This window comes from Ruditapes philippinarum, unplaced genomic scaffold (assembly GCF_026571515.1).
Source record: "Ruditapes philippinarum isolate M1 unplaced genomic scaffold, ASM2657151v2 ctg1336_1_1_1_1, whole genome shotgun sequence".
NCBI lineage: Eukaryota > Metazoa > Mollusca > Bivalvia > Venerida > Veneridae > Ruditapes > Ruditapes philippinarum.
The window spans coordinates 1-66,046 of NW_026858572.1; the positions used below are offsets into that span (position 1 = coordinate 1).

General features: G+C 32.2%; 4 protein-coding genes and 1 pseudogene across 4 annotated transcripts; 4 read left to right on the plus strand and 1 right to left on the minus strand.

Annotated features, from left to right (window-relative positions):
• Nucleotides 1–108: 108 nt before the first annotated feature.
• Nucleotides 109–19,427, minus strand: LOC132753617 (hemocyte protein-glutamine gamma-glutamyltransferase-like; annotated as a pseudogene).
• A 4,697-nt stretch (nt 19,428–24,124) lies between these two features.
• Nucleotides 24,125–27,447, plus strand: LOC132753618 (toll-like receptor 4). The gene has a single exon (XM_060744106.1). The coding sequence runs from the start codon at nt 24,431–24,433 to the stop codon at nt 26,996–26,998; it is 2,568 nt and encodes an 855-aa protein (XP_060600089.1). The 5' UTR covers nt 24,125–24,430; the 3' UTR covers nt 26,999–27,447.
• A 3,092-nt stretch (nt 27,448–30,539) lies between these two features.
• Nucleotides 30,540–36,355, plus strand: LOC132753619 (uncharacterized protein DDB_G0283357-like). Its single transcript, XM_060744108.1, has 5 exons — nt 30,540–32,431; nt 32,952–33,077; nt 34,149–34,255; nt 34,723–34,879; nt 35,595–36,355. The coding sequence occupies exons 1-5, from the start codon at nt 30,574–30,576 to the stop codon at nt 35,966–35,968; spliced, it is 2,622 nt and encodes an 873-aa protein (XP_060600091.1). The 5' UTR covers nt 30,540–30,573; the 3' UTR covers nt 35,969–36,355.
• A 6,442-nt stretch (nt 36,356–42,797) lies between these two features.
• Nucleotides 42,798–46,270, plus strand: LOC132753620 (toll-like receptor 4). The gene has a single exon (XM_060744109.1). The coding sequence runs from the start codon at nt 43,558–43,560 to the stop codon at nt 46,132–46,134; it is 2,577 nt and encodes an 858-aa protein (XP_060600092.1). The 5' UTR covers nt 42,798–43,557; the 3' UTR covers nt 46,135–46,270.
• An 11,800-nt stretch (nt 46,271–58,070) lies between these two features.
• LOC132753621 (toll-like receptor 4) lies at nt 58,071–61,138 on the plus strand. The gene has a single exon (XM_060744110.1). The coding sequence runs from the start codon at nt 58,234–58,236 to the stop codon at nt 60,808–60,810; it is 2,577 nt and encodes an 858-aa protein (XP_060600093.1). The 5' UTR covers nt 58,071–58,233; the 3' UTR covers nt 60,811–61,138.
• The last annotated feature ends 4,908 nt before the right edge of the window (nt 61,139–66,046 follow it).

Sequence of the window (66,046 nt, forward strand, 5' to 3'; positions counted from 1 at the left end):
AAGCAGCAAAAAATGTATGTGTCAATGTTTTAAAACACTAGGTACGGGAAGCTGACCTTAAGCAAAATCTTCTGTCTTATTCGAAAGAAAAAATGACACCAAACATACTTTTCGTCGAATTTGTACTGATTCGTAATGTCTTCCCTAAACGGAGTATCCCAAAATCCTTTCTTCTAATATCCGGCTTTTTGACCGATCGGTTTCTTTGTGGCTGATATTCTTTCCGATGCTAAAACAATATTTATTGTTTGCATTTAAAATTCCATACGAAAAAAATATATTCATGTATTTTTTATCAAAATGTTATATTTATAGGAGACACAAAAAGTAAATTTAATCATTCATTAAAAAAAAAACCATTAAAGAATAAAGTCATAAAATCTTGTCTGAGAATTTGAAGTTTTTAATATTAAAAGTAATCAAAATAGCCTTCGGAATGGCACCTTGTTACCTACATAATGCTCGCAAACTATATAAAGCAGAAAAAATTGCCACATGTCCTTTAAATGCATTGGCATTGCTTTAAACCAAACAAAAATAAGAAAAACTAATACAAAACAGTAAAAAAACGAGTAACATAACCCGTTAGTACTATTCTAATATAGTAATATTGATGGTTAGTGCCGAAATTCAAAAGTATTAAAACATAAGATAGTTTATAATGCGTGCCTTTCTGTCTGTATGTTTGATAATTGCATATTTCCCATCTTCGTCCGGCACCCATGTCAATCGGTCGGCATTAACCTCAGAAAATGAAAAGGGGACCATCATACTGTGGCAATGTAAATCGCCTTGTTTAATTGCCTTCACGGACATAGGTCCCATTTGAAACCTCACTGAAAATAGTCAATATAAAAAATATGAAAACATACTATACTCATGCACATTTAAAGATATCTTGCTTTAAGCAAACAATCAAATCGCAGAATTAAGATGACCTGACAACCCACTTTCTTTTTTTCTTTTGGAGAGATAATGATTGCGAAAAAGTATTTCTTGAAAAAAAAGTCTTCCACAATTATGATTCTATTTCATTATAACAATAAATAACTGAACGTGACCCCCGCCCGCCAATGTAAACAGATAAGGAACTAGAACCAGTTCACGAATCATTTCAAGCATACTTTAAATCCTAGAACAATGACTTTAAATTTATAATGACAATATTAGATCGACTACATGGGGTTATAGAATATAGTTTTACTTACTCTCACTTCTTTCTTGTGGAGTGGCGTCAATAGCTTGCCATCCGTCATAATTATCACCTTTCAAATCTGGCCTACGCATCCAGGCATCATTGTCCAAACGTGGAAGTTCCTTCACATGAAAAATAATAACGACTTCATGGTGACAATAAAGCAGAAATGTTTAGCTATGACCAAAGACTATAACATAACGATTATAAACATGTTTAATTTATCAACTATGGGAATGTCAGTGCAATACAACATATATATCATAATTTGAGCAAATTGTTTATTTTTTGATCTTACTAAAATAACATGGTTTATACATTTGTTTACAAATGATCGAATGAAAGATTAGTGATAAACGATCTCCAAGACAACATGATAAATATCATTGCTGCGTTTCGGGCTTGCTACCGAAACCTTTTTGGTGTAAAGAACACTATCAATCAAGCTTTTACTAATACTCTGTATTGTTGACCAAGATTTTTTTTAAACAAAATAGCTAAAGTGACCAATATGTGTTAAAACTAAAGTGTACATGAAGCTTCGTTTGTAAAATGACAGTTTGAACAAATAAGAAAGTAAGTTAAACGATAACTGAATCAATACTTAATTAACCTAACGCAATTGTGAGAGTGCCAATATGATAAGAATGGAATAAATAGACATTTTTAAAAACTAAATACAGATATAAAATTGTACTGAATGTTTTCTTGAACATGCTCATACCAAACAGAATCCCCGCTTAGATGCCTTGATTTCTTTTATAATTCTTGTCGTAATAGGTATCTATGGATACACTTCCAATCTGTATCATGGGCCGATGCAAAGTTGGTTACACTTTCTTGCCGGGTATCCCAAGAGCTCTACATACTTAAATATATGAGTAAAATTCCTTCTTACAGTTTTATTGTGTATGTATAATCGGCATAAAATTGCATTTTCGTTTTAGTACTCAAATTTTCAATGCATAACTCTACAAATCCTTTCCTTGCTTAATTATAAAAAAGTAAAACTCCAGAATATGATTAATCAAGTACAATGTACCACATGTAAGTTTTCTTACCTGTTGTAACTAACCCCTGACGAAAAAAAGGAAAACCCAACACTGTCCGTACTTTACTGGCTGCTTTTGTTCAAAAATAGATCTTGCAAGATGGCGACACTTCCCGGTCCAAGACCAAGGCACCTTTCCAGGTTTTTGTTAGTCCTTCTTCTTTGTCCGCCCATTTTCCCGTTAGTACTCCATAGTTATCACTGCTATTGACCTATTGAAATGTATCCACTCATTTCTTTGTTAAGTGTCAAATAATATATTCCTTTTACAACTATATTTTTCATTTAGCATTTGCAATTATTTACAATACGGTTTAACGTTCTTGAAAGATACCATCAAAATTCTTTTAAGAAATGTAGTAATGTTATGAACATTACATTGATCAATACAAAAAAGCATTTTATTATATTTAGCTATCAAGAAAGTTTTTTTTTCAAATGTGAAACAGTTTACACTTTTTAAATGAATATTCGTTTGTTTTGCAAGCTTATCAGCAAAGTTTGAAAAATCATCTTCATGTTTGTCATACACAGTTATATGAGTTCCTGACATATGTAATCAATCATATAATCTTTTGAAAAAACTATCAAACGTTTATACATATTCCATATAAATATCTAAATATTTTTAAGAAATGATTAACATTACAAAGCTAGATATTGCTCTTGAAACTTTAATTGGATCCCCTCTGTAAATATCCTTTACTCTTGATTTCTCGTCTAAAAGGTACATCGCACATTCGAGAACCTTTCCTGTGAACTAAAATATAAAGTATGGAAGCATTTTAAATAACATTATATTTGAGATTCAAGAATACATGTGGGTTGAATGGTAAGTTCGTGGAATATTTCTGCAAAACACGTATTTACTTTACTTTACGCTTCCACTTATCAACTGACACAACATTGCAGATGACGTAGTAAGACAAAATAGGTAGTCAACATTGTTTATCTGTAAACATAGAAACCCATTCACTGCATGCTGCCATGCACAGTTTTTCATTATTCAAATCAGTTTATTTTGTAAAAAATGTTTTACAAAAAAACAGAAAATGACGTCAATCTTAAAAAACAAGAAATCATTTCCGTTAAATATCATACACACAATTACGTTAGAATAATAACTTTAATAGTACACTGAAATCATTATTTAGTTTTGACCCCTTTGAGTCGCCAAAAAGGGAAAAAATGTGCGTTATGATTTGATTTTCCCGCTTATAGACAAAAGTGTAGAAACGGTATATTCGTTCAAGCTGAAGTTTATTCACTACCATAAAACTAATAATGTTATATTTCCATTTTTCTTGCTTGTAATGAATTTCGAACTGTTTAAGAATATGTAGACATGTATAATTTTATACATGTTCAAAAAGTTAGCCAATACTTCTGCTTATTTTCAAATGGTTATAGCAAATGCAACAGTTAATTGCAATAGCAATGGCTCTGGTGTAAGGTTTATCAGATCTTTTGTAAAACCAATGTCCTTGCGAGTTATGTTGGAATTATATTATTGCATTACGTGAGAGAATGTTTAAAGACCATTTAGATTTTGGCTTAAATTTCTTACCTGTCCAAATAACCATTTTCTAGGCATAATACTCCTGTATGAGCCAACATATATTTCACCATCTTCATTCCAATACATATTCTTTTAAAAAGCTCACTATTCCATTACACTTGCGTCCTCTAAGAAAAAAAATAATTTGGTATTAGGTTGTGAATTAATAAAATGTCATATTCGACGATTTATCATCCGCTATCATTATTTTGAAACATTTGAAGAGTGTTTAAAGAGTTATTAATTTCTGTTTTGCAAAGCGGTATGATAAAAAAAGCAATAGTCATGATTATGAAAATACATACGTTTTTTGAAGTTTAGATTTGACTTTTACTTCGGTAACCACAATTGCCAGGCAGACACACTTACCAAATCAAATTCAATAGATTACTCAATCATGGTCTTTTTAAGCATTGGCATTTCCATTAAGTTTATAATTTAATGAAGCCGGGATAAAATGTAAAACTAACCTTTGCACCAAGGATTAAAAAGTATGTACACAGGATCTTTGTGAATGTATCTCTCAATTTCCTCCTTAGTAATGATATCAACTTTCATGGACCATTTAGCAACAGCACAAGTTGGCGGAGGTGTTACTGACAGACCAAGCCAGTTGCCTTCCTTTGACGTGATGACAGTTTTCCATTCATTCTTTGGAAGGTCCGCGTCAGTTAGTAATAATTCTATACGACTTCCTTTCGAGGGCAATGGTCTAGGCCCTAGAACGCGAAAAGGTTACGTAATAAAATCAAAGATATGATATCTAACATTGAGACAAATACATTTTCCCTTATTTTATTTTAGTTTGATTTTTATAAAATATTATTGAGGTTACATATCAACTTTATAGCTTTACTTTTGGGTGATAACTTCAGATGTCCCTCCGTGCACTATTCTAAGGCACAATCTGATAACTGAGTAGAACCATTGAACTTCAGTAAGCTAACTTGGTAACGCTCTTGATTGATGCCACTTTAAGCTTGTGCCAGGAGAGGGAAGGGGGGGGGGGCGTTAGGGATGATTCTCTTTTCCATTATCATGAACAGAGATCAATCAAACAGTGTCTGTTATTTTCATGTTATTGTGTTGTTTTTTATTGCTTCTGAGGCATCTCTCCATTTAAAGAGTTTTCAATGTCCCCGGTACGATTCCAACCTACCACGCCAAACATTAGACTTTCTATAGTCTTTGAGAATTACCAAGGAAGTAAAATCAACATATAAACAGTAGCAGTTCTTAAAATACCGTAAACTTTGTCTTACCGAATTCAAAAATAACTTTAACAAAATCTTTAGTTTGATCATATGGCCTTTTGAACCGTATCTTCATATCAAAGGACTGTCCACGTCTGACAACAAGTTGTTCTGTAGTATCATAAACTAAGCGGTCAGTAATATCAAATTCGTTAGTATGGTGAGTCATCACATTTGCTTTGGTGTTAAGATCGACCTTTGTAACTGTAAACTCTGGTGAAGTACTAGATTCTGAAACCGATAAAATAATAGAGAAAATACATAATTTCCCTAATAATAATAACCGACAAATTTAAACTCTCATCTAAAGAAGAAATCACATGGAAAAAAATATTCAAAAAACAAGAACCAACATTCATTTCATAATGAGAGCTTTGAAATAGTTGACTGGTGCTTTTAACAAGAACTGTCGGAGGACAGTAAGGCTCAACTATTCTAAAAAGTTGTCACAAGGGTGTTTAATTAAGTATAACAATGCTTACCTTCGAATACATAAAACTGACCAAAAAGGTACAAAGGCTTGTTATTAAGATGTTTTATCAAGTAAATCACTGCTTTATTATCATGAATGAATAAGATTGTCCCAAAATAGGCACAAACCCTTCAGTAGTTATGGAGATAACAGCTTACAAGCAAAACTTTACCATGAATTTCTAAGTTGAAAAAGGGTAGAAAAATCAGCCTAAATGCAAGATAGAATTATGGATCTAGGTTAGTGATCTACAATTATGAGCCTCAATGCATATGTGATGTTTTAAATAAATATTTTTAATAATTATTGAGATAATTATGTAAAACTTGCATGTAAACATTAACCAAGAGACTAAGAAGCAAAAGGGAGATAAATCAGCCTAAATACAAGACAGAGTTATGGAACTTGGTCAGTGACATACAATTATGACCCTTCATGCATATGTGAAGTTTCAAATCAAAATTTCTGATAGTTATTGAGATATGTAAAAATTACATGTAAACATTAACCAAGAGATTAGATAAAAAAGGGGGATATAAATCAGCCTAAATACATCACACAGATATGAGTGCTGTTCAGTGATCATAAATTATGACCACAATATATGAAGTTTCAAGTTTGTATCTTTAATAGTTTCAGAGATATGCAAAACTTGCATCTTAAACTTAACTAAGAAAAGGAGATTTTCTGAGTACAAAAAGGGAGCATAATTCAGTCAAAATATATTGCAGAGTAATGAATCTTGAGATGTGACCTTCAATTAAGACCCTAAGTACATGGGCAAAGTTTCAAGTAAATATCTTTCAAGACCTGTAATCTTTAATCAGAATTCTTAGTTTAAAAGGGACAAATTATTCTGCAAATATTGCAGGCAGTTATGCAACTTTGCAAACTGATGTATATTGTTACTATAAAAAAGTATTGTAAATTTCAATTGAATATCTCAAGCAATAATTGAGATATTTGACTTTACAAAAAAACTTTAACACAAAATTCTATGTCAAAAAGGGGCATAATTCTGTAAATTTTGTAAGCAGAGTTATCCAACTTGTGAATCGGATGTACATTGTTACTATAAATAAGTATTGTAAGTTTCAATTGAATAATTCATGCAATAATTGAGATATTTGATTTTACAAAAAACTTTCACCAACGCAGACGCGGACGCCGACGCCTGGGCGACTACAATAACTCTCATATTCGATAAGTCGAGCTAAAAAAGGAAACAAAGTCAAATGATAATATAGAGAACACAAACAACAAACATAAAATATCCCAATAGCGTTATAAATGCATTTATATATTTATTAGAATCTTTGACGGTGTTGTCAGCAATATGTGTATTTAGTTGAAAAGAATTTTGGTTTTGAAAACATTCCAATTTGTAACATTCGCAAATATATAGCATTCAAATACATTCTTTGATTTAAAGAGAATCGAAGAGGCATTTAAAAGCGATTTATTAAATCTAATTTTGTAAAAATGTCATCAAGATGTATAAGATACGGAAAAAAGTATACAGCATTTCTAACACGAATAAAACTGTCTACAAATGTTCCTTACCAACATCCATCTTGTCATCTCCCTCCTCTGTGTTTCTTATGGTTACACTATCTCCAAGGATTCTCTCCTCAAATAAACTCCGAATTCTATCTACCCGACCTACTACGTCACTTTCGTTTCCTGCATCCCCGCTCATTGTGCTAACCTTTATAGAAATATGAATCAGTAAACAATTACCAACGTGATTTTATGTGGTTTGCTTCTGTCATGATCATATGGTAAAAAGAACATGTTGGACATGTTGCATATATGCACGTTACGAGCTCAAACCAAAATTGATTATTCTTTGCGGCAAGTATAAAGGTAGGCCCGCCTGCACATTTCGTGTAGTCTGACCAGGCTCTATTCTGTTGGAAGCTTAAGTTTTATGTTTTATGATACTCGAATCCCTTAATTTTTTTTGTAGACTCAAAGCAAGACAGATCCATTACACACATTTATGAAATTAATTAGTTAACAGTAAAAAGCGTCACGTTTTTGTTGTGCTTAACGTGTTATAGATAAATAGTTCCAGTTTGTAGTTAAATAAATTCAGTACAAAACACCTGTATTACTTAATGTAAGAATAGTATGTCTTTTTGAAATTTGAGTTCTGTCATTGACAAATTTTATATCTTAAACCATAAGGAACATTTGATATTCGAAATTGTATTTATCAATTACCACATTCGTGTGGTAAAATAGTATAATGGCATCTGAATCTGATTTTTTTTCTTTTTATAGGAATGGTGTTTTCTAGACTTGGATATTGCAAGACGTGAAAGCGCTGAGTAAAATACGTTTTAGTAGAATTCAATAGTCATATATAAGTAGAATGTCAAAATACAGTTACATTCTTCCTTGAATTTTTACTAATTATCCAAGCAAAATGAACTGTATTTCGTCAGAAAAGTATTTCACATTCATAAAGTGGAGACCCTTTAGATATAGAAATTGTATAAGTTTGTATACTAAATATGATTCTTTTGAATATTTTGTCAATTTTGTTTACTATAATCGTAATAAAAACCATTGTAGAATAATTATTCCGGCATTAAGGAAATAAAATATGATCTATGATGAGAGGGAACCTCTAAAAAGGAAAAAAAAATTCTTTCATATTATTATAAAGATATGAAATAGTGTACTTTAAAGACAAATTTTCATTTCGTCTTCTTCTAAGATTTAATTGCAAGTAGTTTTATATTGTTGATAAAATAGGAAACTAATTTGATACTTTAACACTTTAATGGGTGTCACTGAAAAAAAAAAACTGCTTAAAACACCTAAAACTATAAAATTTGAAATTCTGACATAGCTCAAGGCGGGCACTTAAATTGGAAAAATCGGCAAAGGATAATAAAGGATTACGAGTATACTCAAATTGAAATATCGACATTTTTCGCGATTTTTAGCCCAGTTTTAGTGAAAAGCGTTAAAGTTTAAAGCGCTTTTCATTTTGTTGTAATTTTGCACAATAACAAATATTATTCTGGGAATGATCATGAAATTTGCGCACCCTTTCCACCCTTACTATTTTAAATGGAAATGTCAGTCTTTTATTATGGATTAAACCATTAATCATTTAAGGGAAAGTAATCAAATAATATGCACGGGCTGTATAGCGAACAGTCTGATCGTCGTAAAGGTAAGAGCAGTTGCAACCATGAGGTTTAAGAGTAAACTAGATATATCAATATAATATTTAGTGTCATATGACTGACTACCTGTGTATATATATATATATATATATATTATGAATACTTGCAAAATATTTCAGACTCCATTGTTTTTGACTATCATCCAAAACATGTATTGTTTAGAAAAGCGAAAGTGCTGGGGAGAATGGAACACCCTGCCTTTTTGTCTTTAGCAGGTTGAGATATATGAATTTCATCTCATATTTTGATGCCATACATTAATACTTGTCATTGAAAATTTTCACAAAATTATTTGTGAACATACTGTATTGATATTTTCAATGTATATAGAGGACATGTTCCTATATTTGTCTCTTGTAAAATCGTGTACGTAAATTAAAAAAATGGTCACAGTAGAGCTGCAGTCCTATTACTATTTGAACATTACTCCTCGTAAATGTCTACCATTTTACAAATGACTATCTCATTGTCTATCTGCTTGCATAATCTCATTAAAAAAAGGTATACACATTTCTAGAATGGCTTATTTATATACAGACCAGGTATACCTGTATAAAATTTATAGAAGACAGAGTAGAATGTCATTCATGCCTTTGTAAATAAGGTAAAATATAGAAACATAACAAACACATTATTTCATTATCTTTACTACTTAGAAATAAATATTTAAGGGAATATTTATTTATAAACACTACTCAGCATATGCATACTCATGTGTACTTTATTCATATATTAATGAACTTGGTCTATCACCAAATGAGCCGCGACACGACAAAACCAACATAATGGGTTTGCGACCAGCATGGATCCAGACCAGCCTGCGCATCCGCGCAGTCTGATCAGGATCCATGCTGTTCCCTATCAGTTTCTCTACTTGTTGTAGATTATGTAAGCGAACAGCATGGATCCTGATCAGACTGCGCGGATGCGCAGGCTGGTCTGTATCCATGCTGGTCGCAAACGCACTATGTTGGTTTTGTCGTGACGCGGCTCAAATTACAATAATGTGTATGATTGATTCATGAGCTACCTGCTCACTTTTTGTTCTTGTATTTTCAATTTAAACTGATTGTGTACAATACAACTTCAACAAGAATGAAATTATCTCCTTAATGCATCACCCTTTTAGATATAATTAAAGAGTGTTAGTTTTTGCATTACATTACATTTTAATATCTCAAAATAGAGTTTGATAATCAGAATATTTATGTTATATAAACATATATGTCTAGGTATAATAGTTATCAGAATTGATATAAAGAATAGTTGGCAATGTTTCACAAAAAGACAGAGAAAAATGTACAGACATGGCTTCATGACACAATCACTTTGTTTTTCGCTTGATCACATAGCATTTATTAGACATACTGTTATTAGCAGAGAAACGAATGCTTTGAAAAGGAGGAATTGTAAAAGCTATCAATTGCATAATGTCCTTGTTATATGCACTATGCATTTAATTGTTTAAATCAGTAAATCATTATGTAAGACTTAAAACTGAAGATTTGAGATAGCATTATTTAACATGTTAAGAGTTAAAAGGTCGGGTAACTGATAATTTAATTTTAAATCGTACATAAAGAAACTTCACAAAAACTTGCAGCATAAATTATCATAAGTATATACATACACATTTTTATGATAAACAGTGGACATAAAAACCAGTGAATTTTAAAATGACTAATAAAAAGCCATAATGTTTTTACATATACAAATGTATATTAGTTTAGGTATTTATGAAAATATTTCAAGTTTTACAATCTACTGTAAATTTAGAAAAAAAAACAAACGGTATCATTCTACCCAAATTTAGTTGTGATCTTATTGCAACAGCTTATTTTTGAATTTATATATATTTAACTATCTTTAAAGCACATATTTTAATGCTTGCCAAGCTGTTCCATTGATGTTCTATTGAAACTAAACCAAGTATAAATTAATTCATTCCGATATTTGATATATTAAACAAATATAATATAACGTTAAAAGATAGTATCTTCAGTAAAAATTTCTAACCTATAGTATTTTCATAAATTCATACATTAGTGACGATGTTTAAATGTGTTGTACATTGGATAGATATACAGATTAATAATGAGTGTAAAGTATGTAACTTCACTATAGTAGGTTGTCGGATTTATAAACAAATATTTTCGTCTAGCTACATTGACTTATGCATTGCAAATAAACGGAACAGACAATAAATGTACATGACACATTCATTCTTTATTATTCTAAACAGCTTATGGAAACATGTGTTCGATTAAGACGTTTAACGGCAAAGTATACGTTCAATAAGATTATTGAATATGTTACTCCATTTGCACTGTTTCATTTCATTACGATATAAATAGAATATTGAAATATCTGCATAATTAACAGTGAGAAATAAAGAATATCTTTAAAAGTTAAACTTACAATTCAAAACTTGATATCCAAAATTTTATCCGCTTTTAAAAAAGATATCTTCCTTAAGGTGTTGTTTGCGCGCAATGACTGAAACGAGTAAAGTATACCCGTTTTATAAACTACGTGGCAAAATATCGATTCTTTAGTATGCGTAGTCTAAAACGCATAAAAATCGCATCACTATCACTAATATTATATTATTCGCATAAATTCCCTATTTATGATTATGTTTTAAGATGTATATACCAAATGTTCGTACTAAAATAACTGTTTGTTTTACACCACCACACAAAGCATCAACAGTGACCTATCATTAAATAACCATTTAAAAGCATAAAGGAAGATAAGGAAGAAAATGATATAATTAATGCAAGTCAATGACAAACATGCGGAACAATAAATAAAAGAAAAAAAACAATATAAAAAACCAACGAGCATGCGGAACAAAATCTTATTAAATGAAAATCATGAACAGATCTTGTAAATCAAAACTACATTATAGATTATTTATATCCTGGACATGCAGATAAAATAAGAAACACTGCATTACTATACTTGTAAGATCATAATAACCCGAAATAATATGTTGTTTTTAAATTTTTTATTTATAACATACAAAAAAAAACAACAACAAAAAACAACAACAAAAAAACTATACTGAATGCAAAGTCTAATAATTTTTGACTGTATATAAACATATCTTGATATCTTGTTATATGTTTGAGTTTTAATAACTTATTTTTACCCTCACATATTTCATTCATGATACTAATTTATCACAAAAATGTTTTCAGTGATAGTTGTAGAACAAACAAGATAAGATTGTTTTATCCTTTTTTGTCAACAATGACTCTGTATAAATTACTCAAAATTGTCTTGGATAATTAAATTTACATGCTATAATTTGTATTATAGCAATTATAGAAAAGGAAGTAATAAAAAAGTGACATGAACTTGTGTTTTGTGATAAGTGTTGGTTATGGTCTGAATTTCTTTGTTTTAGCAGCAAATTTTATTTTAGAAATCATATATACTTTCCTGGCAGAAACCGAAGGCATGATGATAGTTGAATAATTATCTGTTTACTTATTTTACAAATAGAAACTGAAAATGAAAACAACTGTTTTAAGGCACATTCCTGACAATATGCCTTAATAATGAGTATAATTTTTCTCTTCAAGAAAAAGGGGAGGAAAAACTGCTATATGATATTTTAAACATATTATATTATATTAAATGACTAAACGACTGCTGGATGTACAATGATTTGTCATGAAAGTAGAAAAATGAATACAAAAATAATTTTGTCACTTCAATACAAACTATTACCAAATCACTTAAATTTAACTCATGGAAAAAATGCAATAGATGGTTAAACTACTATGGCGGATCAAACAGTAGTCAATGTTATGCTTCGTTTACAAATATTATAACAAGGATTAAATTAACTTGACCCCTCACCTTAAATTCGTATTTGGAACATTAAAAGCCACTTTAAAACCAAAAGATATGGCTATGGAATAATAATTAAAAATACAATACAGAATGTAACACGCGTTTAATAGACTTTAAGTAAATTACATGTATTTTCTCATCGATTTATCAAAGGAAGATTTCTCTCAACCAAACTCAGTCAGTTCATAAATGTAGGTTCATTTTTGTATGAATTTCAAAAAAGGGTAGTTACTTTAAACATTGACAATATCACATTTTTTGATTAAAAAAATATCATTTTACGATTTGCATGCATGATTTACCTCAGCTTTTACTCTTTTTCGTGTTGTATTAAAAATAAATTACATAATTTTATTGTATATCGTTGAAAAAAAACAACAACAAACAAACAAAAAAACAGATCTATATATTTTATCTTCGGCAAAATACATCAAAATTCTTAAAATTGTAATGTTATAATGCAATGGTAATATCTTTTTTAAGTAGTATTTTAGTTATTTGTACGCTCGACAGGTCATTGAAATATAGGCTAGTATTCGCCAGACAACCTTTGTAATATCCGACACAATTATGATAGAGCTATTTATATAATTGTAACACGAGTCATCCAGGAAAAAATATTTCAGTTAAGGTATTTGCAGACCGAACCGGATAACTTGTTAATTAAAACCCTTAACATACCAACTATCTTAAATTGACTTGTTCATCTTTGAATCTGGTCTTGTTAATCTTGTTAATAATTTAGGACGCAAAATTTATAAAAAAATATTTTCTTTTAAGAAATGTTTCATAATTCATTTATCATTAAGTGTATTACACACTAAACTGACGATATTATATCTTAATATTAATATTTGTAGCCTGTTATTTCGATTTTGATATTGGAGTTTTGTGCCTAAGGGCTAATCAGCTAGTAAATCACTATTAACTTATGCCTTAAGGCTAATCAGCTAGTAAATCACTATTATTTTATATCTCCAATTAACACGTCCACTGAGTTGAGAGTTTTGTCATCCCTCTGTATTCATATCTAATGGCTCTAATGTAGAAGGATCAGGTTTCTGTAGATGCAGTTTTTCATACGATACACAGTTTTTTGTCTCCAATCTTTTGCAGCCTCACTATTATAGTATTCATCGCAAAAGGGGTGGATAAAAATTGGGCATTTGCTGTTGTCGGTATAAGTTTTTGACTGAATTTTATTTTATATTTAACGTTTTACGGGAAACACTCAGTGACACTTGAGCCCGCATATGTACTCTTCCAACTTATTATACGAACACCATGCAATTTATACTGTATTGCCATTTATGCAATGCACTGCGTTGCAATCGAATCAACCGCCGTCTGTGTTGTAATATTTTTTGTCAGTTCTTTTATAAACAGGCAATAACAATTTCCAAAAGTTCCAAAATATGGTTGCTTTGTTACGATGTGATGCTGGTGTCGTTTTGCACCATTTGTATGCGTTTTATCCAATATTCGGTAAAAGTGGCGTCCCCTCGTCGTTTTTGCTTAAATGGCAATGAATAACATGGTGTGCGTGTAATAAGTTCAAAGAGCACATATATGGGCTCCAGTCTCACTAAACATTAAAACATAAAGCAAAATTAAATTCTGTTAAAAACTTACCAACAACAGCAAACGGCAATTTTTTATCCACCGCTTCTGCGACGAATACTCCGCTGTGATTGACGAAAGCTATGGCCAGTGTAATTTCCTCATTACTTTCATTTTGATAACCGGGTGTGTGATAACCTTGAGGTGAATGGACTGGTAAACTTTGGTTGTATGATAACCTTGAGATGAAGTTTATCTCATCAGTTGGGCAATTGTTCAACAACAGACATGATCAATCATGCTTTAGTGCTGCAGCATTATAACATTTATAGCATTACCATCACTCGAATCTACTCCAGCAGTACAATAGTTCAAAGGAAGATTTAATTACGGTCGTGATTACACGATAAAAAACAGATCAAAAGATTTCTCTTAGTCAAAAATGCCTTCATTATATAACAAATCTTGGTTAATATGTAAATTCAAAATGTTGTTGAACTTCTTACGAAAAGTACTTTATTGAAGGATTATGCGAAAGAAAATTATCATTTTGAACTATATAATTAGCCGTGATGATGAAATACATATAGTGATCGAGATCTAGCTGTTTGTATGATGTAACATTCGCAGTACCAAAACAACAACAACAACAACAACAACAACAACAACAACAACAACAACAACAACAACAACAGCAGCAGCAGCAGCAGCAGAAGCAGCAAATAACAAGATAATCACCAGGCTATTTACATATTTTATATTACACCGTTTGATACATATTGTTGTTCCAGCAATACTGTGAGTAATTGGTAAAGTTGGAATTATATTCATGGTCGACATGACTAATATATGATGCGTTATAAAAATTATGGAAGTCAATTGGGGGCCACTTTTGAGTAACGTTTTATGTCATTGTTTTGTTGTTGTTGTTTCTTTTTTACTTTTGACTTCTGGCATCGCTTAAGGATATTGATTTACGAAATACTGAAATACTGTAAACATATTACTACACACATTTGTAGTACTGCGTCACACTCAGTAAATAAATAAACAAACAAAGATGAATGAACTCTCTATATCATGCCAATAAATACCTATCTTTACTGCATGTTATAAAGTTTATATATTTAAAGTGCAGAAATGTAGCACAGTTTCGCAGTTGAGGTCACAAAATGTTTGCTAAATTTACAGCAATAATGAACGTAAATCAGTTGTGCAATGGTTATGACAGGAAATCAAAAGAAACGTAATTTAAGAAGGGTGTTTGTCTAGGAGTTTCATTGCAGCAATGAATGGTTTACATAATTAAATTTTACATAATTAAAATGCACACAGCTGTTGATGATATCAATGACAAATCAAGGTTGATATGATTAGTCGCCGGTAGAAACCGGCGACTATATTTGTAATAGTTTAATATTATACCTATGGTAGGAGAAGCCCTTAAAATCTAAAAATAAAAGAATATCAATCATTGAACAATTAAAGACAACAATTATTTTTCAGTAATCACAAAAATCAAACATATGATAACTTTGCTCAGTGGAATGAAATATGCACATATTGACGTCTTAAAAAGCAACATTACAATTTTCATAAAATGAATCAATAACGTTTCCCCAAGGATCAGTCATTGAATATTAGAGATACTATTACTTTTTTCTATGTGTTAAGCATTGCTATTTTATAATAAATAAATCATGAATGATATTTGAAATGACTCTTTAGAATTATTTGGTTGTTTATTTTTATGAGACCTTTTATATTACATTATTTTATCTAATTATAAACAAATGCTCCCTGGTCTTTCGTAAGAGTCACGTGACTACATATGTATACGTTTATATATGTTGTATATCGTTATAAAATCTATTAATAGTAACAGATTGCTGATAAGACAGGTAATTTGTTAATGGTGGTAACTGATAAGATGTAAATCATTGTAATTTTGTACAGATAATTACATAAGTTATTTTTCATTAATCAGGTTCATACTTTATATCATAAGAGAAACCTGTTTACTTTAAAAATACATTTTCAAAACCTTTTCCTTTCTTCTTGGTAAAGGGTTTAACTTTGCCCTTTCTGTCAAACATTCGACAAGAAAGTTCAATTGTTTAGTTTAGGTTGAACATCGCAAAATAATGTTATGCTTAAGAGGCACATTATTGAAATATATAATGGTAATCGTTGATTTCGGTATATTCCGTCGGTTTCCGTCACGCAGGTTTCCAAAACGGTATGACGTCAGCTAGGGGGCCGGAATCGTATTAGATACATAGAAAAAAATAATAAACTATCTTTGTGTTGATAGTTTATCGCACTGAAAGGCAATTAAACGTTAATTTTAGATATCGTATGTAACGATTGGAATACGTGTATATTGATTTCAACTAAATTATATATTTTTTCTATAGCACATAATAATGATGTACAACACTTTTACAGTAAAATTGTATTGTTTCATGTAATAATTAAACATATATATTTTCATAGTCACTTTGCAAATATTCGATGATCGGTAATTATTTGTCGGTAATTATCTGAATCTGAACTAGTAACCTATACGGATTTCAATGTATGGTACAACAGTATATGTATAAAGTATAATTATAAGAATAATTACCAGCATAGCACTTGCCTTACAAGCCTCAGTGGCAAACATTACTCAACTCATTGTTCCTCTTATTTTTATGCTTGAATCATTAAACTTATATTTTCTTATATTTATGATAAAAGAATCATTTTTCTATCCGGCGACTTGATGCTTTAGCATCAAAATTTCTACTTGTTTTAACATGTTTTAATATGTATACACATAGACATATGAGCCATGTCATGACAAAACCAACATAATGGGTTTGCGACCAGCATGGATCCAGACCAGCCTGCGCAGTCTGATCAGGATCCATGTTGTTCGCTATCTGTTTCTCTACTTGTAATAGGGTTTGTAAGCGAACAGCATGGATCCTGATCAGGCACAGGCTGGTCTGGATCCATGCTGGTCGCAAACCCATTATGTTGGTTTTGTCATGGCGCGGCTCATATATGTTTTTTTCCAAACAAATCACCCAATTAAGCAAATGTGAGGTTGTAGAATACACGTGTCGTAAAATACTTTTAATACTTAGAGATGAAATAGTTTTTTTCATAATATACAGACGTGTGAGCGAGCTTTAACGAGATGCGATGATTTGTGATATAGATTCGTCTGAAAATGTAATCTCGTATTTAGGTTTAAAAGCAGACGACAGGAACAGTAATGGGAAGAATTTCTTGCAGAGAAAATGTTGCACATGTAAATTACAGTTAAATGAAACAAGTTACATTAACCACAATTCAGTACCAATTTGACCTTCATTTCATATAGCAGTTTCATAAGATTTTAACTTATTTTAATGAATACACATAGACATATATGTTTTTCCTAATAGAAACACCCGATTGCAGAATGTTTAAAAGAAAATTAGAGAATTCCAGTAATAATGCAGCAAATGTTAACTGAAGTTATAACTGCATTGAATGCCTATGTGTTTATACGTAGTCATAAGTTCCAGTTTATACAAATTCATTTAAGTTCGATTGTGTAGGAAGCTATTAGCTCTCGAATCCGTTCCTAGAACCAACCAGTACTAAGCAAATGGTCTTGTTCACGGAAACAACGGCTTGCACCTTAAGGGTTTTGAACCTATGCGGCCAGCTACCATTAGATTACTAGTCCGACGCGTTAACCCCTCGACCACACCGCGAATCATATGTCAAATCATTTTCATATAGTATACATATACATGTAAATATTCCATTGCTTCAAATTGCAAAATCATTGTAACTATTTGCATTTGAATAATTTCATTGGACACGTATCGCTTATAACCATAATTGCTTCAAAGAAAGTAAACGTATACCATATAATAGTTGCTATTGTATGTGACAAGTAATTGTATGTGATATATAAACGTATGTAGTGAAACAAAACTAACTTTTGGTATATTAATATGTACATGTAAAAGTTATATTTGAAAAGCGGCATGCAAATACTTGTATGTAATCCGCTAGTAAGTATACCACTTACGTGTTTATACTGTAAAACCGCACTTAAGTGACCCTTCCTGTATCCAGATTCCCTTCTAATTACGGTCCGAAATACGCCCAGATCACTTGCATCCAAAAACCATTTAGATCGTGACACTTGACGACTTTGGCCAAGGAAATGCAATAAAACTGATTTAGTATACCTCCCGAAACTTGCCATTTAATATAAAATTTGTTATTTTTATATCCAAAATGAGCACGTCCCGTTTCTTTTGCACATCTCCGTATGACATTTGACTTTAAATTTGATAGCTGAAATAAAATCAATAAAAACGTGTGAGAAACAAATGGGATGTACGAATTTAAGTTGGTTCCTTGGACAATTTTTTTCAAAACTAAATTGTATCGATACATATTTAAATTGCTTGGTTAAAAGCCGTTAGAACTCAATGCACAAGAAGGCACCTGAGTCGAACCCTGGACATTCCTTTAGCTAGGTAGCTTGAAATGACCCGAAGACCCCGGCGGGATTCGAATCTACAGTGGTGAGAGGCAAGGGTTTGAAGTCACCCCTATATTATAACAATGTAAAAAGCAAATAAAAGTATTGGTCAAAAAGTGATACAAATATCAATGCATATGTATGTCAATACGTATATCCCATTCGAGTTAACAAACTCTGCTAGATAAGCAGTTAAATTATTGACATATGTTCAAGTACATATAAAATCAGACAATTTATAAATGCGATGCTTGATCAGTATGTAGAGGTATTACTGTAACTGATTTGTTGATACACGAATAAATGTATGTTTGTTTGTTGTATCACAACAGTTGTATGTAAACGGTTATTGATTTGTCAGGTCTCATTTTATTAAACCAATACGCAAAAAGTAACTTAAAAGCATATGTGTTTAGCATCTCTTTTTACAAAACATAAGACAACTGGCATTCAATATTTCGATATCATTTTCTTTATAACCACATGAATAAGATTGTATTGTTTACGTAGACATTGATTTATACATCTACACAATCTATTTGCAATAAACTTCTCTGTATCATGAATACATTACATCAGTATTGTGACCAAGTTAAAATGTACACATTTTCTATAATTGTTAAACTAGTAAAAATGTTTTACTTACAGTTTAAAACTTGACCTTGAAATATTGAAAGTATATATATCCGATATTTAGAGTATAACATACTTAAGGTATTTGTACACAAGGAATAAACTGGAATACTTACCGGCTTTATAAGCGCATGACTTTTATTCGTGTACAATCTATATCATTAATATACACTAGTTAAATAACATAATGCATTCATATAATTTGTATGTGTACTTCTCTTGTGATAAAAATTGATGCTTTTAGTTTAAGTTAGAAACAGCAGCAGCAACAACACAACTAAAAAGACGTTTTTTTTAAACAATACTCTTATGTACAATTTTACCTCATTTTATGCCATATAATTATGAGATTTCACATCTATGTTTTTTCTTGATAAATGTCTTAAATGCTGGTATATTAACCATATAATATTGTGTTTGTATGTCCCTAATATAAGGTACTATTGCTATTTATGTATAAGTGTTATATTGGGTTTCTGTAAATATTATATTTATAATGATATTATTGTTATGAAGCAATGAAGAAAGCAATTTAATAATACAGTCAAATTAACTCATTTGTATATCATATACTTAATCGAGACAGGATGATTTATTTAGCGGCTGCATTTCATTTAATCTTCCAACACAGCAGTATAAACATAATTATTTCACAGTAAAATCTACCTCAATAAAATACTTAGTTCTTAAAGCTACCCCAAACATATCCTGGTACTTAGCTTGTAAATGTTCTCTTTTTACCGTTGATGGTTAGATATTTTTTTAAGAAATATAAAAGATTACACGTTGAAATAAAAGGGAGTTTCATTTCAATTTTATAAAATAATTGAGATTTTTTTTCAGTAACAAGAGACAACTTTTGTATAAGGATGACATGTTTTACAATAATGATGGTTTACATGATCGCAGCAAATATTCTCTGTATATCATGAGATATTTATTTGTTGTAGCAGTATAATTTGGTGTTCGTATGATACATTTTGTAGTAGCTATATTATGAAGGTTTTTAAATTATCCTTTAAAGAATTCACAAAAACATTCTGCGGGTCACTCGGGTTGGTATTTTGATTAGAAATCTCTTTAAAGATTCAAAGCTGGGCAGATAAATCTATAACACACATTCTACAAACAGATAAAATGTCATAAAGATATTATTGACCTACAGGTCATCATCGTTTGAAATTTCTGATCAAGTCAGTCAAGTATTGGACACACGATCGTATTTATTTCAGTTTGGTTGGGTTTTTAGATAACCCAACACCGTCTAGCCTGCAGCTTTTCTGGTGTTTCCACTTTGAGCGTGAATTTAGGTACAAACAAACAAACAAACAAACAAACAAACAAACAAACAAAAAGCGTTTAGTTAACGCCATGCATGATCTTTATTTTAAATGTTTATAAGATTTATTTTGAATATTGCCAAGGTATGGAAAATGTAATGTAGTTTTATTCCATTTACAAATTTAAAAAGCTTTGTCAGGGCAAAATTAATGTAGTGTTAAGATTTTCGTTCCTTCTAATTGCTTGCTTTTTATGAAAGACGATACTGTAAATGTTGTATTCGGTTGACGCGGTCCGCTTAAATTAAAGAAATAAAAGAATGTAGTTGTTGCATACATTTGCACATTGGAGTTCACAGAATATGTGGTAAGGTAACGAATGTATGTTTCACGGATGATTTCAAAAGTGAATCATTGCGCAATGTTTTTATTTATAGACTAATTTATGAACTCGCGCATAAACAGCAAAATTACAGCTTTAACCTTGAACTCTATTAATATCTTTGTGATAACTTTGTTAATGATTTGTTTCGTCTGCAAGTCAGATGTTTCTTAACAAACAATCAATAGCACAAAGGTATTTTCAAGTTGTACTGTACTTTCATTTGATTGAATGCGAGCGAAACAATTTGTCACATTAAATATCTTATAATCAGTAGTTTAGCGTTACTAACATACAGATGGCGTCAGAACTGATATCATTATATTATTTCAAGAATACTTTTTAGCCGATTCAACAAGGTTATATGGTATATGTTTAACAATACTAGTTGTAATATGACTTTAATTGTCACAAGGATACAGTAGACTGCTATGTGTATGTGTCTCTGGATATGGAGAAGGGGCAAGCTTCGGATTCTGTATTTGACGACATTACAATAAAAGTAGAATATAATACTGTTGATTCGGATCAGCAACAAATGTTTACTTACTAAATCTTGAATCAATCATCCGTTAATAATGATTACAGTTCCACTTTAATTCAGTTATGTTCTTTCAGACAAACATGAATTATTTATAATTAAACAATATTATAACCTTGTTTTGAAAAATAACAGACACGTATAAAGGTGTGGTCAAAACAAGCATTTATTCATTGATAATTACAATTCAATTGAATTATTTCGAAAAAACAAACACACTACGATGGTTTCTGCGCAAAAATGACCAGAAATATGGTCTTTTGGGTCCTTTTCTTAAACATAAGATGAGAGGAAATAATCACTTTCAATAGCCAAGAAACCATCTACCCTCAGGCACTTATTTAAATCCTTGACATATGGATGAATATTCGTTCACTCTTCTTTCAGTCTTAAAGAAAATTTGACAATTAAGTCGATCTGAAATAGGTAGATTTACAACATTATACATGAAATAAATTGAGCCGCGTCACGACAAAACAAACACAATGGGTTTGCGACCAGCATGGATCCAGACCAGCCTGAGCATCCGCGTAGTCTGATCAGGATCCATGCTGTTCGCTTACACAATAGAGAAAAACAGAATCCATAAAGAAGGTCCAACACAACACAATTGAAAATGTTGCAGACTCGGTTTGATTGAGTCTGTTCATGGACGGTACTGGAAAGTGCAAGTTACCTCCACGCCCCCTAGCACCGGCTTAAGCAGAATTCAACATTTAACACGAACATGGTGAAATTTTGAATTTAGAAACATCCGCAGATGTGTTCATACGGCGGTTATCATGGAACCTTCAATGTGACACAGTAGTGCCATTCCATGAAAAGAGGCGTAAGGTCCGCAAGTAAAAGAACGCTTTTGCCCTAAACGAGAAAACAATGGGCGGAACTAAATAAAATGGAAATTTGAAAGGGGATCTGAGGTTATCAAGCCTGCATATCACAGATAAGACGTCAAAACACAAATTTAAAAAACAGGCAACATGTCCTAAGGGTGATTATACAGTATTCAAGTAGGAAGTATACAACCTCTATTACAAGTAGAAAAAATGATAGCGAACAGCATGGGTCCTGATCAGACTGCGCGGATGCGCAGGCTGGTCTGGATCCATGCTGGTCGCAAACCCATTATGTTGGTTTTGTCGTGACGCGGCTCAATTTGAAACATCTATATATTGAACTTGAAGCACTGTGCATTATTTCATGTATATAGCTCTAATATTGTTACAACATGTATGCAAAAATGTTGTTGTTGTAATTGTTGAAGTCAAAATTTTACTGTTATCAGATTCCAAAGAATATTTATTTTTGAATCAAAACAATTATCTTTAAAAATGGGTGGATGGGTGTGAAACTAAACTAACCACCTGTATCTGACCTCACGCTACAACGCGGTTTATATATTAACTGCTACACGTTATAAATACCATATTTGGTTATATCTAATACAAAACATGACTTCAGTTAAAACATAGAACAATAATGAATATATTTATCAGAACTATCCTAGTATATTCTATACAGATCTGCACTGGAATATGGCTTTCACTACAGATAAAGGGAGACGATTGTTATAATTAAATGTATGTTGGTGAAGTTATTCCCCTTGATATATGTATGTGTGTCATATGGTCCATCGATTTCGATATTCCGGAAACACTTACTCTTGCACTTAAAATATTTATCTAATTAACTTTGGAATGACACACAAATGTAAAAAAAAAGAAAATTGGCAATGGTGTCTATTCTTTCTCCAAGCTGTTGACGATAATATTATAAACGAGTAAATCTTTTTTTGTGAAAAAAAAAAAAAAATACTCAATCTTCATTCAAACTATCATTTCAGGCATTTTTTGTTAAATTCATATCAGAAATGAAATTCCCGCCTCCATCATAACATGTAGTTTATTTTAGGTCTAGGATAACTTAACAAAAAGAGAGTTTAATAGTGACGAAACAACAGATATAACACTCTAAGATTAATATATGTGTTTTATAGATATAATTAGATGTATTTATGAAGAATGTACATTGTGTTTTATATCATTCTTATAAATGAATGACAAGGCAATAGTGCAAAGGGTAAAGTTTCATTTAGTGGCCAATCGTGATTAGAATATGATTGACGACTCTAGAATGTTATCACGTCATAGAGTTGTGTTTGCACTTTGAATGAGTAAAATAAATGATTCTGACGTACTTGACTTGATTTGAATATTCGCGTATTAATCTTTATTTATTAAAGAATCTGCAAAAATCTTTCAAACAGTTTCTTTCTGAACAGAAAGTGTACAGAAAATATCTCTAGACTCTCAAAAGTGTCCTGGATCTGCCTGATAATCACTATAAAAACATATCTAATAGTCTAATTTAAAATGCATCTGGCAATGATAAAATGTAAAAAGAAATACATATCGCTCTTTCGCAGTGGTTGAACTTTAAGATTTTATTTTATATGATGAATACATCAGTCAGCCCACATGTTTTAAAAGAACAATTAAAATCTGGATGTGTGTAATCTTATTACAGGAAATTAGGGGCGTAACACACTTCATACTTTGTTAAAAATGAAGTGCATCTTTATATATGACAACAGTGACTATGTACATTTAATTCTCGTTTAATAGTATCTCATCAATGTTTTAAGGATGATTTTCGTTTTCACGAGGTATATTGTAATAGCTCTGGACAAGCATTAAATGTCGCGATAGTTTTTGAGAGAGAATTTAACTTTCGGGTGCCTGATTTGTGAACATTTGTATAAGTAAAATTAAACACTCGATAAGAAATTAGCTAAATATGATCTCTACAAAGCTGCATTAATAACAGTAAACGTGACATTTGCAGGTGATATATTACGTGGGACGCATTTGGGAAGATACATTCTGTACTGCTGTTAAATAAAGGATGGAGATTTATAGTATATTGATACTATTTAGCATTTTTCATAATGTAAAAGGAAAGGTTATTACACCATGCCCGTGCAAATATGATCATATAGGTCGTATTGCGGACTGCTCGAGTTTGAGACTTACTAGTGTTATAAAAATTATCAAGTGTGTACCAAACACAACGATAGACCTTATTGTTAGCAATAACGAACTTATTTCAATACCTGATGGCACATTTTTACGATTGCCATTATTGAGGTCTTTAAACTTGGACCACAACAAATTTGAAAAATTAACAAATGATACGTTTTTAGGATTATCGAAGCTAGACACCTTAGTGTTAAGTCATAACGCACTGAAACATTATGATTCTTTCCCAGCCGGCTTGTTTAAACCGCTTCATAATTTACGCCGGCTTAGTCTACAGGGGAATTGCAATATCAGAGCGTATCAATGTTTTTATCCGGATAAAGCTTTGTCTTTCGCTCCCACTCTTCAGTATTTACATCTAGATGGTATTCCGAACACAAACCTAGGACTAGGATTTTCATACTTGAAACAGTTAAATTATCTGTATTTTAGTGACGATAATGGTTTTTGTTATTTACCAACTCTAACAGAGGCTACATTTAGTGTTTTCAAGAATAGCCATATCTCTCATTTGAAAATTGAGTCATGTGATATAGTGAATTTGACACCGAATGTATTCCGTTGGATGCACAACTTGACAACTTTGATCATCACAGGTTGCAAAAAGCTGTGTTCAGACAGTATTGAAAATGCAACTATTGGATTGAATGAAACGCAAATTCTAACTATAAGGTTTAATTATTGGTGTAGACATCCCCCATATTTCCCACTTCTATCAAAGAATAATTTTCAAAGTCTGACAAGCACTTCATTAAAACATCTTGATTTAGGTTGGAATAACATTTATTATATCGACCCGAGCGTAATTAAAAATCTTCCATTATCAATTGAATATATATCTTTAAAAGAAAACAGTATCACAACTGCAAAGTTTTTAAAGAAATTGGTCCGACTTGTGAACCTTAGGACGCTTGACGGAAGCTATCAAAATCACTTTGATCTGAGTGTAAATCCGAATAAACATATGAAACAAAATTCAATTATATCAAGCCAAAATGTATATTTACCAAGTAGCAACAGTAAGGCAATTTACAATCATTCAAACAGTGAAAACCTCTTCGAAGACCTTGTATATTTACCCCGAAACTTGGATACGTTGTACATTAATAATATAAAACTCGGATATCCCGTACCTTCCTTAAGGTTTGCACAGAACAAACTGAGATACCTTAGAGCCTCTAGCTGCATGTTAACAGCGTTTCTAGGACCTTGGTATGGTCTTCATGACCTTAAATATATGGATTTGTCGCATAATAGATTCGGATATATTCATCCTTTGTCTTTCATTGATGCGATGAATTTGTCGGTCCTCCTCTTGCAACAGAACGAGATTGGTAAATCAATTCTACAAGATAAGAATGGGAAAACATTTTCAAGTCTTAACAAGCTTACTCAGCTTGATCTGAGCAGTAATGAAATAAAAGATTTGCCATATCACATATTTAAAGAACAAATTAACCTGAAAAACCTTTCACTGGCAAACAATGGTCTCAAAAATATCAGCTTTATGATGAATTCTATGACTAACCTACGTTTCCTCAATTTATCTGGTAACGAAATTGAATACATGTCTGAACAAAACATGATATTCCTGGACCGCATAGCTAGAAATGTAGAATTCTTTTTAGATTTATCTGAAAACAATCTCGCTTGCACCTGTAATAATTTCAAATTTATTGATTGGTTAGCAAAAACAAACATAAATATCATTCGGAAAGATAAGCTAACTTGTTTATACATAAACCAAACCTTCATCAGTTTATCACAACTCCCAGTTATAAGAGAGAACCTGAAATATGAGTGCACGTCATGGATAGTTGTGACATCATGCGTCATCGGCTTTATATTTTTGTTGCTTATTTTGTCTCTCATTGCATTGTTATACTATAAACGCTGGCAACTTCGATATCTATGGTATATAGGGAGGTTGAAAATGGATCCCTACAATTATCCCGATGACCAAGAACAACCACTTCTACAAATAGACGCTTACATTTCATACGATCTGCACTATGATGTCACAGATGAAATGTCACTGCACCGTATTATAGCAGATCGTTTGTACCCTTACTTTCAGCAGCGAGGTTATGCTTTAAAGATCCGAGAGGAATTTGATGGTTATGAGCGTTTATATAAAGTAATTCCTGAAACTGTAAGGAAAAGTCGCAAAGTGGTTGTTTTTCTAACACCAACATTTTGTGATGATTATTGGAATATATTTGAGTTTAACCTTGCAGCTTACGAAGGAATTTACAAGACACGGGACGTGATTATACCGGTTTTGCTAGGAGATGTTTCAGAGAAAAATTTTACGCCTGAAATAAGGTCTTTTGTAAAAACAAAACTGAGATCAAATGAAGTAATCCGTTACCCATTATCTGACCGTGATAATAACTCATTTATGGAACAGCTTGAGTCTTTGATAAGACATTGAATTGATGCAATTGGAATATATATATTGATCTTGACTAAAGACAAACACAGGGAAGACAGTGATATCGTCAAACTTAAATTAATTTCCAGAAAAAGGACATCAGTTATAGAGTGATTAAGTCGCTAGTTTTGAGTCCTTTAACTCTTACACCTGTTGATTCGCATCCTAACAGAAGCTGATGATTCTCTCAAGTAAAGTGGATATAAATAATGTCTAAAAGATTGTTGTTCTCGCGCGTGCCTGACAAAACCAAAAAATATCCAAGGGTCCTCGAGGTCTTCATTCTCAGTATGACCTTATATTGTCAATGACCGTTTACGAGTATTAACTTAAAACAAAACTTATCATTTCAATACAGTGTGCAAATTTTCAGTGTTTAATATTTTATTGTATCTAACTTTGAAATGTAGACATTAGACGTGAATAAATAATAAAATTTCAAAACTTTATGCAATTATGTGTTTTGTCCTCGCGATGCCTTATCAACAAAATATAAAAAGTGGGTATTAAAGATTAAGAACTCTGGTCTACGTCCATATGAAACAACCCTAATCATCTAAAAAAGAAAAAAAAATCTTAACTTGTTTTCTAGCTTTCTAGTGTAATGGTGAAATCGTGTTTTTCAAAAATAGCCTGGCCCCACGATATCATGTCTCAGTAAACAACTTTCATTAGATAAGAAATAACTGTATTTCAATAACAAATATGACTATAAAATGAAAAAAAAAAAACAAAAAAAAAACACTTGTTTTGATGTCTGTGAAAATAATGTATTGTAAGGTCTATGACTTGACTTCAAACCACTTGCATCAAACCGCTGTGGGTTCCAATCCCGACAGAGACTTTATATTCTATTATGTGAGTAAGTTATCCAAACTAGCTTACGAAAAGTCTGTGGTTCTACTTGGAGTGCCTGATTAAATATTTTTCTAGAAATTACTAAATCTTCTTTGCAGTTTTCAAAGCTTGCCGAGTACATTGGTTGATCTTTTTAGATTCGAATTACACTACTTTTACTGTATAATTTTGATTTTTCTTTGTACATGACATTTAAGGCACCCGTAATTCTAATCCAATTATTTTGCCAATAATTACAAATAATAATGATATAATCAAAATCAAACATTTTTCTTTCTCTCTTAAATGGATCTGATATTGATACATAAATAATGTCAAAAGAAAACAAAATGGAAAACAAAAAAGTTGACCCTACTGGGGTTTAAACCACAATCCTCAGTTTCAATACAGTTTACAGTAATTATAGTCTATTTAGATATTCCTCAAATGTGAGTAATGCATTAAGATAAAATACGCTACCTTAATATTCTAATATTCTGTCCTATGTGATATTTCCCCGTAAACATATTTCCCTTAGCATAATTTGCATATTAATCAATACACAATAATGGATTCTGTTTTTAAGGGGCGTCCGTAGCTGAGTGAACAAGGTGGTTGACTTCAAGCGAATTGTTCATGACTAGTGTGAGTTCGAATCCCGACAGGAACTTTGGCAAATTTAGTGCTTCAGCTAACGGCACGTGCCTGCAAAGTGTGTTATTTTAGCAACTACGCCAAAAGAAAGCTGTATCAGTGGAAAATATCTATTTGTATCAAAAACGTTAATTCGGCTTTAATGGAAAAATGAACTGATCAATAAACTGAATAAATTCAGCAAACATTTTGAATATGTTTTTAGATTGCAAACATTCTATTCTAACTTTACTGAGAGCAACAGCATGTTACGTACATGACCAAATGTTTCCGCATAATGATATATGTGTTTTCAATTAAATCAATCTTAAGCAAAAAATTACTATTCAGTTTCATATAGAAGAGCATGTATCCGAATTACAATAATTTATCTGCATCAAATTTTATCTAAATTTTAATGAAAATACTTATGATACTTTGTTATCGGAGCAAAATGGGACCACTGTGTAGGAGTTAGGGACTTAGGAATATTTCATGTGAGGAAATTATCCATTTAGCTTACGGAACGTTGGTGGTTCTAATAAGGTGCCGGCTCGTTCTTTATAAAAATGCACGAATGGGCCACTGAGATTTTCCTCTTCCAGTAAAGCTGGAAGGTCGACATAGGACCTTTACAGTATTGGTGAAACGTAAAGCTAATCATAGGGTGTTATTTTACTTTATATTAATATATATTAATATATATTGTATGGGGAAGGAAAATACTCGAGAGAACACCTTAACTTGTTATTATAAAGCCATATCCTTCCCGAATATAAGTCTGTCATAACATTCTCTTTCTCACTGGGAGCAAACTGAAGAATGATAATGTAATTCTCAATGCAGGTTAAGGTGCATCGAGATCATTTTGAATAGACAACATGCCAGATTAATATGCTTTTACTACAAAATGTATCAAACTATTTATTCTTAACATTTATATAAATAATACTTTACTATCAAACATAAGATTTTCAATATTGAAAAGATTGCTTGCAGTGTTCTTTTAAAAAGCACCAATAAACTTATTATGATATCATGAAATACAGATAATAATTGAATTAACCTGTTTATGCTCGAATATGGACATATATGAAATATAAATTTAAGTTAAAGTAAAACAAAAATAAGTGGTGTTGCATATTCATCAAGGTGATACACGTATATACCTTTATAAATTTTGCAACAGTTTCCTTTATCTTTGTTTCTTTCAAAATGGATTAAATGTGTTCTGATGTCATGTCAAAACAATGGGAGTCGAAGGATGGTCACACGTGCGTATAGCTAATTTATCTGTTCTTTGAGATTATGACAAAGTTAATCAAGCATCAGAGATCACGCGGATTACAACATGTAATTACTGATTAAAGAAGAATTAGTCTATGTTGACGGATTAGTTGTCGGTGTAACACTTGCGTCAAAAATTATTGGCCTTTCCAGTGCCTTAAGGGAAGGTGAATTACAAGAAATAAAATCATAAATTAAGAGAACAGAGAAAACAAGAGATTAATCAGCAATAGCTGAACAATTTGTGTTGTGATTCTTAAATTATATTAACAGGTAAGGTAATATATTTTAATAATGAACTAATTAATATATAGATGAAAAGACTAGATTGTAAAAATAATTTTTGAAAATGTGAATATCTGTCAAATAATTCTACAAAATGCTACCTATGAACCCCCTTTAAGTCTTATTTGCTCAGAAAAAAATAGCATGATGATTTGCTTGAACTGACTTTGATCATGTATTTAGGCTAAATATTTTCTTTACTGTAAAACAAATTTACATAATATTATATTACATTCAGTTGTATTTGTTCTCAAAATATATCAACTCCATCCCCTTATGCTATCATTTTACATGTTTGTAAGGCAAAATAGATTCTGGAAAAGTATTTTTGAAGCTTTCAATGGAATTCTAGATATATTAATGTTAAGCACAACAGATTATTAAGAAAACAGTTGATTTAAATTTTAATAAACTATTAGTATTCTCCTACATTTTACAAGTGCTTAGAAATTAGACAAGGGAATAGAATGAACACATATTGAAGATCACTGGTTACTGACATTAATTTCATCTACTTATTATATGTTTCCAGAATGTTGGGTACTTTATTGAAACTTATCATCATCCAAATTTCTTTCGATGTTATAGAGTCAACATGGGGACTATACGGCAATAACTTTCAAAACCACAAAACATTTTACAACAAAGACTCGCACACGTTTGGGACTGGATCTTTATTAAAACAACCTACAATAACGAACAGAAACTCGAATGCATGGGGCGGTGTTAAAGGATCTGATTCACGGGATAATTCTAAATCACGTAATTTTGGAGGCTTTGGTGGTTTCAACATATTCAAGAAACCTATAAATACAAATGCTGGACGATATAGCAAAGGAACATCAGGTTCACGGGATAGTTCTAGATCTCGCAATGTTGGTGGTATTGGTAACTTCGGAATATTTAAGAAACCTACAAATACAAATACTAATTGGAGCTCTTGGGGTAATGTTGACCGATCTAGCAAAAGAACATCTGGAGATAGTTCTAGATCAAATAAAGCTAGTTCTAGATCAAATAAAGCTGGAAACGTGGGTGGCTGGCTTTTTAAAAGGCCTACATTTAATAATAATGGCAGAAACTCTATCAGTATTTTAAGTGGATCAGATGATGATACAACAGATAAAACTAACAGAAATTGGAATAGTTGGACAAACAAAGGAAATGATAATGAAAGGTCTGATACTATTGAAAGGTCAAAAGCAAAAAAGTCGGGCACTTCATCTTCTAAAACTAAATCTAAAAGCTCGTCAAAGAAATCGAATCATTCTAAATCTAAGGCATCAGAAAAAGGCCATTCATCTAAATCTAAAGACTTTCGTAGCAGAACGTCACACATTAGCATACACAAAACTGAACAAAATTGGAATAGTTGGACAAACAAAGTAAAGAATGAAGACAGGTCTGAGACAATTGAAAGGTCAAAGGAGAAAAAGTCTGATAAAACTAAATCTAAAAGCTCGTCAAAGAAATCGAATCATTCTAAATCTAAGGCATCAGAAAAAGGCCATTCATCTAAATCTAAAGACTTTCGTAGCAGAGCGTCACACAGTAGCATACACAAAACTGAACAAAATTGGAATAGTTGGACAAACAAAGTAAAGAATGAAGACAGGTCTGAGACAATTGAAAGGTCAAAGGAGAAAAAGTCTGACGTTTCATCTTCTAAACCTAAATCTAAAAGCTCGTCAAAGGACACAAAACAATCTAATACTCAGACGTCAGAAAAAGGTCATTCTTCTGAATCTAAAGACTCCCATAGCAAATCGTTGCACAACAGCAAATACAAATCGTCACATTCATCATCTACAGAAGATAAAAACACTCAAACAGGATTGAAGAGTAAAAGTCATGGCTTCTTATGGCCACAAAAGAGCAAAAGCAATAGGTTTCCTTGGTCAACGAAGAGCAAAAGTAATGGCTTTCAATGGCCAAAAAATAGTAAAAGTAATGATTTTCCATGGCCAAGGAAGAGTAAAAGCAACGAAAAGCCATGGCTACCCAAGAGTAGGGAAACTAATCCTACCTTTTCTACAATAACAAGATCAAAAAGTCCACTTACCACAACGGAAAGGACGAAAAACTCTGAACATACGACAGAAGACAACGGTGTTTTTGAACCAACAACTGAGAAGAATAGTGTCACTGAACCAACAACTGAGGGAAACGCTGTTACTAAACCAACAACTGGGGGAAACGCTGTTACTGAACCAACAACTGAGGGAAACGCTGTTACTGAACCAACAACTGAGGGAAACGCTGTTACTGAAACAACAACTGAGGGAAAAGGTGTTACTGAACCAACAACTGAGGGAAATGATGTCACTGAACCAACACCTGAGAAGAATAGTGTTACTGAACCAACAACTGAGGAGAGCATCGCTGTTACTCGTATGTTAAAACTTTACAGAAAGTTTGATTTCACTTAGTTGATAACAAAATGATTAGTTTTAAGCTTTTTATAAATAATACAATGTAAATGTAAGTAATATCTATTTAATCAATTAAGAAGAATTTTTCATCATTTAAGAAATAGAGAGTATGAATCATGCTGTCTAATTGAGAATTTAAAAACAAAGGAACATTTTGATTCATTTGAACGAAGGAACGTTAAAACTTGTCAAAGTTGAAAACGTCACTATCGTCATGTCTAGTAATTTATTTCATTACTTTGATAATCTGCCGATACAATCCCGGCAAAAAAGTAATAGAAAATGTATTAGTCTTATATTGCCATACCTTAATAGATAAACTGAAAGAGGTCTATTTCTACTAATCGGGGCTATAATTTTTAACACAATCACTTTTGTAAATGATTTGGCAAAGACTTTGAAATAATCAATCTGAAATTATTCTAGCAAAGACTTTTTTTTCTTTTACAGTAACTATAAATTTCTTTTACTTTACGTAGAGGAGAAAGAAGATTTGCCTACATTTGGACCAACTCTAAAGCCACCTTATAAAGGACCTAAAATTTGCCAAAAACAAACACCGCCTTGTTGTGTTGGAGGGAAGCTTACCGTTGATTTAAACAGAGGTAAGTTTTATAGCTTCTCCCTTCAAACTAATGAGAACAGAAAGGGGGTATTGGAGTGATGTTGTCCGTCTTATTCATCCTGCCACTAATATAACTGACTTTGCTAGTCAAATTGTTATGAAACTATGTATAAATATACATGTATATGAACTTGCAACCGAGGAGGAACAGATGCCATACCTATCAAGCAATACAAATTTGACATATAACCCATTTGTACTTAAAAAAAACTATAATTTTGGCGATAAATGTCCATCTCAGTTAAAACCTTCAACTTCTATATTACATTTAAACAATACTTGTGATGATAATATGTAAATCGACTCTTGCGTTTTTCAGTTGTGGCCCTTTGTTACTTAAAAAAGGAAATGTAAACTTAAGATAAACTTCCGTTCAGATAATTATGTTGAAACCTATCTGTAATACTTAATGAATGTATATTTGTATTTATTATGGAAAAGTGGACATGAATTGATTTCAAAATTCTTCAAGTATAAATTTTGAAGAATGAATCTTTACTTCTTTAAAAATGAATTTATAAAAAAGTTAGTTACTTATGTATTAATGCACTTTTAAACGTGTTATACTTTGTAGTAAGTTAGAGACAGATTTTTGATGAAATTACAGGATTTGTATGAAGTGTGCTATGATACATTATGTAGATGAACATGAATTATTTGTTTCAAATAATGCAACGTAGTAGCGGATGACTGGTTTCCACTGATTAAATAGACAAGTTCTTTGCATTCCGTCACTTTTCTTCCGATGTCTATTTCCGAACTTCAAAACGTATCTGTTTACCCCTGCAATGCTGAGTTAAGATAAAGCCCTTGTAATAAGTATAGTACTAGACCAGTCTGCGTATTGTTACCATCTGACCGAGGCATACACTGTTTTTAACTAACTTAAAAATTTCATCACGATATCTCTTCTTGAAACTGATAATACAGACTGTTCAAAATGATTTTTTGGCGAGTCCATTCAGTAAATGCAAAATTTTACAAGAATAACATGTCGCTAGTGATATTCTAACCTTTACATTCTTATATATAAATTGTGTTAACAAAACAGGTAAAAACAGCAAACGGGACATTGTTGATGGAGTGACTCTGTTACAAGTACACAAAGGTGAAGGACGGAACAAAAAACAAGCGTGTAGTTCAACCGCTCTTGTTGTCGTAAGAAACATATTTTGTTTAACTTTATAGTATGAAAAACATAGAAACTAGAAACTGAAATCATGAATAACAGATCAAAGTCTACTTTTATCGAAGTATTCTGTAAACAATACTGATGTTGTATTTCGGTGTAATAAGGTAACACTTAGTCATAGGTTAGTTTCTAGATGTTTGGTTTCGCTTAAACAATGACCGCTTGTACAATCACTTTCTATTACTATGTATATTCAAATCATTAAGTGTCCTAGACAATACATTATAAAATGTTCTTCTTTAGAGGTGATTAAAATGTTCAACTTTTAAGATACTCAATGTATTAAGGAAGTTGTACACTTATATATAAATCAGGGTTTTTAGACTTTTAATCGAACTGAATTAATCTCGTACATCGAACAAACACACAGTTATACATTTCAGTATTATCATCATTTAATGTTTATAGATATAATTGTTCATGTGATTTAAAGGTGAACTTTGACAAGATAGACACGGCGGGATGTTTCGGTTGTTTGGAAGCACCATATTGTGGTAAACGTATGTTAAAAATTGAACTTCGTCTGTCAAATGCTAGGAGAAGTGGGTGGCTATTCAATGTTGGTGACAGCGAATCCAACAATGGCTACAGTACGTTTTTATCTCTCAAACAATATATTTTTAATTCATACAATGGCTGAAAACTGGAAATTTGTTACTTAAAGAAACTATATTTAAATGTTTCAGATTTGATAAACGACATGGTAGAAGCGTTCATTTTGGCAATGGTTAGGAAAGCTTGTCATTTCCATTTTAAGTACAAACAAACGAATGCATAACTTACTTTTACACTGAATATATTTTATAACGCGAAGTTAATAGAACGGTAGCAAGCCCATTATTTTTCCATGTTCTACATTTATAACAGTCAAATAAATGAATAAATAAATGATGATCTCACACAATGACAAGTTACTAGAAAAAAAATCAGATCCTTTTGTGCTTTAAATCATCTATGTCTACTTAAATTTTAATGTATTGATTGTAAATTTATAACTAATATGAAAGATATGTCTACTTAAATTTATTGTAATGATTGTAAATTTATAATTTATATGAAAGAGTAATATTGTTGTTGCAGTTATTCGAAAGTAATCAAAGCTTTCTGTTTAAAAACATATTTGATAATTAAGTTTGTATTTACATAATTTCATATATATATATGAAACGGCATGACCTCTCATTCAGTTTAAGTTTTTATGTGCTTACTACTAAACACCGTGACCATGTTTTTATTTAAACTGCTTCTAAATATTGTTTTTAATATTTGAGTATTTTTTAAAATTCGTGACTTTTTCCATTGAAGGGGGTGATGATAATGAACAAATGAACGATGCAGAGACGCAGGGACTATTTCCTAACATCACAGTATATCCGAGCGACAATTGTCCCTCAATTAACAGTTTGATGCATATTGTCCACGCTCTTGCTGACAATGTGGACACTGTTACACTCTATATCAGTAATGAACATATCCGAATCACCAACAGCGAGGGTCTAGACTTCAAACTTTGCCATTCATGTCTATACGCTCTTAACGGACAGCCGGATGAAGGACCTAATGGTGTGCCAAACGAAACTATTTGTATTGGGCTGAATAGAGTCGTCAAGGACATAACTAGATCTGGTTACGGCGTTTGTTCAGCGACATTTTCTTGGGAATGCCCTTGGTGCACATAAAGTATTTATAAGAAAATCTCAAAATCAGTGTATGCACAAGGAAACAAAACATTTGTAGTAAAATGCTATTAAAACTGATAATGATTATAGTTCGTTAGTATAGGCCTAACATAAGTTGTTATTGTTGAACAATTTACGTCACGGATCATTAATATATGCACACCAGTTAGAAATAAGACTATATTTACATCACACATATAAATGTATTCAACCAAATGTAGACGTGTGTGGTACATATAATGAGGTTGTAAGACATTGTTGAGTACCATACTGGATTCTAGCGGGCTAGCGCCACTTCTTATATAGTTATAACAGCCGTGTACTAGCCCAATAGAATCAACATGGTACATTGTATTCAACAATGCATATCAATTGATTAACTTCATTTATCACTACATTTCATTTCATAAACATTTATATCAAATGAAAACTCTTTTCAGATCATATAAAGCTATAACTTCTCAGAATTAAATCATTACAGTAACAACTAAAGTACTATTTTATATTCATATTCAATTTGAACTGTTTGAAGGGGAGTCTGGGAGTTTGGAACCAGAATAAGGAGATGTTAAAGCAACAGAGGATAAGAGACGAAGAAGATAAAGAACATGTGGGTTAAGACCTGGTTAAACTTGCAGTTCAGCCTAAACAGAAGATTACCTCTAGGATATTATCATCAATAGATAAAGTTCTGTTTTGATGACAAATGGTCCTTTTACAACGTTTTAGAATTACCCCATTTTAACCTATATTAGATCGAATTGCTTGAACGCATCATCCCCTTGATAGGAAAAGAAAACACAATTATAACAGACAAGCTTTGAAACTAGGATTGAAGCTTGGCATTACACAGCGTCGTCATCTGGCTACATGTGATTGTCATGCCATTCTTTTGTACGAATTCCGTGGATCTGAAATACAATCAGCTTATTTATGAGACAAGATTGTGATGCACTAGCGGTGAAGCTAACAAGAGGGCCATGATGGCCCTGAGGTCGCTCACCTGTATATAGCCCCCCCCCCCGGCCCAATTTTTACCCAAGGGCTTTTATTTGTTTATTTGAACAGACTTGGTAGACACCCATAAGAAGATGTTTCATGCAAAACATCTAAGTTCTAGCTCATTGGGTTTTTTAAAAGAAGATTTTTTAAGTTTTTACTATACACATATAGTTAAAAACAATGACACCCCTGGGGCAGGGCCAGTTTTGACCCCCGGGCTTTTATTTGAACAAACTTTGTAGATATTTACTTAAAGATGTTTCATGCTTAATATCTAAACTCTAGTTATTTGGGTTTTTTCAAAGAAGATTTTTAAGTTTTTGCTATGTATATAAGGAAAATCAATGACCCCCGGGGCGGGGCCAGTTTTGACCCCAGGGCTTTTATTTAAACATACTTGGTAGACACCCATTAGAACATGTCTCATGCTAAATATCTTAGCTCTAGCTCTTTGGGTTCTTTAAAAGAAGATTTTATAAGTTTTTACTATATGCATTTCAGGAAAATCAATGACCCCCTGGGGCGGGGCCAATTTTGACCCCAGGGCTTTTATTTGAACAAACTTGGTAGACATTCACTAGAAGATGTTTCATGCCAAATATCTAAGCTCTAGCTCTTACGATTCTTTTAAAGAAGATTTTTTAAGTTTTTACTATATGCATATAGGGAAAATCAATGACCCCCGGGGCAGGGCCAATTTTGACCCCAGGGCTTTTATTTGGACAAACTTGGTAGACATTCACTAGAAGATGTCTCATGCCAAATATCTAAGCTCTAGCTCTTACGATTCTTTTAAAGAGGATTTTTTAAGTTTTTACTATATGCATATAGGGAAAATCAATGACCCCCGGGGCAGGGCCAATTTTGACCCCAGGGCTTTTATTTGAACAAACTTGGTAGACATTCACTAGAAGATGTTTCATGCCAAATATCTTAGCTCTAGCTCTTTGGGTTCTTTAAAAGAAGATTTTTTAAGTTTTTACTTTATGCATATAGGGAAAATCAATGACCCCCTGGGGTGGGGCCAATTTGGACCCCAGGGCTTTTATTTGAACAAACTTGGTAGACATTCACTAGAAGATGTTTCATGCCAAATATCTAAGCTCTAGCTCTTACAGTTCTTTAAAAGAAGATTTTTTAAGTTTTTACTATATGCATATAGGGAAAATCAATGACCCCCCGGGGCGGGGCCAATTTTGACCCCAGGGCTTTTATTTGAACAAACTTGGTAGACACTCATTAGAAGATGTTTCATGCCAAATATCTAAGCTCTAGCTCTTAGGGTTGTTTAAAAGAAGATATTTAAAGATTTTTCTTTCGGTTGCCATGGCAACCAGAGTTCTGCATGGAATTAAATTCTTTGAACAATTTTTAAAGGTGACCACCAAAGGAACATTCCTGTGAAGTTTGGATGAAATTGGCTCAGTGGTTTATGAGGAGATGTCATTTAAAGCAAAAGTTTACGGACGACGGACGGACGACGGACGGACGGACGGACGGACGCCGGACGAAAAGCGATCACAAAAGCTCACCCTGTCACTTTGTGACAGGTGAGCTAAAAAAATGAAGGTATCACCTGCCCTGTTGGTAGAGATGCTTAGGAACAAATGAAGAGACAAAATGTAAGGTGGTGCATGTCTTTCAATTTGGCGTAACTTAGAGCGTACGTCTAGGTTACCTGAATAGAGTTTGGCATTCTAAAACAGGTGTTTTGCTCTGGAAAAAAGTTTTATTCGCCTATTTCATTCATACAAATTATGTACAGAATATATATACATGTAAACAGAGACAGACTGACGTCACATAAACGTCATACGACAACCGATACTCTGCCGCAGAGCTGTTACATTTTCTACGGCGTCGTAGGCTACGACATATTCTCAGAAAGGTGGTCCTTACCGACCTGCGACATGTCACATGCGATAAAACGTAGCAAACGACATGTCATTACAGAGTATACGTAAAACAACCTCATTATCTTGATATTGAGACACCATGGCATCCTAAGTAGATTCAGTAATTTGGACCTGACCTTCAATTGAGAGAGAGGGGTTTGCTGACTTAACATGCCAAGTTTGTCAGGCCAGATCGTGATTGCAATGACAATCTGCACGTCGTCAGAACTAATATAATGTCGGCGAACGTGTGGTCGTGTTACGAACTAGTTCAAACGCAATTCCATGTATTATAATGATCGTTGTGGAAATAGTAACACAACAGAATGGAATGATGTAAACTTACTACATACAACCTTTAACTGATTGAAAATGACATTACCGGGTAACTCAATCCGATCTTAACCGAACTGCGGATGGGATAAAGACGGGTGGAGGTATCATTAACGATTTATGAAGTACTTGAAATCGCGTTCTAGATATTATCAAGCCAAAGTTTAACGTTTTGATTTAACCACGGTCCGTTTTATGATATTTCGAGAAACTGAAAGAAACTAGAATTTAGAAATTATTTAGTGTGAAAGTATTATGAAAACGATGGTTTACTATACCACGTTTCAACTGCGTTGGCACGGCGTTGTTTAACAGACCCGAGGGATCGTAAGAAAATGATGTTTTTTATTCATAAATATGTAGATTTGAGGGCGCTGTCACGGCGACAAATGTGTTGCTTAGCAGCTTCCTTTGCGTTCTATTGCGTTCTTACAGCGTTTCATGTAGCAGTTGTCCGTTATTCAGTGTGCTTTACAGCGCGATCACACTGTGCTTTAACGGGGTTAATGGATCTTTCAAAGAACTTTGTTAACACTTCCTATAAAACAAAGTACGATATGAAACGATCTCCACCAAATTTTCTACGAGAGTGAATCCATGTCCGTCCATTCATATTCGAACCTAAAGCTTTGGTGCGCTGTTATAGCGACTGAACGAGCTATAACGTCAAACATGAACAAACGAAAAAAAAAAAAAAAAAAAAAAAAAAGAATCATTGATGGAATAATTTATATAAATAAATATTCATTTGATCAGCATCAAGTCTACTACTACCTGCCTAAATCTAGAAGATTATTCAGATGTGTTAAATAGATTCTTTGACAACGAATAACGACAAACGATAGCATAAAGCTCTAGGTTTAAATATGATTGGACGGACATGGTTTCACTCTCGTAGAAAATTTGGTAGGCGTGAAGTGAATGTTGTCGTAGCGAACACATGGCGTATATCTACAAAAGACCGGTTGCGCCATTTCAACTTCATGAATTTTCGATTTCATATTCATGAAATCACAAATTTAACTTCCTGAATTCCCGTTTTCAACATACGGAATTCACGAATTTACGATTTCAGCTTCATAAATTCACGATTTCAACTTCACGAGTTCGCGATTTCAACTTCACGAATTCACGATATATACTTCACGAATTCACGATTTTACTTCAACATGAAGTTGAAATCGTGAATTCTTGAAATCGTGAATTTTTGAAGTTGAAATCGTGAATTCTTGAAGTTGAAATAGTGAATTCATAAAGCTAAACCCGTGAATTCGTATAGTTGAAATCGTGCATTCGTGAAGTTGAAATCGCGAATTCATGAAGTTGAATTCGTGTAGTTATAATCGTGAATTCATGAAGTTGAAATCGTGAATTCATGAAGTTGAAACCGTGAATTCGTGAAGTTGAAATTGAGAATTCGTGAAGATGAAATCGGGAATTCATGAATACATGAAGTTGAACTGGCTACACTGGTCTTTCGTATATATTAGCCACCATGTATTATGCTTTTAACTACAAGAAAAGTAACTATTACTATTTATATTTGTTATATAATTTAAGTTGCTTCCCTTTTATTATAATGAGTTTTGGCATTCTATAAGTCCAAAAAATATTTATGATTATTGCACATTCTGATTCGCCATATTTTGTTCACATAGAGGCTCTAGCAGGGAAGTTTTTTTTTTGTCCTTAAACCGAGTTGAATTTAAAGTGATATAAAATTAAAGGTTGTGTCAGATTTTACTTAAACTATTCGTATCAGCATTAAGAACCGAGGTCTAAGCCGGACAGGCATGTATTGTATATTTTGTTTGTTTGTTTCATTTTACGCCTTTTTCAACATAGGCGGGTAGTTTCTTAACCATCGTTCCTGGAGAGTTACACCAGTACTAAACTACCTTCCTCCGCGCTAAATGATCACATCGATATTCTTGATACAAATTAAACCTGTATCAACATTTGAATACCGAATAGAAACAAACAACTTTCGTAAAGTGTGAATGTAGTACTTGCTCTGAAAAAACAAACTTACAAAAACACAAACAAAAAAATACAAAATAACAAGAACAAAAACAATACACCTGTCAAATGACTTATATCCGGTCATACTGCCAATATAGCTGAAAAAAAGTTTGTCAATGATTCGAACTTGCAACTACGCGATTACAATCTAGGCCATCGACCCCAAATTATGATTTTTAGTATCAAGAACTACAAGATGATACTACCATTTAAAACCAACGGATAAATCGTAAATAATTATGGAAAATAACAACAGCTTACAAAAAAACTTCCAAAAATTAATCTGTGTCAAACAAATCGATTCTTAACATTAGTTTTGTATAACGCACATGACACAACATCAAAATGTATTATTCTGCGAGTTTGTAACGTCTCCTTTCGTTAGTCATGATGTTTCTATAAACTAAACACTGCTGCTGTAATTCTATAAACTAATTTCATATTTTTTTCATATTTTCCTCTAACAAAATAAGTTTGCTGAACTATAAATTCGTTGTAAAGATTCTTGATAGGTTATATGTCTGTATATAAACGATTGTTTGTATTATAACATTAAAGGGACTCTACTGAGGTTTTTTGAGTCATCACGGGACTGGAAATAATTGTTTGTGATTATTACTCAATTTAATGTAGATCTATACTAATAACTTATGTGCAAAATTTCAGATCATTAGCTCGCTCCGTTTTTCCAGAATAATTATTATAAAAGTGAAAAATGACCCAAAACGCCTTTCACTCAAATCGGACTGAGAGTAGCACAACCATATGATTTTCAATGTAGTTCTTGTGCATTTCTTAGTTTTAATTTATTTATAGTTCTTTTTAAAATGCTCATGTTTATCTATGTAAAAAATTAAAATGTTATGTTTTAGGCTTATAAACCTCAGTGGAGTTCCTTTAACCTTACATACCTCTCCTCACCATATGCAACTAACATAGAATTAATTTTAAAATGGCAAAATAACCAAAATTGACGTTGACTATACATGTATTAAGTTAAACTTATAAAGGTAAACCTATTTGAGCGGGACATCGAGTCATAGACTATTTAATACGAAGAGAAACCATCTGTACAGGTCGTTGACCTAATATTTATTTATAGAACGAAATTGGATTTAAAAACCCAACCGAACAATGCGATAGTGCCCAGTGGTCTGATTTAAAACTACAACCAAACTTTTCGTTTAGACTATGTTTTCATATATTACATACATACTTAAACGAAACATGTGTAAATATTACAATAAGTCAAGCGAGTATGTAATAAAGACATATAATATTATAATTATTGAAGATTTGTAGTCAAAGCTCGTTAAACCAGTGATTGAAATGTTAAGCTTTAAAACTAATATTGAATATACTAGTACTTTAATGTTGAGGTTTTGATAACTTCGTAGCAATGTAATGCAAAAATTAAAAACTACGGTACATAAATATTAAAGTGTATTTTGAGAAATAGTACACAAACTGATGGATTCATGGTATGTGATTTGATTTGACACGAATGGTATTCTAGCGTTTTGTTTTGCAGAATGATCACAGAATAGATTAGTTCGCTTGATTTAATTTCAAAATAATTAAGGTTGTCAATATTTGATATCCAAACGAGAGCTCGACAACAATCGGAATACTCCAGCTTTAATGGTTGCGCTAGTTATTTAAAATATGATAATGATAAGATTAAGGCTCAGCACTTATATATAAATATCAGTGGAATATTTTGGTCAATCATTGTTATAGAAGATTTAACAGTACGATTTTATGTGTACCTACATTGAACAGAAGTCCGAGTAAAGTGACTGCTTATAATAAAAAACGGCATTATAAAGTTGACTTAAATGTTTAAGATTTAACCATTTATACGGACTTCCATCTACTAGCCTTCAAGTTTACATATAAAAGCGTATGCAAGATGCGTACGCTTATTTTCATGTGATATGATATCTAGATTTTTATAAACGTATATTACAAAAAAGGAAAAAAGAACGAATCCTTACCATGATTTATTGATTATATTGGATTTTAGACGGATACTTCAATCAAATCAATGGATTAAAGAATTTGAGTAACATAGATGTAAAATTAATACAACACTTTTGGCTATGTACTTTAACTCAACTTCTTTATTATAAAAAGTGAACACTGTTTACTCTTGGGCAATAGAGGCGAAACTATTTACTTTATAATCAATGACGGCGCAGATGTTCTGTGTTAAACATGTGATCAATAAAGCGTGCAATGTGTACACTCTTTTATTCAGCTAGTGATATTTCATTTATCAGATCGATGTAAGCTTTATGGAAATTAACAGATGTTGGTGAATGTTTTAACTTAACGATGTTTCAACATATCGTGTACCGAGAACTGGGCATTATCCAAACGTGCTTATGGATAAGTATTGTCTATTTTACCCGTGGAGAAGTGGAGATTCTCAAACAATGTAACTGTAAAGTTGACTTACAGAGGTTAACTGTAGATTGCTCGAAATTAGGACTTACAAATGTATCTGATATATTCAGCTGTGTTCCTAAGAATACTATAGAACTTAATTTATCCAATAATAATATAGGAGAAATTTCACCTGGAACATTTGCAAGATTTTCAACTTTACAAACACTGACGCTTAGTCGTAATAAAATCAAATTCTTAGAAAGTGGAGTTTTCAACGGTCTAATGCAATTAAAACTATTATCATTGGATTATAACTATTTAAACAAGAATAATTCGTACGCAGACGATTTGTTTAAACCATTAAGAAGACTCCTCCAATTGTTTTTACAAGGAAATTGTGACGTACATACCAGTGTTTGTTATTATCCGGACATTGCTTTGTCGTCTGCAACTTCTCTGAGATATCTTCATTTAGACGGTATACCAAATACAGAATTTAGCGAGGGATTTGCTAAGTTAACAAATCTAAATACCTTGTATTTAGATGATGAAAATGGATTTTGCAATATGCCTGTTTTAACGGAAAATACCTTCAAACAATTCAAACAAACCCCTTTATCTTATTTACATCTTGAAGGATGTGACGTCATAAAAGTAGCTCCAAACGTATTCAGAAGTTTGATAAATCTTACAACATTAGTAGTAACGGATAATCGATATCTTTGTTCAGATGGGATAGAAAACGCTACCATTGGACTAAATGAAACAAATATAGAAATGATACGATTCAACTACTGGTGTAGAAACCCGTCAACTTATATAAATTTGGAAGAAAATATGCTGAAAGGGCTTACAAACACCTCACTTAAAACACTGGACCTCGGTTGGAATAGAATAATTTACATAGATCCTAAATGTGTTGAAAATCTTCCCGTTACTCTCAGATATATATCTCTAAAGGAAAACAAAATTGATTCGGGAAATTTCCTGGACCATTTCAGGAGATTGGATATTTTAGAGATATTCGATGTAAGTTATCAATACAACAACAATATCGACGACTCTGTTTTTACAAATGAATACAACAACACGAATGAAAAAATAAGCGATATGCTAGAAAATTTGAATGATCATAAAAATGACGACAAAATTTATCTACCAAGAAATTTGACGACAGTTTACATGAATAACATCAAATTAGGATACCCTGTGCCATCTTTGACATTTGGACCAAATAAATTAAAATATTTAGATTCTTCGAGCTGTTTATTAAAAGCTTTCCTTGGACCTTGGCGTGGATTAACAGAACTTCAATTTTACAACTTGTCATACAATAGATTCACGTACTTCAGTCCACGTACTCTTGTCGACATGGGGAACCTTAGAATACTTCTGTTACAAAACAATCAGATTGGCCCTTCTCTAAACAGAGACAATGATTGCCAAACTTTTTCGAGTCAGGAAAAACTAGAAGAATTAGATCTAAGTAACAATGCAATAAAAGAACTTCCTTACAAAATATTTCATAATTTGACAAATTTAAAAACTCTGAATTTAGCTAACAATTCGATAAGAAACGTAAATTTCTTGTTACGTCATATGGCGCAACTTCAATCGCTAGATTTGTCTAATAATGTAATAGAATATATATCTAGAGAAAATATCGATGCGCTTGACCACATAGCATCAAAAAGGGAAGTAGAACTTGTTTTAACCGGAAACGTTCTGTTATGCGTTTGTAACAATCAAGATTTTATTAATTGGCTTGCCAAAACAAAAGTTAATATCGTTCAAAAACACGAACTTCATTGCTTATATATCAATAAAACTGTGATAAGTTTATCGGCGATTGACATTTTACCAGAACAACTGATGTATGAATGCACGTCATGGATAGTGCTGACGTCATGTGTGGTCGGTTTTGTCGGATTATTACTTGTGTTTTCAGTTATAGCATTACTTTATTATAAGCGTTGGCAATTACGTTATCTGTGGTATATAGGGAGAGTCAAAATAGACCCATATCACCATCCGGATGATCAAGAACAACCTCTGCTTCAAATAGACGCTTACATTTCATACGAACAGCATTTTGACATCAGCAATGATGTAACATTGCATAGAACAATTACAGAACAAGTATACCCATTCTTGGAAAACCGAGGGTACAAATTAACAATTCGCGAGGAATTTGATGGCAATGAAAAATTATACAGTGTCATACCAAAAACTATCCGTAAAAGTCGTAAAGTCATCGCACTATTGACTCAATCTTACTGTAAAGACTATTGGAACACCTTTGAGTTTAATTTAGCTGCATATCAGGGCATATACTCAAAACGGAATATCATTTTGCCTGTTATAATAGGTGATATTTCTAATATAGATATGACGTCAGAGATTCGTTCATTCATACGGACAAAAATTAAATCAAAGGAGGTTTTGTGGTACCCGTTGCCTGGTAATTTTTATCGTAACATAAATTCATTTAATGAGCAGCTTGAAGACTGGCTCCGACGATAATATCTTCGGATTAGTTAAGAGTTGGTTTCCCTGCAAGGAGTGAAGTCAAACTTATAACTCTATTATCTAATAAAAAATATTTGACTTAAAAAATTTACACAGACGGACATAAACATGATGACGAAAGTCCCTAATATTTCTATATTATTTTTCCAACATAGTCACTTTAAAGGAACAAATGATAATAAATGCAACATATATGTTTAACTTATTTTATTTATGGTTGGCATAAAATTTCCGTCATGACTGGTCATTAAGTAACATAAAGTTAATAGAGTTTGAACCTTTATATAAAATAGAATATTATAAAATAGGTTTTGCTTCGTCATCGATTGCAAAAACCTGTAATTTTATGTTAGATTTTCGCCATATCGACGGCTGAATAAGAGCATTAAATATTCCAGACAATCTGTTATAGAATAATATTAACAATTACATGTATATCAATTATAATATTATATGACTAATACTCATATCCCAACAGTCGGAAGTGACATTTTATATATTGCTTATATATGCTTCGGTAGCTTAATATGTTTATTCAGATATAATCAATTAAAATTATGTTTCGAAAAAGAGACAATGTGCTGACAATGCCAGATATGATAAACACTTGATATCCGAAGCTTATAAAATATGTTTTATAAATATTATCAATAAAAATTAGTTAAATTTTGAAAAGACTGATACAGCCATTTGTATATATAAATACATTTATCAAGCATATCACGATCAAAACTGCCATAGAATGTCTAGGACATTCCAAACCAGAACAATTACTCAACAGGTTTGATCGTATATTCGTCTTAGGAATACTGGCCGCCTACGTAAAACCCCTTTTTTAAGAGGAACCGTAGCATCCGTTGGCATGCACGGAGGAAACCTCCTCAGACTATTCCTCGGAATATAGAACAACGGACCTGCTCAGATATGCCAGTAAACATATAAAATACAAAATACATACAGCTCAATAAAAGAAATGTTCTTTATAAGAAAAATTATAATTTTAAATAAATAGTAGTGTGATATATAATGTAAGTAAACTTGCTTGAAACCATGTATAACAATGTAATGATATGATAATAACCATTATATCAATATTTTTTTTTTTTAAAGACAATATGTGTTTTATTTACACATGGGTTAAGTTAATTAACAGTGTTTTGTTTTGTACCGACATCGGTTACAGGTTATCTAATGACTATTCTACAAATATCCGAAAGTCAGTTGCATCCCACAGGTGTTCGAAATGTTTATGGTTATGTACAGGCCAGTTAAATGTAAATTTTGAACCGACGTCGGATTCAAATGATAGGGGTCTGGCAGTCGACGTTGGTAAATTTCCGGATGTCGCAAAACAAATATTGACTGTTGAAATGATAATTCCAGCCATGACGAAGAAGGGCTAAGTATCGCGCCGGTCATAATTACCTGAAAACAGAAAAAAGAGACAACAGCAAAGCAAATGGGAAGGGCGGGTGGGTATTTTTCCGTGTTAGTTCACGGCAGCTTCTGGAGCTCGGAGACTGGATCGAAAAGGAATTTGCAGAAGCGTGCTCGGTTTATATACCCAGTCTACTAAGCATGCGCGAACGAGATTGAATGACTTGTTAGGAGGAGGAGCCAAATATACAGGTCATTGCAAAAATACTGTGACGTATAGTGTAAAAATAAAGAGTTTAAACTCAAACGCTTAAACTGAATATTGTACATGCAAATTCAAATTTTAAAAGTTTTCTTTATTGTAATCTTTGCTTGTGGCATTTTTAGAAATACAATTGTGTAAATCAGTAACTTGGTTATGTGTTCTATCAAATTCAGTCATTCCTTAACCGAACTTTCATACCACCCGGGCAGATTTCTGTATAAACGGCAAACTACAATTATCTCCGTTAAAGTCCAAAAAACATTCAGTTTAAACCTCTGGGTTTCAAATTTCAAGTAACTAAATAAATTATATTTCTTTTAAATAATTTATTTATTTAAGTTATCATTTAGAATATGTAGTCGTATATAAACAAATTATATAGCATATATATAGTTATAATGATTTTTGACAGCTCACACTTGACAAATTTTCATTTAGAATATATTTATATACATTTGTATATACTGCAAGTTAGGGATTTCACTCTTATAAATATATATTTATAAAAGTAAAATATTTAATTTGTAGAAAAAAGTCTAATTCAAATTTGCATTGATATGTTATATAAATGCTGCTGTTGAATTATACGGAATGAACAAGTGCAGCGACATGAGCTCTCCAATTGGGACTTTCTGTCTTCTTATAGAGTTGCCAAGCCATGTTCAATCAACGTTTTTCGTTAAAACGTTCAGGCCATTCCGTTTCCTTGCGGGTGATACGGGGTAGTTCTAGTCTTTTCTATATGTGCAATTACACACAGTTCAAGAATAACCTCACTTTTCAAATTTTTTTACCCTGATCACTATGAAAACGACTTGGAAATCCATAATGACAAATGAAAATTTTCAAATAGAAGTTTTGCAGTGGTATGAGCCGTTTGATTCTTAGCTGGTATTTGCTTGTGCGAAACGAGTGAAGTGATCTGTAATTATCAAAATATTTTCAAAGGATCCTTTTGACATTTCTAGTGACAAAAAATCCATACATACCAAATCCATAGGGATAACTAGAATGAATAGGTACAAGTTTGGCAAAGGTCTTATCCAAAGTCTTTCGACAAATACAACGAGGGCAATGACGAATACGATGTTTTCTATAGATTGTTTTCCATTTTCGGCTAGAAGAATCTTGATCTGATAAGGGCAACAGTACGTGCACAGCCTTGATGACCGGCTTCATCATGAAGACCTGTAAAAACAACATCCTGAAAATGATCTGGTAACACAAGTTGAACAACAGGGAACCCATTAGATGTGCCTTTACGATACAAGACGTCATCATCTGTAAATTACGAAATTACTCCATTCTTTGAGATATTTTCTCACAGATTCAGGTTCAAGCGACTTTTGTTGATCCGTAAGTCTATGACCAGCTTGTAAAAGCGGTATCACACCAACAAGTGTAGGGTCACCCTTCTGTTCTTGCTTCCAATCGACAGCTTTAAAGTGAGTACCAAAACATGTCTCATATTTGGGATTCAAGTCTAAAACTTGCTGAGTCAAAGAAACACATTCCATGGCCGGAATCTGACCTTGATCTTCTGAATGAGCTTGAAGTAAAGCTTTAACTGCATCGGAGAAAAGAATGGTGTTTCTAGTATCAGGGTTAGGTAGTCGAGATAGTGCATCGGCATCATTATTATGTTTTCCTGCGCTGTATATAATATTGATGTTATAGGTTGATAATGCGGCTAACCATCTATGACTCATGGCGTCTAATTTAGCAGTAGAGAAAACGTAGGTTAGGGGATTATTGTCAGTACGGACTGTAACAGAATTTCCATATAGATACTCATGAAATTTGTCACATATTGCCCATTTGAGTGCCAAGAACTCTAGCTTGTGTGCTGGATAGTTCAACTGACTTGGTCTTAATCCTCTGCTGGCATAAGAAACAACTCGCTCCTCCCGTCATGGTTTTGGTAAAGAACTGCACCAAGCTCACCTGAACAAGCATCGATATTGAGAATAAACGGCTTGGTGTAATCAGCATAAGCTAAAATGGGTGGAGAAGACAATTTCTGAATCAAAATATCAAATACCTCTTGTTGTTCTTTCTCCCATTTCCACGGTGTACAGGTTTTACATTTAACTGCTTTCTTATTAGTAGGGTGACCCACTAAAAGATCATTAAGAGGTTTAACGATTTTAGAAAATCCCTCTACATAACGTCTATAATAACCTGCAAAACCTAGAAATTTTCTAAGTTCTTTCACAGAAGAACAGGCTATTCCTTCAGGACTCTAATTTTCTCAGGATCAGTTTCCACACCTTGAGAACTAACAACATGTCCAACATATTTAACATGGGTTCTGAAAAATTCACATTTTGAACCTTTAAACTTAAGGTTATGCTTTTCAAGACGAAGAAAAACTGATTCTAAACGCTTAAAATGAGAATCTATATTGTCCGAATATAAAATGATGTCATCAAGATATATGAGGCAATCCTTTAAATGTAATTCACCCATGCAACGTTCCATTAAGCGTTGAAAAGTCGCAGGCGCATTGGTTAACCCAAAAGCCATTCGATTACATTCCCAAAATCCAAGAGGTCCTACATTAAAAGCAGTCTTCTGTTTATCTTCCTCCTTCATAGCGACCTGCCAGTACCCTGAACGTAGATCTAACTTAGAAAAATACTTCGATCCTGCAAGTGAGTCAATGGTTTCGTCAATCCGAGGAACAGAATGAGCATCCTGAACAGTACGACTGTTTAATTTTCGATAGTCAATGCAAAAACGCAATGAACCATCTTTCTCGCGAACTAAGACGACATTTGAAGAGAAAGGGCTTTGAGATTCACGAATAGCTCCAGCTTCAATCATGCTCTTTAAATGTTCCCGTACTTCTTCAAACATACCTGGTGAAATACGTCTATATGTGTCTTTAAAGGGAGTCGGGTCAGTTAAGTTGATTTCATGTTCAACAACATTTGTACAACCAAGATCAGTAATTCCCATATATACCTTCTAATTCTGTAAGTATATCCGCTACAGAAGTATCTTCCCGAGATGTAATAAAACCCCTCGAGCGGTGCCTTTCAGAGATTTACGTATGGCTTCACGTATGATATGCATGGGATATACCTGTTCAATCAATCAAACAATGAACATCATACTTTCAAAACTTCAAATAAGTTGGTTTTGGCTTTCTCATCACCAGTAAATGTTGGTAAATCAGGAATACGTGGATGAATATAATCAAACTTACCTTTCAAAGTTTGATTTGTAAGTAAAGAATGGCCAGGAGTAGGCAAAAAAGCGCACTTGGCGAATTTTAGCATGACTGGACTTTGATCATAGTCGCCAGTTTTGTAATAATTTAGGCCTTGTTCCGGTTTTAGAAGTATCCTTTGTATTATCATTTAAGGGTACATAAGAACCATCAAAATTATGTCTATGATCAGGCCCATAAGATTTCGGATTACTTTTACTTCATACAATCCGGATTTTCGCAATTGCCTTGCAAAATATTCTAAGTCCTCTTGCCTATAATCTGGAGAACCAGTTACAATCCTCATCTCTACCCTTTGGTGTTGCCATATTGGGAGAACCAACAAAATTCCAAAATCAGATACAACACAAATGGAGTGGATCAAAAATAAATAAATCTAGATCCAAAGAACCTTTTACAAAAGAAATTTCACCAAAATCTTTTTATGTGTAAAATGCAATGGTAATTTCACTTGCGCAAAGTGGAACAAAGTATTTTAACGCAAACAAATCAAAATTTAAATTGCGTTACATAAAATTCGGGAAATATAAATTATCCCTCTGGTACATCATACTTTGAACACATAAATGATATCATATGTACATCACAAACCATCAACTATAACCATTGATTTAAGTTTCAAACACAGTAAGTTGGAAAATAAAATTGTTGTAACAAAAATATTCAGGGAAATTGTAATGGCCTAAATATACACCATACATGCACCACCAAGCAACAGCATAAAATAGTATTGTATTCTGTACTCAAGTACTAACTGCAATATTTGTCACGCAAGTCGCCACACTATGCAATTCAATCAAGACCCATTTATTTAACAATTCCATTAAGTGTCAATGGCACCTCTAGTAGACCATAGTTTTCATTCAGCAGCAACATTCAGTAACTTTGTTTGATATGCAAACCATACATACAACTAACTTTACACCAACTGGGTTTCCTACCAGTATTTTCTAATCAATAAGTGGCAAATGGCTAAAACAACCACCATTTATAATAATTAACCACAATATGAAAAAGGTCACTCTCATGTACAAACAAATATTCATTTAATTTCAAGTAAGAAAACATTAGCAATATACCCTGCAGTGATATATTTCCAGTGTTTTCTAATTTTCTGAAATACAGAAAATTGAAACAAACAAACTTGAAACAAAGTCTTTTCAAAAATTTTTATTTCAAATCACCATTTCAAATTGCACTTTATACTTACTATAGATTAAATACCCATGATGCAATTGCGCGTCTTGGTTTTCTTTCTCAAAATAAATTGTATATAGCTACCTTTCAGCATGCAAGTTGACTAAAATTTATTTCACCGACTTATATACTTTGAAACTCAAAGGCTATAAGTTAATAAAGCGAAATATAAATAAACACACAACAAATCCAATACTATGGAAAATTTTAGGGTGATCACACACACTCTACCAAGTCTCAAAATTATTTCTTTATAGAAATAAATTTGCAATCAGGTTATGGTCATCCTGATTTAATCATGTGTTAACAGACACGGACAAGCAGCCAAGCCAATATCAACAATTTCAGCAATCCGCAGTACATGTAGTAAAAAAGATTATAGCAATGGTGTAAGTAATAAGAAAGAGCACCGGGAAAGCACGAGGCTAAAGTCTGATTTGTACGAGGGGCGTAGCCGAGTGTTTTGGTGCTCTTTCTCGTTTGTATCATAGTCCAAACATTGTTAAAAGCACGTTCCCTGTTGTCACAATATGAAACCCCGGCAAAAAATGAACCAATGATCGAACATCAGAAAATTGAATTTCTGTCGCTTTCTCTTTCTCTGCCGTCACCAATATGTAAAACCCCAGCCAAAAATGAGCCCCAATCAATGGGCATGCTCTAGAGTGCGGGCTTTAACTAATACCCGCACTCCAGTTCACGCACTGTGCATGTATATGTATACGATTTAACCCTGACACATTTTCAACAGAAAGGTGTCCAAACTATGATACAATTAATCTAATACCATTTCATTTGTATTAAATGTTTTTTTAAGAGGGTATTACACAAACATAAATAATACCAACATATATGCCGCCAATACAGTTCACATGGCTAGTTATTCATGACTATTCGTAAGCTCCAACAGACACCAAAGGCTATATATATAATAAATTATTAAGGAATCTGAAAAGTATATACATGTATGTAAGTTGGGAGGGGAGAAAAAAAATTATGTTAGTTACAGTTGTCAATTAGCCTCACCAATACCAAAGTGTTAGGACTGTTGAATGGATGGATGGCAGATGATTGAAAGAGTGCCTGCAGTTACATGCATCTTATTAAATTTATGACATGATCATGTAATGATAAAGTTTATGAGCTCAAATGATTATAAATGACGAAATAGTGCACAATACAAATCCTTTCCATTTTTGTTTACAATAAACATTCCTGAGGGTAGACGTTGGTTGTTGTTGTTCCGGAAATGGCTAAAAATACCATGGCCAATCTGATTGGAGGAAAATGGAAGCCTGTGACGTCATACATTGGCAATCCAACAGAATCGTCCCCAAAAAGTTTCGTACGTTCCCCTTCTGGTGAAAATAAGGAAAGCTACACTGGCCACCAATGGCGTAGGGTTCCGCTTTCCTAATAAAGGAGGGGCTGTTTCGGCCCTGTAACTGGCACGGAAACAAATAAACAATTTACTTAGGATGAAATAAGACGCAACACAGCTACTTCGTGGCGCGCAAACCAATGGAAGTGTATTCAATGTGCAAAATACAAAATGCAACACGCATGTCATTTCAATAATTAAATGAATACATTACGAGTAATAAATAACAACCAAAATTACCTGTAAAAGGCACGGGAAAAAAAATTAAAAAAAATTTTCTTTCGGTGGAAAGAAAAGGGGAAAACCCCGCTACTTCGTGGCGCAAAAAAAAAGGAAATGTTTCAATGTGCGCATTTCGGGCCTTTTCCCAAACCCGGTGAAATAAATGGGTTTTGGGGGGCCCCTTTCCCAAAGGAAATTTGTTGTTATGAATTATATAAAAAACTTAAGGGGTTTAAAATGTTGCCCAAAGAATTTAAAAAAATGAATGAAAATGAGAAAAATAAATTGGGGGTTTAATTTGGGGCAAATTATAGGACATGTACATATATGATATAACAAAATGACAAACGTACAGGGAATATATAACGACACAATATATAAGACATACATACAAACAATAAATTATACATGTCGGTATATTACCCTCGTGACACAATAACATAAAATTAATTTTAAAATGGCAAACAAACAAAAATTGACGTTGACTATACAGTATTAAGTTTTTAACTTTAATGTGGTAAAACCTATTTTGAGGCGGGACATTCGAGTTAGTTCGATTTAAGATCCATCTGTACAGGTCGTTGACATAATATTTATCTACAGTAAACTCCGCTTATTACGAACTCATTGGGACATTCAAAATATGTTCCTTATATCCGGAGTTCCTTGTAAGCATATAGCGAATTAGTTCTTTGTATCAAATGGTATTCGTCTTCTAAATCCATAGTATTACAACATAAACAATATTTTTCACTCCTTGGTATTCTATTTTGACCATATCTACCCGTTTGTACTCTTAGTGTATGTGCAGACATTCTAATTTTTGTGATGTAAAATCTAAGATCCTTTGGTAATATGTTTTCGTATGAATATAATTCTTTACAATTTTTATAAAGTTCTAAAACAGAATTATTTTCTACAGATGAATGCCATATTTGTATATAATTATCAATAACTCTTTGTTTAAATATTTTTGGAAATAATTTACTATCTACGATATTTTTTTCAAAAAAGTATTCGGATAAACCATATATATCTAGCATTTCTTTAACATTTGATACCACGTTTTTTACCTTTATAACAGTCAGATAAACTTAATTCATATGTTTTCCGTAAAATTATATTGTCAGTATTTATCAATTTGCACCAAAACTTAATTATTCTTACGTGTCGATTTATATACAATGGGTAACGGCCGAGTTCGCCGTATATACGAACATTGCTTGTATTGGCTCTAACATTTAAAATTCTTTTACAATACGCTCAATTATCTTTTGATTTGCTATAACCCCATACTCTCAGATGCATATGATATGATTGAACCTACAAAAGAATCAAATAATTGGCATAATAATTTGGGTTTTAAATCCATGTCTTCTGTTAAGAAGTAAAAGTAATGTATAAAGTTTCAGTAACAGCTTCCTCATTAAAAGGTAATAGTTTTAGCTTGATTACACCCTATTGGATACGCTATCTATTTTTCATATAACATGCTGGAATATTATCATTTCGCTTAGAAATGCATTATGTATTACAAAATACGTTTGTTTACATCAAGTCATCATATTATTTGATTTAATTATGCTTTCCACAATTCACAAAACATGCCAACTCTTTGAAATAAGTCAAATTTAACATTTTAAAAATATCCCTAAATTTTCGTGATTTTGGTCACAACACGCTTCCGTAGAGAAGAAAAATTTACATAACTTGTGCATACACATTTTTTTAAATACTCAGTAAGATGTGTGGTTAATTCTGTGTCATTTTAGATAATTGTACAAAAGAAAACAATATAGAACAGTGAGTAAAAGATAAACCCTCTTTTAATGATTACTTTATTCAAAATTCACCTTTGCACTAGGAATGCTGGAATTGAAGTAACTTCAGATCTTTCAACGAAAATATAATAAACGTGACGTCACCGAACGTGTATAAAATCAAAGTATGGTGTAATTTAAAAGACACATTTGATTTTTACTAAATCTTTATTATCGATTTTTCAGGATTCTGCAAAGAGATTTTTTGAGGACTTTTTTCTCAAAATGTAGATAATGTTTATCTTTTATTTAATCGTGAAAACATTTCTGAAGGAATTAGTTTTACCATAATTTCTATTATGACTGGCCTATCAGGAGTTTTTATAGCGAACAGATTTACATAAACGAACTGACTGTTTTCCATTGTCCGCCATTTTGAAGAGCATTTGATTAAGAAATATTAGTCATATATTTCTATTTTAGACACAATACCGGAGAGCTTACTTTTTGGAATTTAAATAATTGCTATTCCAGTTTAAGATTTACTCCCTATGTCAATTTTTCATAAAATATAATATTTTGTTTCTAAACTCCTTTCGTTTTCTTTCCATGATTGAGAAGAAACAAGATTTTGAATATCTTCTATTATAATTTAAGGGTTAGTTTTACTTATGGAAGATAAAGATTTCTTTTCATTTAAATCAAGCGTAAATTGCAGATTGCAAGCATGCATGATTATGTTAAAAACCGATTATAAATTAGTATAATTATTTTACTCGAGCAAAACTATTGACGAAAAGAAATAAATAACCGTTTTATCTTGGTGAAAAGAGCTCATGCTAAAAATATCCTAAATAGAAAACTATACAAATTCATTTTAATAGATGTATTGAAGTACATACAACGATAAACGGTACATTCGGCCGAGTTTTAATCCGTGCCAATGAAAACGAATGTCTATTTACGGATAGCCAATATTTTGGAGTTCGTAATAAAAGTGCAATTTTCTGTACTTTTAACTAGATTGGGACTAAGAAATGAGTTCCTTATAAGCGATAATTCCTTTTAACCATGTTCGTTATAACCATATTTCTTATATTAAATAAAGAAGGGCAAAATTCGGGCCAAAATAAATTGTTCCCTATAACCGGAAGTTCGCTATAACCGTGTTCGCTATAAGTGAAGTTTACTGTATATCATGAAATTGGATTTAAAAAACCAACTGAACAATGCGATAGTGTACAGTGGTCTGATTTAAAACTACAACCAAACTTTCATTTCCACCCTTTTCGTTTAGACTATGTTTTCATATTACTGTATACTTAAACGAAACATGTGTAAATGTTGCTATAAGTCAAGCGGATATCTAATAAAGACATATAATATTATAATTATTTGTAGTCAAGGCTCGTTAAACCAGTTATTGAAATGTTAAGCTTTAAAACTAATATTGAATATACTAGTACTTTAATGTAGAGGTTTTGATAACTTCGTAGCAATATAATGGAAAACTTAAAAACTACGGTACATAAATAACCACCAAAGTCTCTTTTGAGAAATAGTACACAAACTGATGGATTCATTGTATGTGTGCGTGTGTTTCAAAAATTTATTTCTTCACCAATCAGAGGAAGGCATTTAATGTTATTTATAGATTATATAATAAAACCTGTTGCATGTTAGAGGAGCAATGTAAGTACACACCAAATTCTCACGAAAATTAATATTAAATATATATGAATAGATATAAATTTATAATATTTAATATAATTATTAAATATTATTTTATACGAAACCAAAAATGATTTTCATGCTCAAAACCCGTAAATCATCGGTAGCCTCTTAAGTTGATTTGACACGAATGGTATTCAATCGCATTGTTTTGCAGAATGATCACAGAATAGATTAGTTCGCTTGATTTAATTTCAAAATAAGGTTGTCAATATTTGATATCCAAACGAGAGCTCGACAATAATCGGAATACTCCAGCTTTAATGTTTGGGCTAGTTATTTAACAAACTTCTGAAATATGACAATGACAAGATTAAGGCTCAGTACTTATATATAATTATTAGTGGCATATTTGTGGTCAATTATTGTTATAGAAGATTTAACAGTACGATTTTATGTGTACCGACATTGAATAGAAGTCCGAGTAAAACGGCGCCTAATAATAAAAAACGGCATTATAAAGTTGACTTAAATGTTTAAAATTTAACCATTTATATGGACTTCAATCTACTAGCCTTCAAGTTTTTAAATATAATAGCGTATAGATGATGCGGGGACATTAAGCTACGTTTATTTTCGTGTGATATGTTAAACGTGTAGTACAAAAAAGGAAAAGAGAACGAATCCTTGTTTTGAGTCAGTACCATGATTTATTGATTATATTGGATTTTAGACGGATACCTGTACCGTATTAAAATCAATGGATGGAACAATTGGAGTAACACAGATGTAAAATTAAAACACTTTAAGCTATGTATTAAATTCAACTTCTATATTGTAAAAAGGTGAACACTGTTTACTCTTGGGCAATGGAGGCGAAATTATTTAATTTATAATCAATGACGGCGCAGATATTCTGTGTAAAACGTGATCGATGTAAGCTTTATGGAAATTTACAGATGTTGGTGAATGTTTTAACTTAACGATGTTTGAACATATCGTGTACCGAGAACTAGGCATTATCCAAACATGCTTATGGATAAGTATTGCCTATTTTACCTGTGGTGAAGTGGAGTTTCTCAAACAATGTAATTGTAAAGTTGACTTACAAAGGTTAACTGCAGATTGCTCGGAATTAGGACTTACAAATGTATCTGATATATTCAGCTGTGTTCCTAACAATACTATAGAACTTAATTTATCCAATAATAATATAGGAGAAATTTCACCTGGAACATTTGCAAGATTTTCATCTTTACAAACACTGACGCTTAGTCGTAATAAAATCAAATTCTTAGAAAGTGGAGTTTTCAACGGTCTAATGCAATTAAAACTATTATCATTGGATTATAACTATTTAAACAAGAATGCTTCGTACGCAGACGATTTGTTTAAACCATTAAGAAGTCTCCTCCAATTGTATTTACAAGGAAATTGTGACGTACATACCAGTGTTTGTTATTATCCGGACATTGCTTTGTCGTCTGCAACTTCTCTGAGATATCTGCATTTAGACGGTTTACCTAATACAGAATTTAGCGAAGGATTTGCTAAGCTATCAAATCTAAAGGCCTTGTATTTGGATGGTGAAAATGGATATTGCGATATGCCTGTTTTAACGGAAAATACATTCAAACAGTTCAAACAAACTCCTTTATCCCATTTACATCTTGAAGGATGTGACGTCATAAAAGTAGCTCCAAACGTATTCCGAAGTTTGGTAAATCTTACAACATTAGTAATAACGGATAATCGATATCTTTGTTCAGATGGCATAGAAAACGCTACCATTGGGCTAAATGAAACAAATATAGAAATGATACGATTCAACTACTGGTGTAGAACCCCGTCAACTTATATAAGTTTGACAGAAAATATGCTGAAAGGGCTTACAAACACCTCACTTAAAACACTGGACCTCGGTTGGAATAGAATTATTTACATAGATCCTAAATGTGTTGAAAATCTTCCCGTTACTCTCAGATATATATCTCTAAAGGAAAATAGAATTGATTCGGCACATTTTCTGGACCACTTAAGGAGATTAGATATTTTAGAGATATTCGATGGAAGTTATCAATACAACAACAATATCGACGACTCTGTTTTTACAAATGAAGACAACAACATGAATGTAAAGATAAGCGATATGCTAGAAAATTTGAATGATCATAAAAATGACGACAAAATTTATCTACCAAGAAATTTGACGACAATTTACATGAATAACATCAAATTAGGATACCCTGTGCCATCCGTGACATTTGGACCAAATAAATTAAAATATTTAGATTCTTCAAGCTGTTTATTAAAAGCTTTCCTTGGACCTTGGCTTGGATTAACAGAACTTCAATTTTTCAACTTGTCAAACAACAGATTCACGTACTTCAGTCCACGTGCTCTTGTCGACATGGGGAACCTTAGAACTCTTCTGTTACAAAACAATCAGATTGGCCCTTCTCTAAACAGAGACAATGATTGCCAAACTTTTTCGAGTCAGGAAAAACTAGAAGAATTAGATCTAAGTAACAGTGCAATAAAAGAACTTCCTTACAAAATATTTTATAATTTAACAAATTTAAAAACTCTTAATTTAGCTAACAATTCGATAAGAAACGTAAATTTCTTGTTACGGCGTATGTCACACATTCAAAAGCTGGATTTGTCTTATAATGTAATAGAATATATATCTAGAGAAAATATGGATGCGCTTGACCACATAGCATCCAAAAGGGAAGTAGAACTTGTTTTAACCGGAAACGTTCTGTTATGCGTTTGTAACAATCAAGATTTTATTAAATGGCTTGCTAAAACAAAAGTTAATGTCGTTCAAAAAGATAAACTTCATTGCTTATATATCAATAAAACTGTGATAAGTTTATCGGCACTTGACATTTTACCAGAACAACTGATGTATGAATGCACGTCATGGATAGTGCTGACGTCATGTGTAGGAGGTTTTGTCGGATTATTACTTGTGTTTTCAGTTATAGCATTACTTTATTATAAGCGTTGGCAATTACGTTATCTGTGGTATATAGGGAGGGTAAAAATAGACCCATATCACCATCCGGATGATCAAGGACAACCTCTGCTTCAAATAGACGCTTACATTTCATACGAACAGCATTTTGACATCACCAATGACGTCACATTGCATAGAACAATTACAGAACACGTATACCCATTTTTTGAAAACCGAGGGTACAAATTAACAATTCGCGAGGAATTTGCTGGCAATGAAAAATTATACAGTGTCATACCAAAAACTATTCGTAAAAGTCGCAAAGTCATAGCACTGTTGACGCCATCTTACTGTAAAGACTATTGGAACACCTTTGAGTTTAATTTAGCTGCATATCAGGGCATATACTCAAAACGGAATGTCATTTTGCCTGTTATAATAGGTGATATTTCTAATATAGATATGACATCAGAGATTCGTTCATTTATACGGACAAAGATTAAATCTAAAGAGGTTTTGTGGTACCCGTTGCCCGGTAATTTTTATCGTAACATAAATTCATTTAATGAGCAACTTGAAGACTGGCTCCGACGATAATATCTTCGAACTAGTTAAGATTTGCCAATCGCACGTTGGTTTTCCCCCAAGGAGTGTTGAAGTCAAGCTTATAACTCTTTCATCTTACAAAAATGTTTGAGTTAAATAATTTACAGAGATTGACATATACATGATGACGAAAGCCCCTAATATTTCTATATTGTACATTAAAAGTTTTTTTTTAATTGTAATCTTTGCTTGTAGCATTTTTAGAAATACAATTGTGTAAATCAGTAACTTGGTTATGTGTTGTATCAAATTTCCTCAATAGTCATTCCTTAACCGGACTTTCATACCACCCGGGCAGATGTCTGTATAAACGGCAAACTACAGTTATCTTCGTTAAAGTCAACAGAATATTAAGTTTAAACCTCTGGGTTTCAGATTTCAAGAAACTACATAAATTATATTTCTTTAAAATTATTTATTTATTTAAGGTACAGCTTTTCTGGTGGAGGAAGACCTCAAGTGCCATTATGTACATTACATGTATTTTAGGCACGCACGGGTACCTGGGTAGAAACACCGACGTTCCTTAAGCGAGCTGGATATCTTCCACATAAAAGAATCCAAAATCCCTGTCGGAATTCGAACCCACAGCGGCGAGGGCAGTGGTTTAAAGTCAACGACATTTACCACTCGGGCACGGACGCAAATGTATACCATATTAAGATAATCTCAATTAAAATATAATACATACATACAATGGAAAAAAAGTAAGTAAATCCCAAATTCTCTCAAGGTCAATTTATAGTCTTTATAGGAAGGGCCCTCAATGCATCATTTTAGGTATTACGGCATCGAGGTAAAGCCAACTGCCGTTCTTATTAAGCTTGACAGATTGCTTCCTTACAGAATATAATTCACTATCATTTACAGGAAGTTAACTTTGGCTTTGAAGAGAACATGAATTGAAATGCCCTGTCTCCCTGAACTATATTGTCCCTTACAAATTCTTAAATATAGAGACAGGGAATTAAATTATTCTGTCCCTTACACTTTCTCTTATATAGTCAGGGAATTAAACTACCATGTCTCTTACAAGTCTCTAATATAGAGTTAAGGAGTTCAACTATTCTGTCCCATCTAATATAGAGTCAAAGAATTAAACTATCCTTTCCTCTATAAGAGAAAAGAAATTAAACTACTTGTATCTTGTCCCTTACATAGTATCTTTTCCCGCAAGACGGATGTTTTACCCAAATATTGTTTAATTAAAGCGGAAACTTTAACGACAGTTTAATAACGCAGTACATCAGATTGTTCCCTCAGGATGGTTGGTTTTAACAGCGGAATTTTCCCTCAAGGGCATAGGTTTTAACAGAAAATTGTTCCCTCAAAAGCGCAGGTTTTAACACCAGATTATTCCCTCAAGGACAGGAGGTTTGAACAGCAGTGTTCCACCAAGGGCGGAGGTTTTAACAGCAGATTTGAACAGCAAATTGCTCCTCCAGAGCTGAGATTTTAACAGCAGATTGCTCCCTCAGAACGGAGGTTTTTAAAAGCAGTACACAGTATTTTCCAGCAGGTTATTTAAGATATATCAGATCGTTAAGGTTTTACCAAGGTTGGAAAATCCTGGCTTATCTCCGAAGGCCAGAACAAACACATTTGATTTCCTCTTTTGTACACACATTAAACTGCTGCAGTATATTGTCATAATATTTATCAAAGACACTTTAAAATTTCAAAATTAAAGACCAAATGACATTTTTATGGCCGACTAATACAATACAAGGGAGATAATCAAATTTACAAATGATTATTTGAACGTGTTTAAGTGTTTAATTGGGATTATCTGTCCTTTACAACAGTAATATTTGTCCAAATAGCTGTAATTTTGGAAACAATTTCTTTATTTCTTTCTTTTTTTTCTTTCTAAATAATTCAAACGATATGGTGGCATATTCTACCAACAGTTAACCATATAATTATAGCGTTAACTACTAGTATTTGACTAACTAGTTAGTTTTTGTGTTAACACGATAAATAATAGATATTTATCAGACTAACTAGATATTTTTTCAGTAAGATAAATAAATAACGAATAAGTATCTAACTTCAAAAAAAACCTAAAAAGTGCCCAGAACGGCCAGCAGACAGAACAGGGAAAGATCTATAGTGATGCATCAACATTTTCAAGACGGTTGCATCTTCCCTCCGCCTGTCTCATGACCCCACCCAACCTTAGCAATCATCATAACAGATAATGTGACGAAAAGCGTTTCGTGGTATTTTATTATTGTTGGTTCAAGGTACCTTTGATAAAATAACATATACTTACTCCTTTTTGATAAGTTCAGTTTTTCTTCTTGCTGTTTGAGAAGACATTTTTGTCCTCCCAATCACTCTTGTTTATTTATCTATCCTTAAAAATAAGCTTTTCCTTTTGAATGTGTCTTCATAAAATTGTATGATATACTTGTACTTCTAATTGAGACTAACTGCGAGCATCTTTCAATTCTATAATTCCTTCGGAATATTCAAATATTACACAGAACATAAATGTGTTCCTTCTTTATTTTTAGAGGTGTCAGCGGGTCTTTGAATGATGTAATATTAACGATGATGTCAGAGACCTAACATAAAGGTATAGTGACTACCTAAACTAGCATTTTAACGTTTCTGTCGAACCGCTGAATTGCACAGCGTGTTACCAGAGGAATATTTTATAAAACGCTCAGTTCTGATGAAGTGCTATATAATAGAAATAACACACAGTACATCAGACCTAATAGCATTATAGTGACCTTCTAGTCAACTCTGACCATTGAACTGGTCCAGCTCAGCCTTCACCTCCAAATGTTTTACGCCTAACTTTATCAGTGAGTATTTTCACTATAATTCTATGAGGCTTTCAGTGATTGCACTATTTCTTTAATAAAATAACATATCCGAACATCTTGAATGTATCTTATTATCCTTAATAAATGTCATTTGAGAAACACTTTTGTGACCGCAAACATATCAAATATTTAATTAGAGCCCTCAAGCTGTACAAACATTACAAACAGTAATGTGAATGGTTCAACAAATGCAAACCGTCAGCAAACTCGACCTTATGCTATATGCCATTATATATTGCAGTATTAATTAATACAAGGGGTATCATAAAAACAGACTCAAAGTTTACATAAAACTTTTAATTATAAATGATAAATATACATTCATTCATCATAAATACAGACTCAATTAAAGTTTACATAAAACTTTTAATTATAAATGATAAATATACATTCATTCATCATAAATACAGACTCAAAGTTTACATAAAACTTTTAATTATAAATGATAAATATACATTCATTCATCATAAATACAGACTCAAAGTTTACATAAAACTTTTAATTATAAATGATAAATATACATTCATTCATCATAAATACAGACTCAAAGTTTACATAAAACTTTTAATTATAAATGATAAATATACATTCTTTCATCATAAATACAGACTCAATTAAAGTTTACATAAAACTTTTAATTATAAATATACATTCATTCATTGCTTCGTTCGGTCGTACGTTCTTTCATTTGTAAAAAAAAAACGTTATATATATTAATAAACACATATATTATCATTTCATACATGTAATTATCTTTAAAATCATATAAAAAAATAAATTTCAGAAAATGCTTTCTAAATTGATATATCATAGACTGAAAACTCGAACAAGAAGGTGGTGTACTTCACAATTAGATGTCTTTTTTGGTTTAGTTGACTTTAGCCTTGACATGTATTAATATCGCCGCTTTTTGCAGTTTACAGGCAATTTCATGAAATTACATTCACACAGACAAATAAATACTTAAAACGTTGGTAATTCAGTTTATTGAGTGAAAGTGTAGTATGTATATTAAAGTGAATTTGTCTATAATGGAAGGTTGGTAATAAAATACATAAATTTGGCGTCATTTAATATCAAATGTGACAACAAACAACAAAATCATTATTTATGGATGTTGATGTAACCATCAACATCTGAGAGACATGATCTATTAGCTAAAGTGTATTCAAGCAAAATATTATTTTGTTATCATATTTATTCATACTAAATCACTTCAGAACTCTATCAACATTTTGTATTACATAAATATTTTATATAAAAATATACAATGACACATGTTTCTTTTTTTTTCTTTTCTTTTTTCAATATTTGAAATACTTTTTGTAAAATGTTTTAATCCACTGTAACATTTTCTTGTCATCCGCTGTTGCTGCCTATCAAATGACGTGGAGATGAAGTAAATGTATTCTATATACTTCTCAACTCTTGACAAATTTCAGGTGAGAAACATCTATTTACCATGAAGCCGTTTCCCTGTGTATAAAGATAAAGCCATTTATAATAATAATAATAATAATAATAATAATAATAATGATGATGATGATGATGATGATGATGATGCTGATGATGATGATGATGATGATGATGATGATGATGATATCTTTATTAAATACATGAAGATATACCATCGTAGAAAACAAATAACATATCTTAATTTTAAATTTGGCCTACTAAATAATATATAGAAGCACAGACACAAAGCATCATAAAACAATAACAAGTACTAAGTATTTCATTAAAAATTGTTTTTTTGACAAACGCTCCTTTTGCATATTAAATATCACTTATTGTGATAAATAATAGTTTAATTGAAGATTAACTTAATAAACTGAATTACATGCTTTGAGAAAAACTTAATATGATTTGACGTTTATATTCAGACACATCGTGATAAAATGAATGTCAAATTCAGTTTCATTTCTCCTTTACAAATGTTAAGTTTTAATTTATTCTATTTCTCATTCGATTTTTGTACCTTAGTTTATTATGAAAAATAAACAGTCTCTGGTTATAACAAGAGTAACCTTACATATGGACAAGCAAGCATAAACTTGATAGTGAGACTCATTTACTCAAAAATGACAAAATATCAGTTTGAAATAAATAAACAAGGCACATAAACGAATAAAGCCAAATTTTGTGAACAATATAGCATTCTCTTTAAATTGGAAACTAAATTGATTTTTTTTAAATTGGACATAAATCATGCAAAATTTGCAAATTAAAAAATGATACTGACCTGTTTTCTAAATGTTGCTGCACAACAACATCTACTGGTGGCTCTAGGACCCGATGTTTCAATCTCACATGTCGTGGAATCTCTGCTAATTCTACAAGTACAATTGTTGCTGCCTCTGTGGCTCATCGTCACATGAATAAGGACGGCG

Coding starts and splice junctions, on each gene's coding strand:
- LOC132753621 (XM_060744110.1), top strand. CDS start 58,234: ATGTTTGAACATATCGTGTACCGAGAACTAGGCATTATCCAAACATGC.
- LOC132753619 (XM_060744108.1), top strand. CDS start 30,574: ATGTTGGGTACTTTATTGAAACTTATCATCATCCAAATTTCTTTCGAT. Junction 32,432..32,951: donor GGAGAGCATCGCTGTTACTC/GTATGTTAAAAC, acceptor TACTTTACGTAG/AGGAGAAAGAAGATTTGCCT. Junction 33,078..34,148: donor TACCGTTGATTTAAACAGAG/GTAAGTTTTATA, acceptor TTAACAAAACAG/GTAAAAACAGCAAACGGGAC.
- LOC132753620 (XM_060744109.1), top strand. CDS start 43,558: ATGTTTCAACATATCGTGTACCGAGAACTGGGCATTATCCAAACGTGC.
- LOC132753618 (XM_060744106.1), top strand. CDS start 24,431: ATGGAGATTTATAGTATATTGATACTATTTAGCATTTTTCATAATGTA.